Consider the following 72,089-nt stretch of genomic DNA (forward strand, 5'->3'; position numbering starts at 1 on the left):
GTGGCCTCTTTCACCACCTCCCAAGTATCTAGGCCTCTAACCTCATCTCCTAATCATCTGTATGGACTATAGGAGGTGGCTTTGTGGGCCCAACCTTTGGTATGTCTTGATTAACCTATTGATGCTATCGATCATCAAAGAAAAACTATGATGATTCGGTGAATTGGAAGGGATGTTACATATATCTTGTGTGATCCACATATGATGGGTTGTAACATCCTCCAATGTGATCATATGAGTTGTAGCATCGTCCCATGGATGGATTCATATTGCACTTTTATCCTCAGCTTCAGCCTACATAGGGCCTACAAATCATAAACATAATTTAACATATATAACTAACAAACTAGAAGCATAATAACATATACATTAAATTCAAACACATCAGTTGCAAACAATTTAAAAATTAAATACAATTTTAAGATATAAACTCATAATGCTTAAGAGGATTTAAAAATGAAGGAGGTGTACATGAAATAGGTGAAGAAGGTCCACTAGAGGTAGCGATATCATCAAAAAAGACAAACAAACTACCTCTAACACTCTGATTTGCATTAGAGGCATGATCTATCAGTGGAACATGCACTGTAGGTGTGTTGCATGATCTATCATGAGCTCGACCATGTATAAGAGATCCCCTTTCAATACGATGGCCTACAGTTGAGGCACGTATGTGGGATGCCTCTGCATATTACATATAATACATATGATATAGATAAACTAATCCAAGAAAAAAATGTTGAATAAATTATTACATATAATACATATAAACTAATCCAAGAAAAAAATGTTGACTTAGAAATAATGTTGACAAAAAAACTATTTCTAAACTCAAGCAAAATAATCAAGCCTAAAGTCCTGCTGAAGGCTCGAAAAATCGGGACTCCAACAAGGGGGATAACCACCCGGTCTTGACCTTAAGACAACTCCTTTTCTGTTTGGAATAGTGGCTCTGACTGGGGATGATGGGACAAGTTTCCCAATCTATTTATGATGTGTGTATTAACGGGATGATGTTTTTCTTTTGGGGTTTCCTAGGGTGAATACTTGTTCTAAATCTAATTTATCTTCTAACTATCATATCCAATCTATCATAATCAAAGAAAACATCTAACTTTAAACTATCTTCGGAGTAATGTTTACTTATGCGATCTAAAATAATTTCTAGAAGCGATCAGTAATAAAGATCATTCAATCACCATAAGAAAAGAATCCATTTAAAAATGATTTTTTCGTCTAAAAAGTTATCTGAAACAATATGAGAACTATATCGCATAAGAGTCATTCACATATTCAGCATAAAGAGTAAGTCGTCACCATACAAAAGTGCAATAATGATAACTTAAACATTCAAACTTTCATATATAAATAACTGAAACTGATTTATTGCTTGACACATAAGTAAAATTCATTAAGACATAAAAATACCATTTGTAACACGTCCTACTCATGAGCTGTAGCAATATCGATCTATCTTCAAGTCACTTAACATCCACTAAGAGTACAAAAGTGCAATTTTAGTAGCAGATATTAAACTCATATAGAAAATAAATCTCGTTCCATTGATTTTATCAAAACCTCCTCAGTGGGGGCCAAGATGCACTTTCTGAAGATTTTTTTTTATAAAACTCTAGACTCCTCTCTAAATTCATGAGAGGGGTTTAAATACTACTCTATGAAATATAAAAATAAATATTACAAAAATAGATGAGGAGGTATAAACGACCTACCTCATTTTAAGCAAAAATAAACTATATCTATGACTAGTCCTGCATCTGATTCTTTAGATCACAAATATCCAACATCGGTTTCAAGAGTGTTGGTTGGCCAACTTCAACTTTTAACTGTCCTGCAAATATGGCGTTGGTAAGAGCTGGCACTATCTTCTCGGCAGAAGTCATGAGGCACTTCAGGGTCATCCATTGGCTATGTGGTTTTACCAGGTACTACCAGTATGTTTCCCAGTTTAATTTGTTTACCTATTTAATCACCTCTGCCCTTTCCACTGCTGCTTGTTTCCACACTATTTGAAGTTGTTGTGCCTTTGTAAGGAAGCCTGGGGTGGTCTCTGCTACCAAATTGGCCTTGTGAAAATTTTCATTTATGCATTCAACGACACTATTTGTTGCTACCGCTGCATCTTCCATTACCTGTTTTGCTTCCTTTAGCTGAGAATCCCATTTCGCGAATAAAATTTCCATGTGCATTTCATCAATTTTGGGCATGTCTATTCTTTTCCCTTCTTCAGATTTCTGCCAATTCAAGAAGCCTGAGACCTTCTTAAAAATTGAATCATATTCAAGTCGTAATTCTATGACTTGATTTGTAATATTATCGCTCATTTCGCAATGAGAATTCCATTGCGAAATCTTCCAGCATAGTAGTTCTTTCTGTTACAAAAGCTGGGAATTAAGAGCAAGTGCCTCTGTGATGAACTCTCCAATTTTGGGATCATCTTTATGAAATTCTATTATACCATGTAGCTACTCTTCTTTACTAGCCAAACTACTTTGATGTGCCAATTGCATTTGCTGGAAGTCTTGTTGATGCTTTACAAACTGTGTTTCCGCTTGTTAATTGATGCTAACTTGTTGTAACTGTTGTTCCAAAAACAAAATCCTTTCTTCTTTTTCTTTAAGTAATAATTGAACCCGTGCTACCTTATCAATAGTTACTGAAGTGTAAGCACCTGCTGCCTGTGAGAGCCTAGTGAGATTTGCGGACGGGTCTGTAGAGGGGTCTTTCCAAAGAACATCCAGAGGTTCATCCTTGGGAGCGAGCACAGAATCCAACTTTCTTTTCTTTCTTTACATTTTGATGATAGCTTTATGTTGAGCGCTGTAAAATACATCTAGACGAGGAATTTCCTCTATTCTTAGTACAATCTCAGATGAGGGAGAAATGGGAATATGCTCCATTTCCTGAGTGTTGCCAACCCTTTCTATTACCATTTCCGTGGTCGTCTCTTTTGGATTTGCTAGTGATTCTGCGCTCTGTTCTTTTGTGTTAAGTATCTTATTAAAATTCTCCCATTCCTCTTCTGGATCAATCACGAGTGGCTTTGTTTGATTTGTAAGAGGAGTGGACACTTCAGCTTGCTTTGGGGACAAAGCCTGCTGATCAGACTTTGTCGTAGACTGAGCTGTGTCTTTTATTGTCTCCTCACTTTTACTGTGTTCTCTCTTGGACTGACCACCAGACTTTTCAGCTGATTCTTTTTCAAAACTTGTTTTGGACTAGTCTTTTGAATCCTCACTTATGCTAATGCTGGGATTAGGTTCTCTTATTGGTTCGATGAGTAATTGGTCCAATGGGAACTTAAATAACCTCTGTTTTCTGTAATTGTCAAAATTTTGGAAGTTTTCTTGGTCAAAAATTATTCGTGTTGTATGTTGAACCTCTTTGAAGGTGTTTTTCTACAGGAAAACATCATTAAAGAGATATTCTTCATGGGAAAATACTTTTATTTTAACCATTGTAGTAAAATTACTTACAACACCAAAGGGATCATATTGCCTCCCTGGGAACTTTGGTAGTTGTAAACATAGTACATTATCAACTTCTTTGAAAGCATGACCTAAGTCTGTTGGAAATAATACTGAGAGGGGGGGGTGAATCAGTATTATCTAGCAATTTAACAAATCTTCCTTATTTGATCTTTTGAATTATTCTTGCATATCAGTACCATAAAATAATGAGCATGAACAAAGAAAATAGACAGTCACACCAAAGAACACAAGATGTAAGGTGGAAACCCAATGTGGGAAAAAACCATCTGCTACAATATGTCTCTATCTTCTTTCAATTTAGAAACTTCTTTTACAATGATTTTGTACTGGTGCAGTCCTTTACCAGTACACAGGCTGCAACCTGCAGAGAGCTACAACTCTCTCTCTTTCTCGTTTTCCAGTCTACTCCTGGAAGGGAGCTACAACCCCCTACTTCTTTTCATAAAGCATCAGATGATCAACAAGTACATAACAGATATAGACCAGTACAGATATCAGATCAGCAATAACAGAACTAACCCAGAACACCTTATCAACAGAGAAATTCAATCAACAGAACATCTTAAAAACAGAGACGCAGTTTTTCCTTCTGTGGCCTGCGCCCAGACGCAGTAAACCTTCTGCTATTCTGCGTCCACACGCAGATATCCTTCTGCTGCGCTGCGTGCCCACGCACTGTCCCTTTAACTGCTCTGCGTTCTTTTGCTTCAGGGACGCACCCAAATATACTATCGCGCCGCGTCTTTTGCTACAGAGACGCACCTGAACACACTATCACGCCGCGTCTTTTTCTTCAGAGACGCACCTGAACCTTGATCGCTCTGCGTCCGCACGCAGATCTACAGTCACTGCGCTGCGTCCCAGACGCACCTGAACTTCGTCTGCTCTGCGTCCCCACACAGATCTCTAGACTCTGCACTGCGTCCCGGCGCGCTTTCCTTTCACTGAACCTGCGTCCCTTCAGATATAAATGAAGACTTCAGGACTAACCCAAACAGTCAGATCTACAGATCTGATCATGCGCCATAGAGATCACAGTCCATTAGAAGATTCGCCCTCTTAGATCTAGACTAGATCTCACCAAATAAGATATTCAACCAAAGACAATGCTCAATCCAAATGAACTCCTTTGCTTTATATAGGCAAGCTCCTCCCCAAAACATGGAACAATACCACGAGCCGACACCATAGAAACACAAAACCGTCGGCTAGATACCACACAAGAAACCCCCACATGCTTTTTCTCTGCCTTGAAATGTGTGCACTGGGTGGACGCACCCCCTGAACGGCTGGCCAGCATCTCTGGACGCGGACCCTGCATGGTGTACTTGCGGGTACGCACCTCCTGAACTGGTTTCCTGCGTCCTTCTTAATTTTCAACAAACTGAGAGCCTTGCCACTGGAGTTGCCATCAAGTACAACATCTGTAACATACAGTCATACCAGAAAACATAATGCCAACAAAGTCATGCAATGCAAATGCTCTGCATATTATAGGAAATTGGGACCAAATGGCTTTCTTGGAATCTTTCAGTACCTTGCTCATTCCCCCCACACCGCAGGTCTGATAGGCTATCTCCCTAGCCATCAGTTTGTATGGGACGTAATAAGGTAGCACATGGGGTGAAACAATGTTGCCAAACACTCTAATGTAAGTGAACAATTCTTCCCCAAACCATCTTGCCACAGAGAGAATATTCACCTCAGCTTCTTGGGAAAACCTTTCGGAATCTCTGTTGTAGATCTTTTTATGGACTGGGAGTATAAATCCATGAAAATTTTTGAAAAAAAGTGGCACAAAATTTGATTCTGACATGAATTTATGATAAATCTGAATGGGAAGTGCATTTTGTACTATCCATTTCCATCCCATAATATGAAATTCGGAAACAAAACAAATGGCATCCATCACATAGGCGCTCAAAAAGAATGGAGGGTAAACTCTCGAAGCAATGCTTCTCTTTCTTCTATATTCTAAAATTGCGCCGGCTAAATTATCTGACAAGATTTGGGCCCAATTCATTATTTTGGCATTGATAGCCGCATCCATTAGAGGTAACCATTCTGATGGAAAAATGTTGACGTCTAGTTTCCCAAATAGTCTACATAACATTGCAGCAGAAAAATAGTAAGGAGAACAAAGAGAGTCAATGGCGTACATACTGATTTTATCCTTGTTTAGTCTTTCCTCATTGTTTGACCAGTGCTTTGTGCATTTTGCCAAGTCTTCATTCTCCTTGGCGAACTTCTCGACAAATTACTTGTTGTAGCTAGCCTGGGGTTCTGGTAAGTGGTACATACACCTCAAATTTTTTGGAGTAAATGACCCCATGACTTCTTGGCTGGCCATCTTGAATTCTCTATCAGATATGTCTGCATCATCTATAATCCATTTCACCATGTCAGTTTAGGGGAGTATCTTTGGCCTTGCCTCAATGCGGTGTAGAAACGAGCATGCAAGGTCAGTTAGGGATGCTTCAGAAGAGCTGTGTCCATCTGTTGTAATTGTAACTTCCATAATTCTCGTCTGTTTGTCCTCTCACAACTGATTCATAGCTTCCCACATAGATATCCTTGTGTCCCGGCTATAAGTAGTGTCTATGAATAATGGGGCCATTTCTGCTTTCTCAGACGCGGGAGCATTGCTTTTCTTCCCCATTTCTTTGTGTATTACGCTCTGTGTGTTCTTCCTGAAAGTTGCAAACAGAGAACAAAAATATGATAAAGATGATATTGAATGCAGGAATGATCAATAAAAGGACGAAAATAAGGTGGCGGGAGGTCTTTAATTCTAAATCACATCAAAAGATATCAACTTGCGTCGAATAGTCCTTTACACTAATCCTAATCGTTTTTAATAAATGACCACTAATGGACCGTTATGCCAAACTTTAATGTTGATAAATTTGCATCGAATATCAGAAAGTACTCTCCTACAACCTTGAGCCCTTTGAATTGCGATAAAAGCGATTTTACGATTTGCTTCGCAATATCGCAGATTGCTATATCGCAAAACCTATTTCCGTTAAAAACAGCGTTACATGAGTTGCTGTGATATGAAATTTGCGAGATTCTATCACATTTCATGATATTGGCTTATGTTTCATAAAGTAGCATCGCGGTATTGGAATTTGTGATGTGATGAGGTTATAAGCTTCATGATCTCACATTCTCGCGGATCGCATTTTCAAGGGGTAACTTTTATAAGGGATGTCTGCTATAACCTTTTGCGATGCGAGAATAATCTTTTCTAAAGCGAGTTTTTCAAGGTTTTCCTTAATGTTCATGACTTTCCGTTATAAAGTTTTTCTTAGGCCTTACGGTCATGTAGGACTTTTTATAAGAAACTTGTAGTTTGTGAAGTTTTATGCGCTTGGAATATGAAAAGGTAAATTTCCATGTTTTAGCAAGTTCCACTTTGACATCTTGTTTTATTCTAAAAACAAAAAGGCAACATTAAATGCTAAGATTTGATTTTTAGAAGGGTCCCCATTTATTAATGTTATTACTAACATTAATAAAAAGGGGGGTTGTTGATAGGCACAACAATTGGCGATTCACTTAGAAGAACCAGTTATCTCTGATGGTTTTTTGAATTTTCTAAAACTTCCAAAATAGAAATGGTTTTGAAAATGAAACTTCATTGTATGAAATATAAGGTAAATAGTGCTACTTATTAATAACAACATCTTGTTCTAACTATCTTTATTTTGATTATCTTCTTCCCAGAGTTAGTAATTCTACTCACATCAGTCATTACTTGGTTATAAAGATAAAAACAAAGACATCTTATTAGATTAGTTTAGATGTACTCATTTGTCGTAGGTAGAGCCTCTGCTGCCAGCAGGAATTCATAACCTCGACAGGGTTACTTGTTACCCAGCAATGATCCAGTGTCCCACTTGAGAAGCATGCAATTTTCAAAGTTAAATCCTCATATACACTTATTGCTTTTCCTTTTCTTATTTCTCTTTTATTTCTTAAAGAACAATGTCTTGGTTTGGTAGCCAAAATTGACAGTGCCATTCACTTGATTTATAACTTAACTGAACAAGCTGACTCGTGATGAGACCCCTTGTCTTTCAATTGAAACAATCTCCAGCCATTACCCTATTTTGATATGCAGTATGGAAATGTCAATTAGTTATAATCTTTATGATCATGATAAGCCGACTTTTAATGAGACCTCTTATTCTTTAAGTTTTCAAGTGTATAATTGGATTACTCTTGGAATCTCGCAATTTCCTCGAGTGGGGGGGAAGTCATTGGTTCCTTAAGAATTCTTCTGGACGACAATTGTAGAGTTTGAAAAACATCTTTTCCGTAGAGAATCTTTGTTTTGTTATTGATACCTTTTGTGACTAATGTAAGGAAAACTTCTTCCTAAGGTTGATTATAACCAAAACTCATATAGTTGAAACAAAAGAACAGGTAAAATTTTCAGAATAATAACACTTGACCCTATGTTTCAAAAATGGAGATTAATTTTCATAACCACTCCCGCTTATACAAGTGAAAAAACAAAATTAACATGAGATACTATTCTTTTCGTGGAAACCAAAAGTGAACATTTTCAGCCTATTTTATTATCAAAAGAAAACTTAACTAAAAACTATAATCTACAGAAAATAGAAGAGATCATCTTCTATGGAAAATATTTCTTTAGGATCTGTCCATTAACAGGTAAAGACTCTCTTTTCCCTGCTAAATCTTGTAACATGAAAGTTGATGGGCCAATGAGTTCAACAATCTGGAATGGTCCAAGCTACATCCGTTGGAATTTAGTATGCTTGCCTTTCTCTTCATGGGCTTTACCCCATTTTAATACTAAGTCTCCAAGTTGAAAATCTTTTCTAGACACCGAGTTTGAATCAAAAGAAGTTTTCACTAATTGTTGATGATGCACGTGGGTAATTCTGGCCTTTTCTCATTCCTCTTCAAGCTTAAGGATCTGCAATTGTCTTAATTGCAAGGATGACGAAGGGATTTATTCAATGAATTGAACTAAGGCTAAAGAACGAATAACTAGATTTGTTGGTAAGACCACTTCTTTCCCATAAACTAAATTAAAAGGAGAAGTGCCAATGGCGGTATTCTGAGTTATTCGATTTACCCAAAGAGCATACATTAAAGATTTATGTCAATTTCTATTATTTTGATCAATAGTCCATTTGATGATTCTAATAAGGTTCTTGTTTGTTGATTTGGCCAACCCATTCCCTTGTGGATAATAATCAGCAGAATACTTGAGTTTAAAACCAATTTTGAGAATGAAATTTGTCATAGCATTACCTGAGAAATATGATGCATTATCAAACATTAAAGCAGAAGGTAAGCCAAACCTAGTGATTATGAATTGATCTATAAATTCAATGATACTTTCAAAGTTGGCTTTCTTGAGTGCAACTGCTTCTACCCATTTGGTAAAGTAGTTAGTAGCTGTAAGGATGTACCTATGCTATTTAGACGAATGAGGAACGATCTCACCTATTATATCCAATCCCCATTATTCAAATGGTTGATCGATGTTGACTGGTTGTAATGGAAATGATGGTTTTCTTTTTCTTCCCGCAAGAGTCTGGTGAATCTGACATCTCCTTACATAGCTATGTGCATCTTTAAATAAAGTTGGCCAGTAGTAACCAACATGCAAGATTTTGTGTGCTATTGCTTCCCCTGCATAGTGTCCACCTGTTGGCTGTCGTGGTGTTCCTACAATATTTTTTTTGCTTTATATTTCTCAAGGCATATAAGGAGAACAGAATCATAATTCATTCTAAAGAGTATATGATTAACAATTTGATATTGTTTAGCTTTTAAGCTCAGGTCCCTTTTCTTTTTGTAATTCAAATGTGGAGGGGCATAACCATTTTTTAAATAGAACATGATATCAGCATACCTTGATTCAGTGTCATTTAGGCTTACCTCATACACTTGTACTTCACTATTTGGAGACTGCATTTCTGATATGTGTGATGCTCCTACCAACATCCTGCAAAAACCTTGACCTTTTACAATATTTTCTGGTTTAATTTCAGCATCATATTCTTGCAGGGCTGTGACCCAATTTTCCCCATTTTCACCCACATCCTTTTGTAACAAAATATTTTTTACAACTAGAAATGGCACTATTATTTTGGTGTGAGTTTTGATAAGGAAAGGACTGAAATGTTTGATTTCTTTGAAAACAGCATAAGCCTGTTTCTCAACAGTGGAGTAATTTAATTCAACTCCTTGCAAGTTTGAACTGAAGAAGGTAATTGGGGCTTCAGGTTTTTCTTGATTCGCTTGTGTGAGTATGGTAGCATACAGTTTCTCGAAGGCGAATGTATATAGAGTGAAAGGCTCAAAAAAGTTTGGAGTCACTAGATATGGGGCATTTATAATTGCTTGTTTTATCAAGCCAAACGCTTCATGTTCTGCATGACCCCATTTGAAGAGAGAGTTTTTCTTTATCATGGCTTGGAGAGGTGATACAATTATTGAGAACTTAGGGACAAATCTCTTAACAAAATTGATCTGACCATGGAGACACTACATTGATTTTTTGTTTTGGGGTAAAGATATCTCATAAATTTTCTTAATCCTATCTAGGTCAATATGGATTCCGGATTTGGACACTATGAATCCAAGAAGTTTTCCTTCACTTAATGCAAAAAAAGATTTTTTGGGATTAAGTGAGATTCCATATTTCTAACAACATTGAAAGATCTGTTTTAAGTCTCTGAGATGATTACTGCATTTTTTAGGATATACTGTTACGTCGTCTAGGTAAATCACCACTGACTTGTTTACTAATCCTTTAAACACGATGTCCATGGCCCTTTGAAACTTGGAACTAGCATTGATAAGCCCAAATGGCATCTTTTGATACACGTAAGTGCCCCATTTCATTCTAAATGTAGTTTTCAATTGATTATCGAGGTGGACCAAGATTTGATTATTGTTGGGTCCCTATAATACTAGTGATTACCCCACTACTATTGTAGTTGTACCCCTTATTAATATTGTTGTGCCCCTATTATCCCCATATTGTTATTACTGTACCCCATAGAATCCCTCTATTGTTATTTTTGTGGCTTTATATTATTATTGTTAGGTCGGCTGGGTTATATTATGACTCCTTAGACTCCTATATATAGAAAGGAGGTTTTGTCATTTGAATCATCCAAGAATTGTTCACTTATGTAATGTAAAGGAGGTTTCCCCCTCAAAGAGGTTGAATTATAAGGCGTTGATCTATCTTTTCTATCTTTTTCTTGAGCTGGTTTCATAACATTTGGTATCAGAGCTTTGGATTCTAGGGTTTCGCTGCTCCAAATAGGTCATCGTGGCATTTTCGCTATAACTTTTTTTCTGTGATGTTTCAGAAGTTGCAAAAAAAATCCATTTGAGAAGAAATCACACTAAACCTTGGGTCCAAATTTCAGAGCTGTTCGCACTATATTTGCGGATATATGATCTGAGGAAGTTGGTCTTTTTGCAGACTCCTGAATTACATTCCAAACAGGTGACCTGGGGAAAGCGTCATAACTTTCTCTCTAGGGATCGGATTTAAATTTCATAAGAATGTACAGAAAGAGGACGGACTGTAGTTTCTTGTATGCATTTTTCAGATCCATAGGTCGAAACAGTGATTCATGGCACGTCGTACAAGTCTGCTCTACTGAACTAGTCTATAATCAAGTCACTGTGGGAGATTTCACATAACTCTTCCTTGGAGAATCCAATTTGGGTCAGACTTGTGGCATTGAAAAGAGAACACAGAGGGCTAATGCAGGTCACAAATTCAGATCTAGATGATTGGAAAGTAGAGAGATACATCAGAGGCAATATCGAGCTCCTACAAAGTGAAAAAAGGTGTGTAGATTTTCTTAAATTTTTGCTTAAGCTTGGTTTGATAATTTATTTTGAAGGAATTCAAAGGGCATAGTAGAGCATTATTATCGGTAACTGATGCCCCGAGGAAAGAAAATGAAAACACCTAGTAAGGAACCTGAAAACTCTAGCATGACTCATGAAGAAGAGGAAGAAATGAAACATGATATATCAAAATTACAAGACCAAGTGCAACAACTGTCCCTTGCACAAAAAGGAATAGAATCTAAGATGGATGGTTTAAAGAAAGGCGTAGAAGCTAAGATGGATTGTTTAAAGAAAGGTGTAGAAGCTAAGATGAATGACGTGGAAGCTAAGATGGATGATTTGAAGATAGATTTGAAGACAGACATGGAAGAATTGAAGATAAATATGAATAAGTTGCTACAAGAAAGGGTCACTAATGGTGAAAGGGTAGTAAAGGAAACTCATGATGAGAACAAAAAAAATGTTAATCATGATTCCATAGACTCTAATGTTGGATCAAATACCCACCATATTCCAAAAATCGATATGGGGAAGTTTGATGGCAAGGATCCCGCAACATGGATATTACAGATGGAGCAATTTTTCGATCTCAATCACACACAAAAGGTACGTATTGTAGCTTTATATTTGGAACTAAATTAGTTTGTATGGTATTAATGGCTTTGCTCTCGTAAAAAATTTATCACTTGGGCAATTTTTACGGAAGAATTGATAGCACATTATGAGGATACAAAAAGCAACACTTTTTTTAGCCAATTGAAAAGTCTCAAACAAAAGGGTTCGATAATGGAGCACATTGAGGAGTTCAAAAAATTAAACATAAGGGTAAAAGATATTCTAGAGGAGCATAGGATTGATGTGTTCATAGGGTCTTTAAAGGATAATATCCAACATGATGTTCACCTTTGGGAACCTAATTCAATAGAGAAGGCATTCAGGTTAGCAAGAAAAATGGAAAGCAAAATTATGGCAACTAGGAAGCACACCACTCAGAACTATAAAGACGGAAGTGTTGTTGCTGCTAGTCTTCCACAACCTATAAGGTTGACACCACAACAATTGGAAGAAAAAAGAGCAAAAGGGCTTTGTTACAGTTGTGATAGCAAATACACTAAAGGTCATAAGTGTGCTGAGAAAAAATTATTCTACATAGATTGTGAAGAGGAAGAAGAAAAGGAGCAAGAAAGGCCAAAAGAGGAGGATATACTCCAAGAACAAAGCCTAGATAAAGAAGAAATGAATCCGACCATATCTTGTAATGCATTGGTGGGAATTATCACTCCTCAAACCATCAAGATTGAAGGACAAATAAAGAAGAAAAAGGTAATAGTGTTGATTGATTCAGGAAGTACCCACAATTTTATTCATTGTAAGGTAGAAATAGAATTGAATTGCTTCTTATATCCAGCACCAGAGTGCCAAGTTATGGTTGCAAATGCAGGAACAATAAATTGCTCGGGAAAGTGCCATAATCTCAAGCTATCCATGGGAGAATATGTATTGACTATCCCAATGCTTTCCATTCCAATGGGAGGTGCTAATGTTGTACTAGGAGTCCAATGGCTACAATCATTGGGTACAATAGCTTTTAATTTTCAAGAAATTTTCATGAAATTTTCTATGGAAGGAAAGGAAGTTGAATTAAGGGGTATTGCAAGGAAACTGGGAAAGATAATCAGCTCTAACGGTATGACAAAGCTTCTAAAAAAGGAACAAAGAGGTGTAATTGCACAATTATGTTCGCTAGATGTGTCCACAGTGGAATCATCTATTTCTGCAAATCTCCCAAAAGTCTTGGACAATCATTACAAGGTATTTGAGACTCCCAAAGGTCTCCCACCTATTCGTGATCATGATCATGCTATTCATCTGATTCCAGGAAGTGTTCCTCCAAACATCAGGCCGTACAGATATCCCTATGCCCAAAAGAGTGAAATTGAACGTATGGTGGCAGAAATGCTAGAGGCTGGTATAATTCAACCAAGTCAAAGTTCTTTCTCTGCTCCAGTCGTATTGGTGCACAAGAAGGATGGATCATGGCGCATGTGTCCGGATTATAGGGAGCTCAACAAGCTCACTATTAAAGATAAGTTTCCCATTCCTATCATTGATGAATTACTGGATGAATTGAATGGATCAATTTACTTCACCAAGTTGGATCTTCATTCAGGATATCATCAAATCAGAATGAAGATTGAAGACATTCCGAAAACAACATTTAGAATTCATGAGGGTCATTATGAATTTTTGGTCATGCCTTTTGGCCTTACCAATGCACCTTCAACATTTCAAGGTTTGATGAATTCAATTTTCAAACCATTCCTTAGAAAATTTGTGTTAGTATTTTTTGATGATATACTAATCTACAACAAGTCTTGGAAGGATCATGTTGAACATGTTGACAGGGTGCTACAACTATTGGAGGAGAAACAATTATAGGCAAAAAGATCCAAATGTTTCTTTGGAGTACAAGAGGTGGAATATCTGGGTCATATTGTATCTCATGAAGGAGTTAAGGTAGACCCTAGCAAAATTAAATCCATTAAGGAATGGAAAATTCCCACATCCATAAAGCATCTGCGAGGATTTCTCGGGTTGACAGGGTATTATTGCAAGTTTGTTAAGAATTATGGGAGAATAGCAGCACCTCTAACAAAATTATTGAATAAAGATGCATTTTCATGGACTCCAGAAGCAACAAAGGCATTCGAACATCTTAAAGAGGCAATGTGCCAAGCACCGGTCTTAGCTACACCAGACTTCACAAAAACCTTTATTATGGAATGTGATGCTTCAGGAAATGGAATTGGTGCTGTTTTAATGCAAGATGAAAGACCCATTTCTTTTGAAAGTTGTCCAATCAAGGGAAAGTTTTTACACAAATCTATTTATGAGAAGGAAATGTTGGCAATACTCCATGCACTTAAGAAATGGCGACCCTACCTAATGGGAAGACACTTCAAGGTAAAAACTGATCATGATAGCCTTAAATACTTTTTAGAACAAAGATTATCCTCTAAAGAGCAACAAAAGTGGGTCATAAAGATGTTGGGTTATGACTTTGAAATCATCTACAAAAAGGGAAGCAAAATGTGGTGGCAGATGCACTCTCAAGAAAGGATGAGGATGTGGAAGCATTGTTGTCCGCCATTTCTATTATCCAACCAGATTGGATAAACGAAGCAAGGGAGGAATGGAAGAATGACGAAGAAGTGTGGGCACTTATTCGAAAGTTACAACAAGATTCCAGTATGTCTGATACATTTAGCTGGAAAAATGATTCGTTATGGTACAAAGATCACTTATACTTCTGTAAGAATTCCTAGCTAAAACAAAAGATTCTTATGGAATTGCACACTTCTCCCTTAGGAGGGCACTCAGGATTTTTAAAAACTTACCACAGGGTTAAGAAGGAATTTTTTTGGAATGGCCTTAAATCAAATATTCAAAAGTTTGTGGCAGAATGTTCGGTTTGCCAACAAAATAAAGTTGAAACAGTTAAGACACCAGGTCTATTAAAACCTTTATCCATTCCAAGCCAACGTTGGGAGGAGGTTTCAATGGATTTTATCACAGGTTTACCCAAGTCTGAGGGAGAGACTGTCATCATGGTGGTAATTGACAGACTTACCAAGTATGCACACTTTTGTGCATTATCACATCCATTTAAAGCCAGTACAGTTTCTACTGCATTTATGGAAACAATTCAAAAGCTACATGGAAACCCAAAGATTATTGTAAGTGACAGAGATCCAATTTTCACTGGAAATTTTTGGACAGAATTATTTTCTTGTCCTGGTACTCAGTTAGCTCATAGCTCATATTATCATCCTCAATCTGATGGGCAAAATGAGATAGTAAACAAATGTTTGGAAGGATATCTTCGTTGCTTTGTATTTGATAAACAGACACAATGGGTCAAATGGTTGCCTCTGGCTGAATGGTGGTATAACACTTCCTTCCATACAGTAACAAAAATGACCCCATTTATGGCACTTTATGGGTATCAGCCACCATCCATCACATCATATTTAAGAGAAAATTCTAAGTTCAAGCAGTGGAACATCACATTGAATATCAACATCAAGTCCTCCAACTCTTAAAGGATAACCTCGTGTTGGCACAGAATAGAATGAAACAACAGGCAGATCAACATTGTAGTGAAATAAGTTTTGATGTAGGTGATTGGGTATTCCTACGGCTACAACCATATAAGCAAATGTCCCTCAAGCAAGCTAAGAAGGATAATAAATTATCACCAAAGTATTATGGTCCATACAAGGTGTTGCAAAAGATTGGTACTATGGCATACAAATTGGAGCTTCCCGCAGCTTCTCGATTGCACCCAATTTTCCATGTTTCATGTTTAAAGAAGGTTATAGGTGACAAGCTCCCAGTTCAAACAATATTTCCAGAACTTGATGAGGAAGGAAAAATTATATTGGAACCGGAAGCAGTCAGAGAAACAAGAACTCGACAGCTACGAAATCAATCAATTTCGGAGTATCTTATCAAGTGGAAGAACTTCTCTGCTGAAGATTTCACATGGGAGGATGAGAATTTTATACAGAAGCATCCAGAACTTCTCAAGCATTGAGGACAACACTTTTTTGAAGGAGAGGGGCATGTTGGGTCCCTATAATACTAGTGATTACCCCACTACTATTGTAGTTGTACCCCTTATTAATATTGTTGTGCCCCTATTATCCCCATATTGTTATTACTGTGCCCCATAGAATCCCTCTATTGTTATTTTTTTGGCTTTATATTATTATTGTTAGGTCGGCTGGGTTATATTGTGACTCCTTAGACTCCTATATATAGAAAGGAGGTTTTTCCATTTGAATCATCCAAGAATTGTTCATTTATGTAATGTAAAGGAGGTTGCCCCCTCGAAGAGGCTGAATTCTAAGGCGTTGATCTATCTCTTCTATCTTTTTCTTAAGCTGGTTTCATAACAATTATACCCCGAAAACCCATCTAAAAGGGACATTGATTCAGGCCTTGCGACTAATTGTAATATCTGCTCCATAGGGGGTAGTGGAAAATTATCCTTTTAGCAAGCTTTATTGAGATTTCAAAAATCAATACAAATCCGAATATCTCCATCTTTCTTTCTAACTAGGATGAGATTGGAGACCCATCTGGAATTCCTAATGGGAAAAGTAATCTTGGCTATTAATAATTTGTTCAATTCATATTTAATCTAGCTTTCCAGATTAGGATGTATTTTCCTCAATTTCTGCTGAACAGGCTTTTCATCCGAGATCATATAAATTCTATGTTGTATAATCGAAGTGTCATAGGTTTTGAGATCATCATAATTCCAGGCAACGACACTCTTGTATTGTTTCAATAATCGAATGAAAGTTGATTTTTCTTCGGATGTTAGGCCAAGACCTAGGTTGATGTTCTGTGGTTTTATGTTTGTCCCCAGATTCACTAATTCATATCTCAGAGTTGAACTCTGAAGTTTTGAATTGGTGGACCATTTAAATATGTCCTTTAAGTCATATAGGTCCTCTAACTTGACTACAGATTTTGGAATAGCGTTGTTGCTATTTTCTTGTTCCAGTTGTTTGTCATGTTGGTCTTCATCAATTATCTGATTATTGTAAGAGCCTTCTGAAGTCAGAAAACTCACAATATCAAGGTCATTGTTGAAAACTCTCCAGTTGGTAATGTTATCAGGAATAGAGGGTCTAAAGATTAATTCAATCGAAAATCTGTCTGGGCTATAGTCCTCTGATGGAATAAGCTTGGAAGCTATATTATCAAGGAGATCAGCACTATCATTTTGGAATCTTGGAATGGATGAAATATTAAATGCTATAAAGTGTGAGGTCGGGTCTTGTACTAAAGATTGATAATGTTTCAAGTGTCCCAACAGACAATGAATAGTATTTCTTACATGTTTAATAACAATCTCAGAGTCTCCAAATACTTGCAAGTATTTGATGCCCGATTGCCTTATATAATCCTTGAACTAATGCTTCATATTCAGCAGTATTGTTCGTGCTATCGAACTCAAGTCTACATGTTAACATGGTCTTTTCTCCTTTTGGGCTAACTAGTATACAACCTGCTCTTGCTCCATCATTAGATTTAGAACCATCAAAAAATAATTTCCAAAACAAAGTTTTATTTGCAGGTTTATCTACAAAATTGATGCATCTAGAAGTGTCTGTTTGAGAGAAATTTTCTATTTGAAATAAAATGGAGTTTTCCAAAAAAAGGTGAAGTGTGAGAATTGAAATTCCCTAAGAAAGAATCAATAGAATAGTTTCCAATTATGTTGTTGCTATATGTTATAGGCTCGTTTTCACCTTCTAACTCTATCACTATATGCTTTTTATGTCTTTCTCGTTCAACCTTGATCTGATTACATTTTCTGTTGTAGGGGAGCCACATATGAGACCAGTCGGTTGCAAAGTAACTGTGAAGATTTTCTGACCAATCCTTGCTAAGGATTAGTCCATAAAATTTAGGGATGTCTGCGACAAGTATATCAATGACTTGACATACCTTCACGTTTGATGAAAGCCTTATGGTCACTTGATTAAGTTCATCGATGACCTCTACTTAATACCGATCCAGCTGTAGTATCCGTACTGCAGATTTCTTACGTTGGACATTTAACTTTGCGCAAACTGTTTTAGTTAAAACGTTAGATGAGGCACCGGAATCCACTAGACAGTTATGCAAATTTTTATTGAAACCTTCAAAACTAAGGAGGAATGGCAGAGTATGGGATTTTGATCTTCACCCAATCAAAGCAATGTCATTTGGATTGACTTTATTTGAAATGCCAGTCGAAGGTCTCCCCATTTCATGAGTAGCTTGTGAAATTATAGCGGCAGGTAGAGGCATGATAGGTACTACGTTCAGTTCTTTCAAGAGCAATTTCTGCTGATACTTTAACTTGTTGAGCTCATGAAAAGTAATATTAGCCCTAGTTTTCTTCATATCTTCAACAATGTTATATCCCATTTCATTAGAAATGATAAGAATTTTATATGGAGTTGTGGAATCAGATTGGACTGGGTTTGTTTGAGTAGACTTTGATGAGGATTTCTTCCCTATGATTTTATCCTTGGATGTCGGACTTGGGTTTCCTATTTAGTATTGGATTGTGGAGGATCAAGTTGATTTCTACTTCTGGTAGCAATAGGTAATGCATCCTAATCTTCCTCATCTGGAAGAATGAAGTCCCACATCCCTTGTAGTTCTACGACTTCATCATCATCGGTTTGTTCCTCATTCGAAACTTCTTCCTCTTCCCCTTCTGATTCTATGTTTGTTATAGCATTTGGAGGTTTAGGGTCAGTTGAAGGATTTCTTCTAAATGGTTTAAAAGGTTTCTTGGAAGAGGTTTCTGCTACTTGTTTCTTTATATCAACCATTTCGTTTGACATGGTCTTCAAGACTTTCTGTAACCCTTCCAGGTCGAATGGGTCCTTTGGTTGTTTTTTCTTAGAATCATCTCTAAAAGACACTTTTTTAGACTTTTTTTCTTCTACATCGTTTTTCTTCTCGACGGCCAGGATATGTTTTTCTACAGTTATTGCCTCTTTCATGTTTTCTACTAGTATTGGCTTAGTAGCTATATCTACAAAGATAGTTGAATTTGACGGTAAAGCATAAATATACCACTCATTTTGGACTTCATCGCTAGGCTTAGACGTTGTTGGTATTTTGTTTAACAATTTATTGAAGCGAGAGTTGAAATCCTTAATTGGTTCCTTTGGTTTGGCTTTTAAATTGGAGAGGTCATTTATTAAAGTTGTTGTTGACCTATCATCCCCAAATTTTGTTAAAAACTGATCCTGAAATGTATCCCAGTTATTAATGGAGCCTACTAGTAAAGAAAAATACCAAGATCCTGTTGCTCCTTGTAACGTATAAGGGAATAATCTTACAACTACATCCTCTTCTGTTACTCCATTCAAATTAATGGATAGCATGAAATTATTTATGTGTTCCTCAGCTAGTTGGCCATTATCAAGATTGAATTTGGGCAACCATTTCTCAGGATGAGTTGGTAATTGTGATAAAGGTGCAGGCATTCTTACAACTCCTAGATTGGCCCATGGCCTTGGTGGTGGATTTCTTGCCATCATCGGGGTATGAGTAGGAGGAGGTGTGGCAGTAGTTGAAGGTGATTTGGTAGAGGAGAATGTTGTTCCTATACCTGTGTGAACCACGATCTGGAGTTGAGGAATGGATGAATGACCTTGTGATGATATGGATGGGATGCCAGATGAAGATGATGATAGAACCTCAATCTGAGATTCTACTGGTGTTTTCCTAACTTTCTTACGACTCGGTGAAGGAAAATCAACTGGTGGGATTCCTAACTTTTCGCTTTGGGCTCTAGTCAATCATTGAGATGGGGTCAGATGAGAAGTGAAACTACCTTGGGATAACTCAGAATCTTCTTGAGATATAGAAATCCCCTGTAACTTATGAATTAAACTTTGCAACCCAGGGGGATCTGAAGAAGAATGATCTGGCTTGTTTGGGATTTCAATAATGTACTCTGTATTTTTCTTTTCAACTTCTAGTTCAGAGATGAAAGATTTGGGATGCGAACAAGAAGTTGAGGGTGATGGTGAGGGAGTTTTGCTCTTAGAATGGCATGAAGATGTAGATTTACTTGCCATTCATAATCAGGCCCTCCTTCTAGCACCAAATATGTTGCAGGCTCGAAAAATCGGGACTCCAACAAGGGGGATAACCACTCGGTCCAAACCTTAAGACAACTCCTTTTCCGTTTGGAATAGTTGCTCCGATTGGGGATGATGGGACCAGTTTCCCAATCTATTTATGATATATGTATTAATGGAATGATGTTTTTCTTTTGGGGTTTTCTAGGGTGAATACTTGTTCTAAATATAATCTATCTTCTAACTATCATATGCAATATATCATAATCAAAGAAAACATATAACTTTAAACTATCCCGGGACAAATGTTTACTTATGCGATCTAAAATAATTTCTAGAAGCGATCGTTAATAAAGATCATTCAATAACCATAAGAAAAGAATCCATTTAAAAATGATTGTTGCATATAAAAAGTTAGCCGAAACAATATGAGAACTATATCGCATAAGAGTCATTCACATATTCAGCATAAAGAGTAATTCATCACCATACAAAAGTGAAATAATGATAACTTAAACATTCAAACTTTCATATATAAATAACTAAAACTGATTTATTTCTTGACACATAAGTAAAAAGCATTAGGAGATAAAAATACCATTTGTAATACGTCCTACTCATGAGCTGCAGCAATATCGATCTATCTTCAAATCACTTAACATCCACTAAGAGTACAAAAGTGCAATTTCAATAGCAGATATTAAACTCATATAGAAAATAAATCTCGTTCCATTGATTTTATCAAAACCTCCTCAGTGGGGGGAAAGATGCATGTTCTGAAGAATGTTTTTGATAAAACTCTAGACCCCTCTCTAAATGCATGAGAGGGGTTTAAATACTACTCTATGAAATCTAAAAGTAAATATTACAAAAACAGATAAGGAGGTTTAAACGACCTGCCTCATTTTAGGCAAAAATAAACTAAAACAAAAATAAACTATATCTATGACTAGTCTTGCATCTGATTCTTTAGATCGCAAATATCCAGCATCAGTTTCAAGAGTGTCAGTTGGCTGACTTCAGCTTTTAAGTGTCCTACAAATATTGCGTTGATAAGAGCTAGCACTATCTTCTTGGCAAAAGTCATGAGGCACTTCAGGGTCATCCATTGGCTATGTGGTTTTACCAGGTACTGCTAGTATGTTTCCCAGTTTAATTTGTTTACATGTTTAATCACCTCTGCCCTTTCCTCTGTTGCTTGTTTCCACACTGTTTGAAGTTGTTGTGCCTTTGGAAGGAAGCCTGGGGTGGTCTCTGCTACCAAATTGGCCTTGTGCAGATTTTCCTTTATGCATTTAATGACACTGTTTGCTACTGCCACTGCATCTTCCATTACCTGTTCTGCTTCCTTTAGCCGAGAATCCCATTTCGCGAATAAAATTTCCTTGTGTGTTTCATCAATTCTGGGCATGTCTGCTCTTTTCCCTTCTTCAGATTTCTTGCAATTCAAGAAGTCTGAGACCTTCTTAAAAATTGAATCATATTCAAGTCACAATTTTATGACTTGATTTGTAATATTGTCACTCATTTCGCAATGGGAATTCTATTCTGAAATCTTCTGGCATAGTAGTTCTTTCTGTTGCAAGAGCTGGGAATCGAGAGCAAGTGCCTCTATGATAAACTCCACAATTTTGGGATCATCTTTATGCAGTTCTATTATACCTTGTAATTGCTCTTCTTTACTAGCCAAACTGCTTTGATGTGCCAATTGCATTTGCTGGAAGTCTTGTTGAAGTTTTGCCAACTATGTTTCCGCTTGTTGATTGATGCTGACTTGCTGTAACTGTTGTTCCAAAAACAAAATCCTATCTTCTTTTTCTTTAAGTAATAATTGAACCTCTGTTGCCTTATCAATAGTTGCTGAAGCATAAGCACCTGCTACCTGTGAGAGCCTAGTGAGATTTGTCAATGGATCTGTAGAGGGGTCTTTCCAAAGAACATCTAGAGGTTCATCCTCGGGAGTGAGCACAAAATCCAACTTTCTTTTCTTTCTTTGCCTTTTGACGACAACTTTATGTTGAGGGATGTAAAATACATCTAGAGGAGGAATTACCTCTATTCGTAGTACAATCTTAGATGAGGAAGAAATGGGTATGTGCTCCGTTTCTTGAGTGTTGACATCCCTTTCTATTACCAATTCTGTGGTCGTCTCTTTTGGATTTGTTGGTGGTTCTATGCTTTGTTCTTCTGTGTTAAATATCTTATTAAAATTCTCCTATTCCCCTTCTAGATCAATAACGAGTGGCTTTGTTTTCTTTGTAAGAGGAGTGGAAACTTCAGCTTGCTTTGGGGACAAAGCCTGTTGATCAGACTTTGACATAGACTGAGATGTTTCTTTTATTGACTCCTCGCTTTTACTGTGTTCACTCTTGGACGGATCACCAGAGTTTTCAGCTAATTCTTTTTTAAAACTTGTTTTGGACTTCTCTTTTGAATCCTCACTTATGCTAATGCTGGGAGTAGGTTCTCTTATTGGTTCGATGAGTAATTGGTCCAATGGGACCTTAGATAACCTATGTTTTCTGTAATTGTCAAAATTTTGAAGATTTTCCTGGTCAAAAAGAACTCGTGCAATACGTTGAACCTCTTTGAAGGTGTTTTTTTGCAAGAAAACATCATTGAAGAGACATTATTCATGGGAAAATACTTTTATTTTAACCATTGTCGTAAAATTACTTACAACACCAAAGGGATCATATTGCCTCCCCGGGAACATTGGTAGTTGTAAACATAGTACATTATTAACTTCTTTGAAAGAATGACCTAAGTCATGCAATGCAAATGCTCTACATATTACAGGAAACTGGGGCCAAATGACCTTCTTGGAATCTTTCAGTACCTTGCTTATTCCCCACACACCATAGGTTTGATAGGCTATCTCCCTAGCCATCGGTTTGTCTGGAATGTAATAAGGTAGCACATGGGGTGCAGCAATGCTACCAAACACTCTGATGTAAGTGAACAATTCTTCCCCAAACCATCTTATCATGGAGAGAATATCCACCTCAGCTTCTTGGGAAAACCTTGGGGCATCTCTGTTGTAGATATTTTTACGGATTTGGAGTATAACTCCGTGAAAAATTTTGAAAAAATGTGGCACAAAATTTGATTCCCACATGACTTTGTGATAAATCTGAATGGGAAGTGGATTTTGTACCATCCACTTCTATCCCATAATAGGAAATTCGGAAACAAAACAAATGGCATCCATCACATAGGCGCTCAAAAAGAATGGAGGGTAAACCCTCAAAGCAATGCTTCTCTTTCTTCTGTATTCTAAAATTGCAGCAGCTAATTTATCTGACAGGATTTGGGCCTAATTCATTATTTTGGCATTGATAGTCGCATCCACTAGAGGTAACCATTTTGATGAAAACTTGTGGATGTCTGGTTTCCCAAAGAGTCTACATAACATTGCAGCGGAAAAACAGTAAGGAGAAAAAAGAGAGCCAGTGGCGTAAATACTATTTTTATCCTTTTTTAGTCTTTCCTCATTGTTTGACTAGTGCTTTGTGCATTCTGCCAGGTCTTCATTCTCCTTAGAAAACTTCTCGACAAATTGCTTGTTGTAGCTGGCCTGGGGTTCTGGTAAGTGGTACATATGCCTCAAATTGTTTGGAGTAAATGACCCCATGACTTCCTGGCTGGCCATCTTGAATTCTCTGTCAAATATGTCTGCGTCATCTATAATTCATTTCATCAAGTCAGTGTATGGGAGTATCTTTGGCCTTGCCGCAATGCGGTGTAGAAACGAGCATGCAAGGTCAGTTAGGGATGCTTCAGAAGAGCCGCGTCCATTTGCTATAACTGTAACTTCCATAATTCTTAGTTGTTTGTCCTCTAATAACTGATACATAGCTTCCCACATAAATATCCATGCGTCCCTACCACAGGTAGTGTCTGTGAATAATAGCGCCATTTTTGTTTTCTCAGACGCGGGAGCCTTTCTTTGCTTCCCCATTTCTTCATGTATTACGTTCTGTGTGTTCTTCCTGAAAGTTTCAAGCAAAGAGCAAAAATATGATAAAGATGATATTGAATGCAGGAATAATCAATAGAAGGATGAAAATAAGGTGACGGGAGGTCTTTAATTCTAAATCACATCAAAAGATATCAACTTGCGTTGAATAGTCCTTTACACTAATCCTAATCATTTTTAATAAATGACCACTAATGGACCATTATGCTAAACTTTAATGTTCATAACTTTGCATCGAATATTGGAAAGTACTCTCCTAGAACCTTGAGCCCTTCAAATTGCGATAAAAGTGATTTTGCGATTTTCTTCTCAATATCGCAGATCGCTATATCACAAAACCTGTTTCCATTAAAAACATCATTACATGAGTTGTTGCGATATGTGATTTGTGAGATGCTAATGCATTTCGCGATATTGGCTTATGTTTCATAAAGTAGCGCCGCGGTATTGGAATTTGTGATGCGATGAGGTTATAAGCTTCATGATCTCACTCGAATTCTTGCGGATCAGATTTTCAAGGGGTAACTTTTATAGGGAATGTCCACTGTAACTTTTTGCGATGCGAGAATAATCTTTTCTAAAGTGGGTTTTTCAAGGTTTTCCTTAATGTTCATGGCTTTCCGCTATAAAGTTTTTCTTAGGCCTTGTGGTCATGTAGCAATTTTTATAAGAAACTCATAGTTTGTGAAGTTTTATGCACTTGGAGTATGAAAAGGTAAATTTCCATGTTTTAGCAAGTTCTACTTTGACATCTTGATTTATTCTAAAAACAAAAAGGGAACATTAAACGCTAAGATTTGATTTTTTAGAATGGTCCCCATTTATTAATGTTATTACTAACATTAATAAAAAGGGGGTTTGTTGATAGGCACAACAAGTCCTAAACTTTAGAGTCCATTTTTTGATCATTTATGAACCAAAGTATTGAGTTCCATGTAAACATAATTGAAAGAAGTGATCAATTCTACCTTCACACTCTTCCCCCTTTCTAAATAATTCATTTTATTCATAATGCATACATATGTAAATATATTTATAAAAATCTGAAATAAACCTATTTACAAAACCAATAAAATTCTATGCCAACCAAATACTCCAATAGACTTTAAGTTCTTAATGTTTGACTTTGACACATGACATGTACTAGGTGCAAGCACATGAAGACAATGTTTCTTGTACAACACACTACATAATGAAACAATATGGTACAAATTACAAAAGAGTCTAAATGTTTTTATTCACTAGACCAAATGCACTTTTCATGATGGATTTAATGTACCTATCAATGATGCATTGTTGAAACACACACACACACACACATATAAGTTATGTTTTAAATAGTTATGCTATACAAAAGTTCTAGTTACAGTTATATTATGTTATAGTTTGCACAATACATATTACATTATGGTATATATGTTATGTTATAATTATATATAATTAAATATTATATATAACTAAGTTAAATGTTTTGTTATATATAGCGACATGATATTATATAGTTTTTAGTTATATATATATATATATATATATATATATATATATATATATATATATATATATATATATATATATATATATATATATATTCTTTTAGATTTTTAACTTTAAATATTAATATCTTATTTATAGAACTAATTGTACTATATTTATTATTAAAAAAATGTTTAATATAAATTAATTTAAATTTAAAATAATAAAATCAAAATAAAATTTCTTATTTTATAATTAGATGTTTACCATGAGCAATTATATTCATAATGTCAATATTAAGTTCCTATTTTACTTATTTATTGGTTATAGTTTGGTTGTTTTGGATTTTTTTGGATTATATGGGTCAAGTTTGTTAGAAATTTAAAATGCATTTTAAATAACAAAATATTAAAAAAAAAATTAACATTTCTTTCATAAAATTCATAAAGAAAAACTTTAAAACCTAAAATAATTAGAAAATAACGTTTTTACCATTCAAAATCATAAAATGTGCATTTAATAAAAGTAAGAAAAATCTTAAAATCTAAATTATATTTTTTTGTTGGTTTCAAAGTGTTTTATAGGTTGTTTTTTGTGGTTTTCTAAGTTGCTTTGAAGGGTTTTTTTTGACATTTCTTTTGTGGTTTTCAAGGTTGGTTTTATGGTTTTCTAAGTTGTTTTGAAGAGTTTTTTTTTTATGATTTTTTGTGGTTTTCTAGGTTGGTTTTGTAGTTTTCTAAGTTCCTTTGAAGGTTTTATTTTGGTTTTCATGGTTTGTGTATGGTAAGTTTTTTTTTCCAAAATAATTTGTTTAATTTCACCAAAATAAATAAATAAAAAATAAATAAAATGATAGAATACCTACCTTCATTTGAGCCTCTGGGATGTTCATGGGATCATAGAAAAGATTGGTTTGAATTCTATATGCTTCAATTGCTCGATCAAGCTCTAAAATTCCCCACGGTCTATGTCAATGTCACACGCAAACAACATGTGAGATATTTAATAAAAAAATGGTTTGATCGAGCTTTAAATCTTGATCATGTGTTAGAGCTCGATCAAGCCCTAAAATTCGATCGAGGGTTAAAAACAAACCCTCGATTGGGCTATTTTTTTAGCACTCAAGGATCTCGATCGAGTGCTTAAATCACTTGATCGAGCCATATTTTTTTCCACCTAAGCATTCCCTCTCTTGCAAAAAGTGTAACCCAACTCCATGCTATCACTCATGTGTCAGCTCCATCACTAGCTAAATCTATGTGCTATGTCTAATTTATGGATGGCTTGTCCAATAATACATGGATTTATTTCCTTAAGAAGAAATATGAAGGCTTTGACTAGTTCAAAGAGTTTAAGGCTCTTATGGAAACTCAAATAGAGAAGAAAATTAAGGTGCTAAAGATAGATAATGGTGGAGAATTCGATGGTAATTAATTTGAAAAATTTTGTAAGAAGAATAGTATAGAAAGGTAGAAAACTATTCCATACACACCTCCCCAAAATGGATTTGCAAAAAGGATGAATAAGATTTTGATGGAGAAATTAAGGAGCATGCTCAATGGTGTCAAGTTAGGATATATATTTTAGGTAGAGGCAATGGGAACTGTGTTATTTGGTAAATAGATCAACCTCATCAATATTGGATGGCAAGAGTCCACATGAGTTATCGTCTAATAAGAAACCTTCTCTTAAACATCTTAGGGTATTTGGTCATGATTCTCATGTACACGTTCTAAAGGAGAATCAACATAAGCTCAACAAGAAAAATTAAAAGAGTGTCTTTGTTGGATGTAAAGATGGTATGAAAAGTTATAAGATTTGGAACCCAAAAACTAAGAAAATAGTGTGTAATTGAGATCTAGTATTTACAGAAGTCGGAGATGTTGTTAAAAAATAAATAATACCAAGGGAGAAAGAACTAGAAAAGATAGAATTTGAATTAAAGGATGATGAATTAGACTCTACAAAATAATATGAATTAGAAGAAGAAGAACCATATACTCTGGTGTTGAGGAGATTGGTTCAAGAAATAAGACAACCAAAAATGTTTACTCCACCTAATTTCAATTCAAAAATTTCTTTGTATATTACTAATTATGATCGTAAAACTATTAGGGAGGTAGTGGATTCAAAGGATTGAAAAATTTGGAAGAAGGCCATGGATGAAATAATGGCATTCTTAGACAATAATAAGGCTTAGGATCTAGTCTAGTTTTTTACTAGAAGAAATCCCACTGGAAATAAATGGGTGTTTAAAATAATTTAAATATAGAGGGCGTAGTGGAGAAACAAATTCTTGGTTAGTTACAAAGGATTATTCACAGGTAGAGGGAGTTGAATTTGGTGATATATTTTCTCATGTTTCCAAGTTAACTTCTATTACATTTCTTTTATTTATTGTTGTTTCCTTTTATTTTGAAGTAGAGAAAATAGACGTGAAGACAACATTCTGACATGAGGATATGAAAGAAGAGATCCGCATGAAGCAACCAAAAGGATTTGTTATGAAATGAAATAAAAAAACTCATTTGCGTGCTAAAAAAGTCCCTATATGTGTTACATAAATCACCAATGAGGTGGTATCAAAAATTTGATACATATAAACTGGGACTTGGCTTCACAAGGAGCAAAGAAGATCACTACATGTATTTCAATTTAGTTAGTGATATTGTTATCTATTTGGTCTTGTACGTGGATGATACTTTTCTAGTTGTAAGTGACAGTGAAATCATCCAAGAAGTGAAAACTCAATTTTTCTCTCAATTTGACATGAAGGAAATCGGTGCTGCAAATTTTATCTTGGGAATGGAAATTAGAAAAGATAAGGAAAAAAGGAAACACTGGTTAAGTCAGAGGGAGTACATAGAGACAATATTGTAGAGGTTTAATATGTAGGAATGTAAACTGGTAAACGTACCTATTCTTATAGGTCTGAAGCTATCTATAAATTAGTGTCCCAACACAAAAGAAGAGGAAGAATACATGTCTCTCATTTTGTATGCTAGTGTGGTTGAAAGATTTATGTATGCAATGGTCTATACTAGAGAAAACATTACACACACAGTGAGAATATTAATTAGGTATATGTCGAAACTGGGGAGGGTGTTGGGTCCCTATAATACTAGTGATTACCCCATTACTATTGTAGTTATACCCCTTATTTATATTGTTGTGCCCCTATTACCCCCATATTGTTATTTCTGTGCCCCATAGAATCCCTCTATTGTTATTTTTGTGGCTTTATATTATTATTGTTAGGTCGGCTGGATTATATTGTGACTCCTTAGACTCCTATATATAGAAAGGAGGTTTTGTCATTTGTATCATCCAAGAATTGTTCATTTATGTAATGTAAAGGAGGTTGCCCCCTCGAAGAGGCTGAATTCTAAGGCGTTGATCTTTCTTTTCTATCTTTTCTTGAGCTGGTTTCATAACATTTGGTATCAGAGCTTTGGATTCTAGGGTTTCGCTGCTCCAAACAGGTCATCGTGGCATTTTCGCTATAACTTTTTTTCTGTGACGTTTCAGAAGTTGCAAAAAAAACCCATTTGAGAAGAAATCGCGCTGAACCTTGGGTCCAAATTTCAGAGCTTTTCGCGTGATATTTGCGGAGATATGATCTGAGGAAGTTGGTCTTTTTGCAGACTCCTGAATTACATTCAAAACAGGTGACCTGGGGAAAATCGTCATAACTTTCTCTCTGGGATCGGATTGAAATTTCGTAAGAAGGTACAGAAAGAGGACGGACTGTAGTTTCTTGTATATCTGTTTCAGAACCAAAGGTCGAAAATTGTACACGTGGCACTTCATACAAGTTCGCTCTACTGAAAGTCTATAATCAGGTCACTTGGGAGATGTGCATAACTCTTTCTTGGAGAATCCAATTTGGATCAGACTTGTGGCATTGGAAAGAGGACATAGAGAGCTACTACAGGTCACAATTTCAGAACTAGATGATTGCAAAGTACAGAGATACATCAGAGGCAATATCAAGCTCCTACAAAGTGAAAAAAGGTGTGTAGATTTTTTTAAATTTTTGCTTAAGCTTGGTTTGAAAATTTATTTTGAAGGAATTCAAAGGGCATAGTAGAGCATTATTATCGGTAACTGATGCCCCGAGGAAAGAAAATGCAAACACCTAGTAAGGAACCTGAAAGCTCTAGCATGACTCATGAAGAAGAGGAAGAAATGCAACATGATATATCAAAATTACAAGACCAAGTGCAACAACTGTCCCTTGCACAAAAAGGAACAGAATCTAAGATGGATGGTTTAAAGAAAGATGTAGAAGCTAAGATGGATGGTTTAAAGAAAGGTGTAGAAGCTAAGATGGACTATTTAAAGAAAGGCGTAGAAGCTAAGATGAATGGCATGGAAGCTAAGGTGAATGGCATGGACGCTAAAATTGATGGCATGGATGATAAGATGGAAGAATTGAAGATAAATATGAATAAGTTGCTACAAGAAATGGTCACTAATGGTGAAAGAGTAGTAAAGGAAACTCATGATGAGAACAAAAGAAATGTTAATCATGATTCCATAGACTCTAATGTTGGATCGAAGACTCACCATGTTCCAAAAATCGATATGAGGAAGTTTGATGGCAAGGATCCCGCCACATGGATATTACAGATGGAGCAATTCTTCGATCTCAATAATGTGCAAAACACACAAAAGGTACGTATGGCAACTTTATATTTGGAACCAAATCAGTTTGTATGGTATCAATGGCTTTGTTCTCGTAAACAATTTATCACTTGGGCAATTTTTACGGAAGAATTGATAGCACATTATGAGGATACAAAAAGCAACACTTTTTTTAGCCAATTGATAAGTCTCAAACAAAAGGGTTCAATAATGGAGCACATTGAGGAGTTCCAAAAATTGAACATAAGGGTAAAAGATATTCCAGAGGAGCATAGGATTGATGTGTTCATAGGGTCTTTAAAGGATAATATCCAACATGATGTGCGCCTTTGGGAACCTGATTCATTAGAGAAGGCATTCAGGTTAGCAAGAAAAATGGAAAGCAAAATTATGGCAACTAGGAAGCATACCATTCACAACTATAAAGACGGAAGTGTTGTTGCCCATAGTCTTCCACAACCTACAAGGTTGACACCACAACAATTGGAAGAAAAAAGAGCAAAAGGGCTTTGTTACAATTGTGATAGCAAATACACAAAAGGTCATAAGTGTGCTGAGAAGAAATTATTCTACATAGATTGTGAAGAGGAAGAAGAAAAGGAGCAAGAAAGGTCAAAAGAAGAGGATATATTCCAGGAACAAAGCCTAGATGAAGAACAAATAAATCCGACCATATCTTGTAATGCATTGGCGGGAATTACCACTCCTCAAACCATCAAGATAGAAGGACAAATCAAGAAGAAAAAGGTAATAGTGTTGATTGATTCAGGAAGCACCCACAATTTTATTCATTGTAGGGTAGCAAAAGAATTGAATTGCTTCCTATATCCAGCACCAGAGTGTCAAGTGATGATTGCAAATGGAGGAACAATAAATTGTTCTGGAAAGTGCCATAATATCAAGCTATCCATGGGAGAATATGTATTGACTAGCCCAATGCTTTCCATTCCAATGGGAGGTGCTGATGTTGTACTAGGAGTCCAATGGCTACAATCCTTGGGTACAATAGCTTTTAATTTTCAAGAACTTTTCATGAAATTTTCTGTGGAAGGAAAGGAAGTTGAATTAAGGGGTATTGCAGGGAAACCAGGAAAGATAATCAGCTCTAATGGCATGACAAAGCTTCTAAAAAAGGAGCAAAGAGGTGTAATTGCACAATTATGTTCGCTAGATGTTTCCACATTGGAATCATCTATTTCTCCAGATCTCCAAAAAGTCCTGGACAATCATTCCAAGGTATTTGAGACTCCCAAAGGTCTCCCACCTATGCGTGATCATGATCATGCTATTCATCTGATTCCAGGAAGTGTTCCTCCAAACATCAGGCCGTACAGATATCCCTATGTCCAAAAAAGTGAAATTGAACGTATGGTTGCAGAAATGCTAGAGGCTGGTATAATTCAACCGAGTCAAAGTTCTTTCTCAGCTCCAGTAGTATTGGTGCACAAGAAGGATGGATCATGGCGCATGTGTCCAGATTATAGGGAGCTCAACAAGCTCACTATTAAAGATAAGTTCCCCATTCCTGTCATTGATGAATTACTGGATGAATTGCATGGATCAATTTACTTCACCAAGTTGGATCTTCGTTCGGGATATCATCAAATCAGAATGAAGATTGAAGACATTCCGAAAACAGCATTTAGAACTCATGAGGGTCATTATGAATTTTTGGTCATGCCTTTTGGCCTTACCAATGCACCTTCAACATTTCAAGGTTTGATGAATTCAATTTTCAAACCATTCCTTAGAAAATTTGTGTTAGTATTTTTTGATGATATACTAATCTACAGCAAGTCTTGGAAGGATCATGTTGAACATGTTGACAGGGTGCTACAACTATTGGAGGAGAAACAATTATATGCAAAAAGATCCAAATGTTTCTTTGGAGTCCAGGAGGTGGAATATTTGGGTCATATTGTATCTCATGAAGGAGTTAAGGTAGACCCTAGCAAAATTAAAGCCATTAAGGAATGGAAAATCCCCACATCCATAAAGCATCTGCGAGGATTTCTTGGGTTGACAGGGTATTATCGCAAGTTTGTTAAGAATTATGGGAGAATAGCAGCACCTCTAACAACATTATTGAAGAAAGATTCATTTTCATGGACTCCGGAAGCAACAAAGGCCTTTGAACATCTTAAAGAGGCAATGTGCCAAGCACCGGTCTTAGCTACACCGGACTTCACAAAAACCTTTATTGTGGAATGTGATGCTTCAGGAAATGGAATTGGTGTTGTTCTAATGCAAGATGAAAGACCCATTGCTTTTGAAAGTCGTCCAATCAAGGGAAAGTTTTTAAGCAAAGCTATTTATGAGAAGGAAATGTTGGCAATACTCCATGCACTTAAGAAATGGCGACCCTACCTAATGGGAAGACACTTCAAGGTAAAAACGGATCATGATAGCCTTAAATACTTTTTAGAACAAAGATTATCCTCTGAAGAGCAACAAAAGTGGGTCACAAAGATGTTGGGTTATGACTTTGAAATCATCTACAAAAAAGGGAAGCAAAATGTGGTGGCAGATGCACTCTCAAGAAAGGATGAGGATGTGGAAGCATTGTTGTGTGCCATTTCTATTATCCAACCAGATTGGATAAACGAAGCAAGGGAGGAATGGAAGAATGACGAAGAAGTGTGGGCACTTATTCGAAAGCTACAACAAGATTCCAGTACTTCTGATACATTTAGCTGGCAAAATGATTCGTTATGGTACAAAGATCGCTTATACCTCTGTAAGAATTCCCAGCTAAAACAAAAGATTCTTATGGAATTGCACACTTCTCCCTTAGGAGGGCACTCAGGATTTTTAAAAACTTACCACAGGGTTAAGAAGGAATTTTTTTGGGATGGCCTTAAATCAGATATTCAAAAGTTTGTGGCGGAATGTTTGGTTTGCCAACAAAATAAAGTTGAAACAATTAAGACACCGGGTCTATTACAACCTTTATCCATTCCAAGCCAACGTTGGGAGGAGGTTTCAATGGATTTTATCACAGGTTTACCCAAGTCTGAGGGAAAGAGTGTCATCATGGTGGTAGTTGACAGACTTACCAAGTATGCACACTTTTGTGCATTATCACATCCATTTAAAGCCAGTACAGTTTCTACTGCATTTATGGAAACAGTTCAAAAGCTACATGGAAACCCAAAGATTATTGTAAGTGACAGAGATCCCATTTTCACTGGAAATTTTTGGACAGAATTATTTTCTTGTCTTGGTACTCAGTTAGCTCATAGCTCATCTTATCATCCTCAATCTGATGGGCAAACTGAGATAGTAAACAAATGTTTGGAAGGATATCTTCGTTGCTTTGTATCTGATAAACAGACACAATGGGTCAAATGGTTGCCTCTGGCTGAATGGTGGTATAACACTTCCTTCCATACAGCAACAAAAATGACCCCATTTATGGCACTTTATGGGTATCAACCACCATCCATCACATCATATTTAAGAGAAAATTCTAAGGTTCAGGCAGTGGAACATCACATCGAACATCAACAACAAGTCCTCCAACTCTTAAAGGATAACCTCGTGTTGGCACAAAATAGAATGAAACAACAGGCAGATCAACATCGCAGTGAAAGAAGTTTTGATGTAGGTGATTGGGTATTCCTACGGCTACAACCATATAAGCAAATGTCCCTAAAGCAAGCTAAGAAGGATAATAAATTATCACCAAAGTATTATGGTCCGTACAAGGTGTTGCAAAAGATTGGTACTATGGCATACAAATTGGAGCTTCCTGCAGCTTCTCGATTGCACCCAGTTTTCCATGTTTCATGTTTAAAGAAGGTTATAGGTGACAAGCTCCCAGTTCAAACAATATTGCCAGAACTTGACGAGGAAGGAAAAATTATATTGGAACCGGAAGCAGTCACAGAAACAAGAACTCGACAGCTACGAAATCGATCAATTTCAGAGTATCTTATCAAGTGGAAGAACTTATCCGCTGAAGATTCCACATGGGAGGATGAGAATTTTATGCAGAAGTATCCAGAACTACTCAAGCGTTGAGGACAACACTTTTTTGAAGGAGAGGGGCATGTTGGGTCCCTATAATACTAGTGATTACCCCATTACTATTGTAGTTATACCCCTTATTTATATTGTTGTGCCCCTATTACCCCCATATTGTTATTTCTGTGCCCCATAGAATCCCTCTATTGTTATTTTTGTGGCTTTATATTATTATTGTTAGGTCGGCTGGATTATATTGTGACTCCTTAGACTCCTATATATAGAAAGGAGGTTTTGTCATTTGTATCATCCAAGAATTGTTCATCTATGTAATGTAAAGGAGGTTGCCCCCTCGAAGAGGCTGAATTCTAAGGCATTGATCTTTCTTTTCTATCTTTTCTTGAGCTGGTTTCATAACAGAGGGAGCATTGGACAATAGTAAAGAAGGGTTTCAATTATTTACATGGCACTGCTAGATATGTATTATGCTACCAAGGAAGACCATGATTTTATAGAGTGTTGTACATACATGGCCTTGTTGATGTAGACTAGGCCACAGATGTTGATCACAAAAAATCTACAACTCGGTATGTTTTTAACCTATTTAGAGGAGAAGTTGGTTCAATGAGAAAAAGACAATCTATAGTGGCACTCTCAACTATAGAAGCTAAATACATGGTAGCCACTCATGTAAGTAAGAAAAAAATATGGTTACAAATATTGTGTTCAATTATTGGGTAGGTACAAAAACCTCTAAGGATAGATTGTGATAGTAAGAGTGCAATCTTCCTGGAAAGGAACCCAACTTATCATTTGAATAACAAACATATTGATGTTCAGTATCACTTCATGAGAGATATGATTGAATTTAAGATGGCGTTTCTATGAAAATTGGAAACTTTGAAGAATATTAATATTCATTAAAAAAATATATGAGCACTGAGAATTTATCTTGCTGTAGATAAATAATGGGCATTATTTCCCTAGATTGTTGATCATGTACTCCCATCCCTTGTGTGAAATAAAATAACAGGTGGGAGAACGTTGGGTATGTGTTATATTCTAAGCATGATTATTCCCACACATTATAAAAATGCATGATGTGTAGAAAGGGAGTCATTGGCGGGAGGGGTGTTGATAAACCCCCTGTTGTGGGGCTTTGTAGGGGGGTGAAAGGCCCCCTAGACAAGGGTTCTAGGGAATTTACCTTGAAAAAAAATAGGATTTTTTTGTCATCCATCTTTTACATCTTTTGACACACAATTTATTCTAGAAGAAATTTTGTTGTGCATGGTTGTGTTTCCCATGGTTTTGTACTTGTGGTTAAGTAGCTAGAGTTGTATTATAATCCATGATAAATGGATTGGTGGTTCATTGTGTTAGGCCCCTATACTACTAGTGCAACCCCTTATTGTTATTAGTACAACCCACTTATTATATTGATGTACCCATGTAGTGCCCATATTGTTACTATTGTGCCTCATAGAAGCCCACTATTGTTATTATTGTGCCCTTACATTATTATTGTTATGTCAGCTCTGATTATGTTATGACCCCTTAGACTCCTACATATAGAAAGGAGGTCTTTTCATTTGTATCATCCAAGAATTGTTCATTTATGTAATGTAAAGGAGATTGCCCCCTCGAAGAGGCTGAATTTTAAGGTGTTGATCTATCTTTTCTATCTTTTTCTTCAGCTGGTTTCATAACATTTGGTATCAGAGCTTTGGATTCTGGGGTTTCGCTGCTCCAAACAAGTCATCGTGGAATTTTAGAGTTTTTAGAGTGGGTCCAAATTTTAGAGTTTTTTGCGCTATATTTGCGGAGATATGATCTGAGGAAGTTGGTCTTTTTGCAGACTCCTGAATTACATTCCAAACAGGTGACCTGGAGAAAATCATCATAACTTTCTCTCTGAGCATCGGATTGAAATTTTGTAAGAAGGTACAGAAAGAGGACGGACTTTAGCTTCTTGTATATATTTTTCAAAGCAAAACATCAAAATAGTGACTCGTGGCACGTCGTACAAGTTTGCTCTACTGAACTAGTCTATAATTAGGCCATCTTGTGAGATTGTGCATAACGCTTCCTTGGAGAATCCAATTTGGATCAGACTGGTGGCATTGGAAAGAGGACATAGAGGGCTACTACAAATCTCAATTTCAGAACTTAAAGATCCGAAAGTACAGAGTTACAGTCATTTCAAAATTGAGCTCCTAAAATCAAGAAAAAGCAAGATGAGGAAATTCAATGGCAAGGATCCAGTAAATTGGATACTTCAGATGGAGAAATATTTTGATCTACATGGTGTACCACTATTACAAAAGGTATGTATTGCATCTTCATATTTAGAACTGGATCAATTTTTGTGGTATGAAGGGGTTTGTTCTCGTAAACAACTTGTTACGTGGTCAATTTTCACGGAGGAAATGGTAGCACATTATGAGGATTCAAAGAGCAACACCACAACAATTGGAAATGGTAAAAGGGCTTTGTGACATAGTGGAAAGCAAAATTATGGAAACCAAGAAGCATACCCCTCACAACTATAAATATGGAAGTGTTGTTTCTCCTAGCCTTCCACAACCTACAAGGGCTACACCACAAAAATTCGAAGAAAAAAGAGAAAAAGGGATTTGTTATAATTGTGATAGCAAATGCACTAAAGGTCATAAGTGTGCTAAGAAGAAATTATTTTACATATAATATGAAGAGGAGGAAGAAAAGGATCAAGAAACTGTTGGAAACAATACTGAGAGGGGGGGGGGGGGGGGGGGTGAATCAGTATTATCAGATCAGTAAAACCTTTTAAATTTCATACTCAAAAACATATACGCTACTTCAGTTAAGTGAACCCGCGTGTACACGCTACTGTGTCTAAAGCAACTAGCGTATATCCAGAGATATTATGATTCAGTTAGCTTATCTTCAGTAAATGCATCAGAACATTATTAACCATATTAACAGTAAACAGGTGCAATATAACAGAACAGATCATCACACAAAAGCCACACACATGAACACCATGATATAAGGTGGAAACCTAATGTGGGTGAAAACCACCTGCTGCAATTCGTATCTTTCTTCTTTAATAAGAAACTTCTTTTACAATGTACTGGTGCAGTCCTTTACCAGTACGCAGGCTACAACCTGCAGAGGGCTACAACCCTCTCTTGTTTTCCAGCTACTTCTAGAAGGGAGCTACAACCCCCTCAGCTCTTGTACTAGCCGATCCATTTACTAGTACATAGGTGCTGACCCTACAGAAAGCTACAACCTTCAGGGACCACGTTTCATCAATTTTCAGACTCGATCCAAGAGTACAAAACAAACATTACTGCAATACAATCATCAACTTATACTTGCATCATAATTCTCTAAACCACCCAATACTGAATCACTGAAACCCTATCATCAAGAACACAGAACACAAACCAGAGCCCAGAACTCTGCAAAAACCACCAGAATCAACAGCAACCTGAAATATCAATTCTTATTATGCATACGCTACTTCGCTATACCAAAACCGTGTGTATACACGCTTTCTCCAAAGGCAACCCGCGTGCAGATCTAGAAATAATTACTTATACCTTCGCTGTCAGATCCGACCCTTACCAAGCGTCCCGAACAGATAACCAGCAATACCAGATCTTCTCACTTCATCAGACACACTTTTCTTGCTTCTCTTTGCCTAATGATCTTCTCCTTATATAGCCTTAGGCACTTCACAATACCACGGTCCAAAACCATAGTAACCCAATACCATCAACTCAATACTAGGGATCAACACGTCTGTCGAGACTCCATGGTCCAAAACCATAGGCACAAATTCCAAGGACTAACTACCACAGACCAAAAGTAAGCTTTCCGACATGTACGCTCTTTTCCGTTCATGAAACTGCGTGTATACCCTACTTGGTATATAGCGAACCTGCGTACACGCGACTTGGTATATAGTGAACCAGCGTGTATACGCGACTTGGGCTTAATGAACCTGCGTGTATGAACTTTCTTGGCCTGCTGTACTAAGATCTGTCCTCTGATTAAGTTGCCATCACCTGTACCTGCTTCTGAGTGAGTTGCCATCAAGGACAACACTTGTATCATAATGCCAACAATATCCCCCTTTGGACTTGATGGCAGCCACCACACCAAGTCACTCTCCCCCTTTGACATCAAGGGCAAAGGGCGGACCAAGATATTCTCTTCTTTGGTATACCTTCTGCTGTCCATACTCCCCCTGAGTACCTGCTGAAATCTCCAAATGTGCTCCCCCATTGTGCATGCCAAAGTGTACCAATCTATCCATCCTGCTCTTGTTGAATTGTGCTGTTCATTCTCCCCTTGAGCAGATGCAGGTTCTAAGATCAGCAATAACTATCATTTATCATATATGATCTGTACCATATGCATAAGCCTGCAATACCATTCCTTTGATCAAACAACAAGATGTATCATTTAGTTTCATCAGCAACTTCTAACCATAATGCCAACAATGAATTATTTGAAGTATATGCTCCCCCTGAGCGTGAGCCAACCATGACCATTTCCTGAGTCTGTTCTGCTGCTCATGTCTGAAACATTTCCTGGGTCTATTCTGCTGCCCTTTCTACATATACGCGACTTTGCAGCCTGTAACTCGCATATATACGCGACTTGTCTTCATTATATCAGCGTATGCAAGATGGAATACTGAAATTCATCACTTTCAGATTCCCCTGTGTCTGTTGTGTCAGCTGACTAAGTTATGCCACACCTTTCTGTCTCTAATTCTGTCTTCTTCAATTTCTGGAACTGTGATGATGTATGATCCTCTTGTTTTGAATTTTGAAATCTGCTCCTGCATTCTCTTGCTTTATGCCCATATTTGTTGCATGTATAACATCTTACATATTTCACGTTCCTTTTATTGCAGTCAATTGCTTTGTGTCCATATTCATTGCAGGCAAAGCAATATCCTCTGAAATACCTGGGATGCGATGATCTTTTGTAATGGTCTTGAACCATTCTACTTCTACATCTGGCTGCAACATGTCCAAGATTATGACATACATAACATTCAACATTATTCAGAGGAGGAAATAATCGTCTATCACTTCCATAGTTAGGAGTAAAGGATATTCCTTGAGGAATTTCTTTCCTTGGTTGTTCCTTGATCAGCATTTCAGATTTCTCATTAGAGTTTCTTGCCTCACCTTGTGAACTAGATTCACCTTCAACATATTCATGAAAACCAAGACCGGTTTTGATAGTAGGAGACCTTTGATTATAAGAATATCGTCCAAGACTTTAGTACTATCTTGAAATCGTAAAAGCTTATCCTTTTCTTCTAATTTACCTTTCAAGATATTTACCTCAACTTGATGTTGTTCTTCCTTTTCCAAATACTGATTCCTTAGGTCTTCTTCAGCTTTTCTTCCTTCTTCCACTTGTCGCTTTAGTTTGATCACTTCATGTTCTTGATCTTCAAGAGCTTCTCTGTTCTGTTCTCTTGATTTTTTAAGATCTTCTTTTAGAGAGAGGATCTTTGATTCAAGTCTCTGAATAGTTATGCTCTGATCCTTTACTATATCCTGCAATTGCTCCCTTACCCTGGTTTCTGTCTCCAATTGTTCATTTAATTTGGTAACTTCTTCAATTTCTGCATTCTTCTGTTCATGTGCCATGAGACTTCTAATATCTTCACTATCATTGAATGAACTTTTAATATGGGTATAATAGCTTCTACCATCTTCTTCAGATATCTTTCTTTTGTTATGAGGGCATCTAGCAGCATAGTGACCAACTCTACCACATAGAAAACATTTGAAGGGTAGTTTACCTTTGAACCGTCCAGTTCCCCGTTCAAGATTCTTGACAAAATTTACCTCATCTTCTTCCTCTGACGCTTCGAATGCGGCTTCTGATGGTACCTCTTGTCGCATTTCAAAAGCAGTTAAGATCCCGTGAAGCTGTGACATGGTGATTTTCTGCACATTCTCCTTTTCTTCTATGGCAGATACTTTAGAATCAAATTTAGCAGACAGAGATCTCAAAACCTTTTCAACTAAGACAACTTCCTCAAATTCTTCACCTAGATCCCTCATACAATTTACAATCTCGTCCATACGCAGGAAATAATTAGCTATGCTTTCATTACTATGCATCTTAAGAGTTTCATACCGGATTCTGAGAGTTTGAAGCTTTGCTCTTTTTACCTGATCATCTCCTTCGTAGCTTGTAACGATTTTGTCCCATATTTCCTTAGTTGATTTGAAATGCATGATCTTCATAAATTCTGATTGTGTCAAACTACTCAATAGGACAGTAACAGCTTTGGCATTGAGCTCATATTGCTTTTTCTCTGCTGGATCTGTAGGAGTTGCTGATGGGAATTTGTATCCTCCTTCTACGATTCCCCAAACTTCAGCTCCAAGTGATTGTAGATATGCAGTGGTTCTTATCTTCCAGTGGGTAAAATTGTTCCCGTCAAAGACTGGTGGCCTGATGTGTGCCTCTCTTTCTGGATTAGCCATTCTAATGGATCTTTTCCTTCAAGTGATCAAGCTTCCTCTGAAGGACCTGCTCTGATACCAATTGTTGGAAATAATACTGAGAGGGGGGGGGGGGGGGGGGGGGGGGGTGAATCAGTATTATCAGATTAGTAAAACCTTTTAAATTTCATACTCAGAAACATATACGCTACTTCAGTTAAGTGAACCCGCGTGTACACGCTACTGTGTCTAAAGCAACTAGCGTATATCCAGAGATCTTATGATTCAGTTAGCTTATCTTCAATAAATGCATCAGAACATTATTAACCATATTAACAGTAAACAGGTGCAGTATAACAGAACAGATCATCACACAAAAGCCACACACATGAACACCATGATATAAGGTGGAAACCCAATGTGGGTGAAAACCACCTGCTGCAATTCGTCTCTTTCTTCTTTAATAAGAAACTTCTTTTACAATGTACTGGTGCAGTCCTTTACCAGTACGCAGGCTACAACCTGCAGAGGGCTACAACCCTCTCTTGTTTTCCAGCTACTTCTGGAAGGGAGCTACAACCCCCTCAGCTCTTGTACTGGCCGATCCATTTACTAGTACGTAGGTGCTGACCCTACAGAAAGCTACAACCTTCAGGGACCACGTTTCATCAATTTTCAGACTCGATCCAAGAGTACAAAACAAACATTACTGCAATACAATCATCAACTTATACTTGCATCATAATTCTCTAAACCACCCAATACTGAATCACTGAAACCCTGTCATCAAGAACACAGAACACAAACCAGAGCCCAGAACTCTGCAACAACCACCAGAATCAACAGCAACCTGAAATATCAATTCTTATTATGCATACGCTACTTCGCTATACCAAAACCGCGTGTATACGCGCTTTCTCCAAAGGCAACCCACGTGCAGATCTAGAAATAATTACTTATACCTTCGCTGTCAGATCCGACCCTTGCCAAGCGTCCCGAATAGATAACCAGCAATACCAGATCTTCTCACTTCATCAGACACACTTCTCTTGCTTCTCTTTGCCTAATGATCTTCTCCTTATATAGCCTTAGGCACTTCACAATACCACGGTCCAAAACCATAGTAACCCAATACCATCAACTCAATACTAGGGATCAACACGTCTGTCGAGACTCCATGGTCCAAAACCATAGGCACAAATTTCAAGGACTAACTACCACGTACCAAAAGTAAGCTTTCCGACATGTACGCTCTTTTCCGTTCATGAAACTGCGTGTATACCCTACTTGGTATATAGCGAACCTGCGTACACGCGACTTGGTATATAGTGAACCAGCATGTATACGCGACTTGGGCTTAATGAACTTGCGTGTATGAACTTTCTTGGCCTGATGTACTAAGATCTATCCTCTGATTAAGTTGCCATCACCTGTACCTGCTTCTGAGTGAGTTGCCATCAAGGACAACACTTGTATCATAATGCCAACAGAAACATCAAAAGAAGAGGATATACTCCAGGACCCCACCCCAGAGAAAGAAGAAATGAATCAGATCATATCTTGTAAAGCATTGGCAAGAATTACCACTCCTCAAACTCTCAAGATAGAAGGACATATCAAGAAGAAAAAGGTGCAAGAAGTGAAAGATCACATCGAGAAAGAAGAAATAAATCCAACCATATCTTGTAATTCATTGGTCGAAATTACCACTCCTCAAACTATCAAGATAGAAGGACATATCAAGAAGAAAAATGTTCAAGAAGTGAAAGATCACATTGAGCATCAAGAAATGAATCCGACCATATCTTGTAAAGGATTGGAAGAAATTGCCACTCCTCAAACTCTAGAGATAGAAGGACATATCATGAAGAAAAAGGTTCAAGCAGTGAAAGATCACATCGAGCATCAACAACAAGTTCTCCAACTTTTAAAGGATAACGCCACCTCAGTGCAAAATCAAATGAAACAATAGGTAGATCAACATCGTAGTGAAAAATGTTTTGATGTAGGTGATTGGGTATTTTTACTGCTACATCTCAAGCAAGTTATTTATGAGAAGGAAATGTTGGCAATACTACATGCACTTAAAAAATGGTGACCTTATTGAATGGGAAGACTCTTCAAGGATGAGAATGTGGAAGCATTGTTTTGTACTATTTCTATTATCCAACTAGATTGGATAAACAACGCAAGGGATGAATGGAAGAAGGACTAAGAAGTATGGCCACTTATTCAAAAGTTGTAAAAGATCCCATTTCAAACAATATTGCCAGAAATTGAAGAGGAAGGAAAAATCATATTGGAACCTGGAGCAGTCACAGAAACAAGAACCCGACAACTATGAAATCGATCAATTTCAGAGTATCTCATCAAGTGGAAGAACTTACCCGCTGAAGATTACACTTGGGAGGACAAGAATTTTATACAGAAGCATCAAGAACTACTCAAGCATTGAGGACAACGCTTTTTGAAGGAGAGGGGCATGTTAGGCCCCTATACTACTAGTGTAACCCCTTATTGTTATTAGTACAACCCACTTATTATATTGATGTACCCATGTAGTGCCCATATTGTTACTATTGTGCCCTATAGAAGCCCACTATTGTCATTATTGTGCCCTTACATTATTATTGTTATGTCGGCTTTGATTATGTTATGACCCCTTAGACTCCTATATATAGAAAGGAGGTCTTTTCATTTGTATCATCCAACAATTGTTCATTTATGTAATGTAAAGGAGGTTGTCCCCTCGAAGAGGCTGAATTTTAAGTCGTTGATATATCTTTTCTATCTTTTTCTTCAGATGGTTTCATAACACATTGATGTTGTAGGATATATATTTTATTGTAATATTATACAAAAGAACATATATTGAAAAAAATATTGTTGGTTTTCTAGGATAAAGTATATATGTTAATGTGTGTGTTTACCATTGCATATTTTTTTGATTTAATTATCAATCTATTTGCATCAATTAATTATACAAGGTTAAAACCTACACTTGTATATGTACCTTATTCATCCATCAAGGATGGATTTACCAACACACTAAAGAAGATAAGGATCCATTCCAAGGAGCAGCTTTGTAATCAATTTCCTTCATCAATCTCAATTTAGGGGTGTTACCTTTGCCTTATCTAATTGGTAACATAATTCTTCTATTATTTTTAAGCTTTTTTTCATGTTAAATATTTCTCTTCCATGTTTATTTATTTCATGAGTAATATAAGTTTGAAGATGTTAGACTTAGAATAAAGTTACGGTTTTTATGTAATGATCCTTGTGCCTTAGAAATGATAATAAAGCAATAATTACAATCCACTTCTAGGGAGAAACCTCCTTTTACAAATAATACATGAACAAAGACAATATTTGATGATCCTATGAATAGGTCTCCTTAGTATATATATAGGAGACAAAGGATACAATCATAGTAAAATTGTACCATGAGGGGTTATATCCTACTCAACAATATAATAATAGAAATTTAATCACTCAATATCTAGGGATTTATAACAGATTTTTAGGTTAACATGAGGCATATATCAGGCTTAACATGCCCCTCACATTCAAAGAAGTGTTGTCCTAAAAAATCAATTACTATCTGTGGCGATTTTTACATGAAACACTCATCTTCCCATGTCGCTTCTTCCACTGATAGGTTCTTGCATTTGATGAGGTACTCAGTAATTGCTAGATTTCTTAGCTTATTAGTCCTTGTTTCCAAACTTGTATATGGTTCTAGTATTATTTTCTATTATTCATTAATCTTTGGTAAAATAATATGACTAATATCTTATCGCCAATGACCTTATTTAAGCAAAAAATATGGAAGATTGGATGCACAAGTGAAGATAGAGGCAACTAAAATTTGTAGGCCATATTTCCAATCCTCTGTAACACCATATAGCATCCATAATAGCTTGGAGATAATTTATTGTCCTTCTTTAGTTGTTTGAGGGATTTCTATTTATACAATTGTATTCTCACAAATACACAATTCCCCACTTCAAATTCCCTTTCACTGCATTGTTGATCTACTTGTTGTTTCATCCTATTTTGTGACATATCCAAATTTCCCTTCAACAGTTTGAGAACCTCTTGTTGGTGTTGGATGTGGTACTCTACTGCTTTAGCCTTTTTATTCCCTTTCAATGATGTGATGGATGGAGGATCATATCCATAAATTTCCATAAATGGTGACAATTTTGATGAAGTATGGAAGGATGTGTTGTACCACCATTCTACCAAGGGTGACCATTTGAACCATTTTGTAAGTTTATCATATGCAAAACAATGTAGATATCCTTCTAAGAATTTATTCACAGTATTATTTTTCCCATTAAATTGAGGATGGTAAGATGATTTGTGATCCAATTGAGTACCCAAACAAGAAAATATTTCAGCCCAAAAATTTTAAGTGAAAATTGGATCTCTATCACTTATAATAATCTTTTATATTCCATGTAGCTTTTGGAATATTTCCATAAATTCTTCTGCCACAGTACTTGTTTTAAGAGGGTAAGAAAGAGATTTGGGCATACCTTTTCATTTGATATACCACCACCATAATGACACTCTTTTCTTCAGACTTGGGCAAACCTATAATAAAATCCATTGAAAGGTCTTCCCAATGCTGACCTGGTATGGCCAATGGCTGAAGGAGCCATACAGTCTTGATACCCTCTCATTTATTTTGTTAGCATACCAAACATTCCACCACAAATTTTGATCCAAGTGGATATTAGTCTCCACCTGCCTATTCCACTTGGACCCCCACCATTGTTTCTTTCATTTTTTAAGTTTCCTTAATTGTAGCACAATTTACTATTTTTGTCATTTTTGCAAGTCCTGAACTTCTAGAGTCATTTTGAGGCCCTAAATGATTTTTTTTGGAAAACCAGAATACATGATTCCTTCCCTAATGTTTGTAGTTGAAATTTTTATTCCTCAGATAGACCTTTTTAACGAGGTATTTTGCGCGTCAAACAAATATTGTATGCCAAAGTTATGACCCCAGAAAGTTGATGTACCAATTTACCCAAATGGGGCCCATAGTTTTGGCGCTTCATCTCCAAGGTTAGGTTTTTGGATGTTTAGGGTTTTTCATTATTTCTCAATAATAAAGAGGCCTTCAAGCCTTATTGTAACACAGTTTAGAGGCATGTAGCCACCACATCTCTTCTCAGATATAAGCTAACTTTGCCTGAGCTAGTTTATTTCCATTTCTATATGTAAGCATATTTCAATTCTTTGATATTAATGAAATGAAGTTTTATTTCTGCTACATCTCTATGTATATGGGTATTTATGTATTTTGTAGTGTTCCTACATAAGTCCAAATTAGTGATATCAGATCGGGTTTTCTCTTTCTCTATTTTTCTTTGCATGTCCTCAATGAGGTCAGGGCATAAGGAGTTAGGGCTTGAACTGGTTGAACAATTGAAAAACCAACCTCGCAAATCCCGACGGCCTCCCATGGTGGAAGAAAAGAAAGATGAGGGGGCAAGAGATCCTTTCAAAATATTACTTAAGAAATCCCTCGAAGGACACAGGAATGTAATGATGGATACCTTTTCCCATATCCTTTGGCGGCTACCCACACGTGATGCATCATCATCGGGCAACCACTTTGGAGGTGCCACTCCTTTTAAGGTACAAGTTAACTTTGTTATTCCCATATTTGAAGGCCAGTTAGATGCAGACATTGTAGATAGATGATTAAATTTGTTGGAAGGATATTTTTCAGTTCATGAATTTTCTAATCGGGGAAAGATTACTTTTTCACTTCTCAAAGCTACCCCACATGTCAAGGATTGGTGGGAAACCTACTATCAAAAAAAGGACGAGAGGGAATCCTCACCATTTTTAGCCACACCCACTAGTAATTATTTCTAACACACCATCAAGGAACAATATTACCCTGTCAGGAGCTATGAAGATAACTATATAAAGTAGACCACACTGCAACAAGGGACCACGATGTGCCAAAGTTAACAAATGTTTTACATACCCTTCACATGAAACTGGGTATCAAGGATTCTAAGTGGCATTTGGTACTCAAGTACCAAAGTTTTCTACACAAGTAAATCTAGGAAGATATGGAGTTCCTGGACATCCCCTTGCTTGGTGCCACCTATCGATACACTATCAAGATCGAGCAAAAATTTAAACAGAAGAAGCAAGACCTTGGATCTATGAATCTGAAGTAAGGGAAAGACACTCCCAAGTCACAAAACAAAGGACAAAGCCAAGGCGGGGCGACCTAGGACAACCTATTGAAGCCGTAAGTGAATAAAAACGCCACCAAGACAAAGAAGGAGGCTGGGAAATGGTGAGTTTCATAAGAGCCCCACTCACAAGACAAGTGAGTGTCGAGCCAAGCAATCACTGGTGGCCGAGCTGAAGGCTTTTGAATAGATGCACGTTTTAACTCTGAGTCTAAAATCAACAAGGGGAATGATGAATGGAAGTATATTATCAATGAAGAAACTAGTACCATCATTTCCACCACCAAGATCTAGAAGGATGAGCCCAAAGATCCAGAGGAGGGAGAGCGACTCTTCCAATCTTAGATGTGGGCGATGGGTTCCCCGCTGCAGCTCATTTTCAATAGCAGAAGCCAAAAGAACCTCATTTCATTAGAGGTTGTGAAGTGGTTGGTCCTACCGACCACACCACACCCACATCCGTACACCATCAAGTGTCTTCACCAAGGGTGAGATATCCACGTCAGCCAACAGTGTCGCCTTCCCTACACCATCAAGCCCTTCATAGTTAGGTATTGTGTGATGTTGCTCCTCTTTATTTTGTGATGTATTATTAGGCCAACCATACTTATGGGAGCGACATGTTGTGTATGAGTCTAGACCTCGCACTGTTAATATTACTTTGGGTGATAAGTTGTATAGGATACCAGAGGTAGCACTACCTACCACCTTTTCCTTGATCACTCCAAAGAAATGTAGTAAGATCATTTTCCAGACCAGGAAATATTTTTTCCTTATGATTCTCCCTCATGGCAAGAAGAATATTGTGGCCACAACCTCCAGACAAGGCTCCTCTGCATGGTAGTAGTAGATGAAAATGGTTGTGGAGGATTAAAGGGACATCTTCACCTTACCCACATGGGTACCTATACACGGTCAGGTCAAGAAATCTATTAATCTGACTGTGGGCACATTGCTACCCAATGGACCAATCTATCTACGCTATGTTCTAGAGAATGATGAAATCAAGAGGGAGATTCAGGAGTTGTTATAGAATGGGCACATCAGGCCAAGTTATTCACCCTATGAGAGCCCAATCATTTTGGTACAGAAGAAGGATGGGACCTGGAGACTTTGAATTGACTATCAAATGCTAAACAAGATCACTGTCTAAAACAGGTATCCAATCCCATGGATTAATGACCTTATAGACCAGCTTAAGGGGGACAAATATTTCATCAAGAATGACTTGAAGTCTGGTTATCACTAGGTACCAATCGAACCCTCCAATGTGTGGAAGACTACCTTCAAATCCAAGGATGAACTTTTCGAATGGTTGGTCATCCCTTTCAGGTTGAAAAATTCCCTCGCAACCTTCATGAGGTTGATGGACGAAATCTTGTGACCCTTCACCAACTCATTCATGGTGGTGTATTTGGATGACATTATGATCTTTAGCTAGAGTTGGGAAGAGAACCTCCACCCTATTCATATGTCCTCCAAACCTTGCAACAACACAAGTTGTGTGCCAATTTGGAGAAATGCACTTTTGGTATGACCCAGGTTCAATATCTGGGGTACATCATAGATGAGCGGGGTGTGCATGTGGACCCATACAAGATACAAGTCATTCGGGATTGGCTATCCCCAACCACTCTAACGGAACTCTACAAATTTATTGGCCTTACCAACTTCTACCATAGGTTTGTGTTGGGATTCTCTCATATCACTTGGCCCTTGAGTCAAGTCACCAGAGGAGGAGTGAAAGAAAATTTCTTTTAGTCCAAATCCCAATAAGAGGTGTTTGTCAAGTTGAAGCATCGCCTCTGCTCTACACGAGTGCTCACATTACGGACCTAGAGAGCCCATTTGAGATCGAGACAGATGCCTATGGCAATGTTATTGGTGCAATTCTTACTCAGCAGGGGCATTGTGTGGCATATCACAAGGAGACACTTTTAGACACAGTCTAAAAGTATCCCACCTATGGCAAAGAGATGTATTCCATTGTGTAGACCTTCCAACAATGGAATAATTACATTCTAGGGAAGGAAATGGTCATCCACACATACCACTGACCCTAGAAGTTCACACAGACACAAGGGAAGTTGCAAAATGATCACCATAATAAATGGTCCATATACCTGCAATAGTTCTATTTAAACATTAAGTACAAGAAGTGTAGCACCAAAAATGTTGCAGACTACCTCAACCAACTGTCAGTCATGGCATTGACCACTGTGCTCGACTCTTGTGGGCACGAGACTGCAGGATGGCCGCATCTTTACAAGAGTGATCCATAATTTGGCAACACATACCAGACGCTCCTGGAAGGCAAGCAAGTTCCAAATTTTCACCTCCATGATGCATTGTTATGCCACCTGGGACACCTTTATCTTCCTTCAAGTGAGCGTGCCAAGATGATTTGGGAGGCACACTATAGTCTGGTCACTTGAAATTCCATTGCAGGGAAACCAGGAAAGATAATCAGCTCTATTGGCATGAAAAAGCTTCTAAACAAAGAACAATAGGGTGTACTTGCATAATTATGTTCACTAGAGGTTCAAACAGTAAAATTGTCTATTTCTCAAGATCTCCAAAAAGCCTTGGACAATCATTCTAAGGTTCAAGTAGTGGAAGATCACATCGAGCATCAATAACAAGTTCTCCAACTCTTAAAGTATAACCTCACCTTGGCGCAAAATCTAATGAAAAAACAGGAAGATCAACATCATAGCAAAAGAAGTTTTGATGTAGGTGACTGAGTATTTTACAACTACAACCATACAAACAAATGTCCCTAAAGCAAGCTAATAAGGATAATAAATTATCACCAAAGTACTATGGTACTTACAAGGTGTTGCAAAAGATTGATATTATGGCATACAAATTAGAGCTTCCTTCATCTTCCCGAGTGCACCTAGTTCTCCATGTTTTATGCTTAAGGAAGGTTATAGGTGACAAGCTCTTAGTTTAAACAATATTTTTGGAACCTGAAGAGGAAGGAAAAATCATATTGGAACCTGAAGCAGTCATGGAAACAAGAACCCAACAACTATGATATCGAACAATTTCAGAGTATCTCATCAAATGGAATAACTCACCCGCTAAATATTCCACATGGGAGGATGATAATTTTATACAGAAGCATCCAGAACTACTCAAGCATTGAGGATAACACATTTTTGAATGAGAGGGGCATGTTAGGTCCCTATACTACTAGTGTAGCCCCTTATTGTTATTAGTGCAACCCCCTTATTGCATTATTTTTCCCATGTAGTCTCCATATTGTTATTACTGTGCCCCATAGAAGCCCACTATTTTTATTGATGTGCCCTTATTATATTATTGTTATGTAGGCTCTGATTCCAAATGTTATGCAACCAGCTCACAAAATAGAAGAAGATATAGATCAACGACTTCAAAATTAGCCTCTTCGAGGGGGAAAACTCCTTTACATTACACAAATAAGCAATTATTGGAAGATACAAATGACAAGACCTCCTTTCTATATATGTTACAGGGAAAAGTGTCTATATAGAACTGCTCTATCCCACTAAGGTGTGACAGCTACCTTAGAAACAAACAGAGAAAAGCTAGTTTCGTTTTTCCTTTATGAATTATAGATAGAGAGGAACAGAAAGACCAACCTCTGTCTTGCGCTAATCTCCTGATTTGATTCCTCTCTTCTTTAATAGTCTTTAGCTACCTACTCCCTTGCATGCCCATCTTCACAAAGTACCTGCAAGATCACAGTAGCATAGCACTATACAAAGACATGGATCTATAATCATAAACAATCTAGGATCAGATGTAAATTGACCATACAAATGTAGCAAGCATCAATGACACAAGAGCATGGAGGATTTAAACTTGAATAGCTTTTATTGATAAACAAGAAAGAGCCAAGAGGAGTTACAACCAGTTGTTCTGACCCATCATCAACCTCCCAGCTAAGAAGCCCCTCTTCACATCAAACAAAGCTTAGATCACCCAACAATCTGTTGTTTGTCTCAAGAAACCAACAATAATTCCTTACAATATGCAAAATTCCAGCCTCTGGATCTCTGGGATGAGGGATCCATATATATATATCTGTAAGGGGGATGAGTCAGCTTGTGATTTTATTAGTGTCTTCTCTCTGATAGTTCTTGCTTCCACTTGGAGATTGATGATCTCTTACTCATCCTTGGTCGAATTCAGTGAGGCAAGTGTCACAGGAGATGTTTCTGGAAGCTTCCATTGCCTCTCCACCTCGCGGAATGACACTGTCATTTGTCATTTCTCGCCCATCACACCCCATAGAAGGGCTTTTTGAAATGCAACGCACCCACACAGTGTATTTAGGTGAGATGCAACGCACCTGGCCAGTGGAGCAGCTGAAATGATCCTGTTTTGACCAATTCTGAGCAGTTTTTCATGGAGAACTTCTGGGAGAAGCTGTAATCTGTTGACCTTGTTCCTCTAGGGGTTAGAACAACACTTTTAGGGACTTAGGAGCCCTTGGTTTATGGACATTTCATGCTTGGGGTTGTAGTGCCCAAAAATGTCTATAACAATATATAGGAGTCTAAGGGGTCACAATATAATCAGAGCCTACATAACAATAATATTGTAAGGGCACAACAATAATAATAATGGGCTTCTATGGGGCACAATAATAACAATATGGGGATTACATGGGCACAAAAATATAATAAGGGGGTTGAACTAATAAAAATAAGGAGCTACACTAGTAGTATAGGGACATAATAGATAAGTGACCATCACTCGAGCTAGTTTATTTCCATTTTTGTATGTAAGCATAATTTAGTTCTTTGATATTAATGAAATGAAATTTTATTTATCTTGCATCTTTGTGTATATGGGTATTGATGTATTTTGTTGTGTTCTTTCATAAGTCCAAATTAAAATTTTTCAAATCTTCTCTAAGACCTTCCTAAAAAAATATTTCTTAGTCATATGGTATGTCTTCAAGAACCTTTAATGTCCTCCTATAGGAGAAGTGTGTAATTATAATAAGACCTTCTATTTGAGTTGAGAATTATTACATAAGTATAAGAAATCTTGATACCATAACAAACCATTTTTCCATGTAAATTTTTCTAGTATATCAGGGTCCTCTTGTATTTTTTCAATGACCTTGCATATCTTCTCATCTTGCTATCATTCCATCCTTGCTTCTTCCACCCAGTGAAATTATGGAATGGAAATAGCACATATAAAAACCATTCATGTCTTCCTCTTTCGTTGAGGGTGCATTTTCCACTATATTTTGTTTTCCAATTTTGTAGATAATTCAAAGTCATAACCCAAAATCTTTGTGACGCATTTTTGTTACTCTTCTGAAGATACTCTTTGCTCCAATAAATACTTCAGACTATCATGATCTATTTTTACTTTGAAGTGTCTTCCTATTAGGTATCGATGCAATTTCTTAACTATATGCAGTATGTCCAAAATTTATTTTTCATAGATGGGTTTGAGTAGGTAAATTCCTCTAAGTTCACTACTTTAAAAGGCAATATCCCTTCCTTCTTGCATCAAAACTACACCAATTCCATGGCCTGAGGTATCACACTCCATAATAAATATTTTTGTGAAGTTAGGTGCTTCAAAGACAAGAGTTGTACAAATAGTATCTTTAAGTTCTTCAAATTCTTTGGTTACTTCTTTGGTCCAAGAAAATGATTCCTTATTCAATAATTTTGTTATAGGTGTTGTTATTTTACTACAATTCTTCACAAATTTCTGGTAATATCCTATCAATCCTAAGGATCCTCTGAGTTTCTTCAAGGTATTAGGGATTGGTCATTTCCTCATAGTTTGATTTTGTTAGGATACACCTTGAAATCATTGTGTGATACAATATGACCCAAATATTCCACTTCTTAAATCCAAAATGCATACTTGTAAGGCTTTGCATATAGTTTTTTTTCTCTCTAATAGTGGCAATACCATGTTGACATACATTCAACATGATCCTCCTAATATTTGTTGTAAATTTGTATGTCATTAAAATATACTAGAAAAATTTTCTAAGGGTTTGAAAGTGGAATTAATCAAGCTTTGAAATATTAAGGTGCATTTTTAAGTCCAAATGACATAACCAAAGACTCATAATGACCTTCATGTGTTCTAAAGACTTTTTTTGGAATGTATTCTTTCCTCATTCTAATTTGATGATATCCAAAATGAAGGTCAAACTTAGCAAAGAAAATTGCTACATGAAATTCATCTAACAATTCATCAATGACCCCGGATGCGGGTGTTAGTACGTCAACCAGGGACGAGCCACATGCCCAGCATGTGCCGCCCCGTGTTAATGCAGCATAGTTATTGCTCACTGCCGCCGAGGTATGAAGCTCAGCAGCCCGAGCTCTTGGCATTCAATGTTACGAAGGGTGAAGCGATGTTGTTGCAGGGAGCAGTTATGGAGAGCTCTTATCGAGGGAATGTTGCAAGATTTTTTAAGGATGACAGTTCATTGCAGGTTCATTTGCATGGTAAGGTCTATGTGGCGCAGGCCCTGGAGGAATTTCGGCCGGTGGGCGCTCTTCTCCTTCAAAACGCAGCCACTGCTGTTACAAATTGCCATTGCGACTCTGAAGAATGCCTCAGGTGGGAACAGAATTCTGAGGGCAAATGGAGAGCAATTGAGGCGGAGAGTGAAGGCACTCACTTGGGCAAAGTTCGCTTCATGCTGGCTAATCCTGGGCGCGGTCCATGGGCAGTTGAGCTCTGCCTTGAATACATTCGGGGACTGCACTCAATTGGCAGCGACAGCCGTGACTTCAATCTCACAAGCTCGGTCCTAGAACAAGTTGAAGGAGACGCGGAAAATATGGCACGACTGCGTGAAAGACAGCTGAGTAGGAGAGGACCTGGGCGTGGTGCACCTTCACGCCCCCCTGCAGCGGATGTACACCATCACTGCTGCTACTGCTACTGCTACAGGAGGGTGGGAGTCATACCAACTCCAGCCAGTCAGTTCTTGGAGGTCGGCAGCTCCAGTAGAGGAGAGCCCGTGCTTCCAGCATTCGGCTCAGTCGTTTTCACCTTGGGCAGCTCGCAGGAAAATGCAGGTATTAATGCACATATCTCAGTTCTCTTTACGAAGGTTCCTGAGGAGAATGAAGCTGGACAACAACCGGGTTCGGCTGAGATACCTCCAGAAGGCAATCGTGAGGAAAGTCCAGTGCTGCAGCCACCAATTGAACAGGGCAATTCTGGGAAGGAGCCTCAGCAAGCCCCTCCCCAACCTCCAGAGCAGGAACCGCCGGCCACTGCAAAGGATCCTATGGCAATGTGGGCAGGCATTCCTGAAGGCCAAGGCTGGAGCTACATCATTGAGGAAGAGCCTGAAGATTAATCCCCAGAGACACTCTCCAGCTTACTTTTCTCTCTCTCGGGTCTGGTATAAGTTGGAGGTCTTAGCTGGTACCTGGACTATGCTACATTTCTATGTTTGTATACTTTCAGTTCTTTTTCATTTTATGGGTCTGTCTGTCATGCGTCGTGGCAAGGTTTACTAGGAGTTTTTTGTTGAAAGCCCCTGCGCAGGCCGTTTCATTACTGTCTGAGCTCAACACTGTGTCTTATGTTTTGGTATATCCTGGAGGTGCTGCCCCTGCGAGGGCGAATTCTGTGTCAAGCAATGCTATCCAAGGTGCCACAGTTGGCCCTGGACGACCTGTCTTTTTGCATGTAATGTTAACTTGTATATAATATAATAGATTAGCTAGTTTTACCGAGAAAAAAAAAAAAAACAATTCATCAATGACAGGAATAGGAAACTTATCTTTTATTGTCATTTTGTTGAGTTGTCTACAGTCTAGACATATATGACATGAACCATCGCTTTTCATAACCATCACCATTGGTGAATAGAAAGCACTTTGTCTAGGATGAATGATTCCTGCCTCTAACACTTCTTTAACCATACACTCAATATCACTCTTTTATGCATGTGGATATATGTACAACCTAATGTTGAGTGGTACACTTCTAGGCAACAAATGAATAGCATGGTCATGATCTCGAATAGGTGGAAGACCCTTAGTAATTTCTCAAAATACCTTAGCATGATTTTTGATAAATTTTTGAACATCCACTTGAGAAGAGGATATAGATGTTTGAACATCTAATGAAAACAACCATGAAACTACCAATTGGTGTCCCTTTTTTAGCAATTTTTTCATGCTATTAGAGCCCATCACATAACTCGGTTTCCCTTGGATACCTATAAGCTCAATTTCCTTTCCTTCTAGGAAAAATCTTATTAAAAGATCTTTGAACTTAAGGGCCACTATTCCCAATGATTGTAACTAATGGACCGATAATACAACATCCACACCACCCATTTGGATTGCAATCATGGTACTAACCAATAAATAATCCCCCATATTCAACTTAATCTTATTGCATTTCCCTGCACAATTTATCTTACCTCCATCTACAAGCATCACTTGGAATTCTAGTGTTGTATATACAAAGGAATTCAAAATTTTTGCCAATTTGTAATTGATGAAGTTATGGGTAATACATAAATCAATTAATATTTTTAACCTTTTCCTTTTGATATATCCTTTTATCTTAAGGTTTTTCGTATTACTAATACTCGCCAATGCATGCCATGAGATTGTTGGAGTAGTTTCTTCTAGCTCTAGATCTTGTGAAGTTTCCACTTCTTGATCTTCTTCATATTCATAGTATGTGTAGAATAATTTCCTCTCACTACATTTATTCCCTTTACTATTCTTCTTTTCACAGTTGAAACATAGTCATTTTTCTATTCTTTCATCCATTTGTTGAGGAGTGAATTTTGTCAGTTTAAGAAAGGGAGCTTTATTTTCTCTATAGTTATTGGTGATCAATTTTCTAGTGGCTATATTTTTACTTTCAACTTTCCTTGTTGGACTGAAAGCATACTCTAGAGATTTTGGTTCAAAGCGATGCACCTCATGTTGGATTATTTCCTTTAAAGTACCCACAAATAGGTCTAACAAGTTATCCTTTGAAATGTTCCTCACTCTGAGACTCAACTTTTGAAATTGTTGAATGTGCTCTATGACAAGACATTTTTTATGAAGATTTACCAATTGACTAAAGAATGTGTTGCTCTTAATATCCCCATAATGTGTTATCAATTACTCTATAAAAAGAGGCCAATATATAACATAATCCCTTTTTCTTTCACAAGTCCATTGGTACCATATATGTTGGTCTTAAACTTAAAACATGGATCCAATATTTACCTTTTGTAAGGATGCCACGTTGTCTAGATCAAAGTATTGTTTCATCTGAAATATCCATCTTACATAATCAATACCATAAAATTTCCTCATATATCTATATATATATATATAGATATTAAGAATGTAGTAGTTCCATGTTGTTGACTTGAAGCCTTGATGATGTGGATCTTGGATTGAAAATTCATGAGTATGGTTCTGTGATTCAACATTTGTTCTCTCCAATTGTGATAACATACTCCCCATATGAGATTGATTCTAAAAAACATGTTTCTCCTTATTTTCATGATTTCCTTGGATCTCCACATCCCTTTTAAGAAGCCTTTCCAAGATATCAATCATGGATTTTTGTATTTATTCCTTATTTTCATCCATCTTCATTTCTATTCTTTCTATCTTGCTTTTAGTTCCTTCCTTATTTCCATTCATCTTATTTTCCATGTCTCTTTTGAGATTTTCTTGAGAAATCCACCTTTTTCAACATCTTACCATCTATTTCATTAACTTTATTCTCTAATTGAGATAACCTAAATTTTAAGTCTCCACCTTCTTTAGGGTTCAAGTATGGTCCTTTAGTGGATTTAATTGGTGTAGTAGCTTTCTTTGGAGGCATGTTGGAAAACAATAATAGAGCTCCTCTTTATTACAACTAAAGAAAAAAAGGACCTTATAATGAATAATTAGGTTAGTAGTCAATTACGTACATTTTTGGTCTCTTCACATGAGAAAACTTGTATAGTGTGTCATGTGTCTAATTCTTCAAATATAATTCTAGAACTTGTACACAAGGTACTTCTATATGTCTCCTAAAATTCATAAAGATTTCATAGCTTGAAAATTTCCAAATAAGAATATATAGAAAAAATACCAAGTTGACCTGTTTGTTTCATATTTATTTCTTGATTGTTCACAAACCCTAACTTTCCTAGGGTATAAATCCTAAATTATGGCAAACCAAATTCTAAAAATGGAATAATATATTTCCAAATATGTCTCCTTAATATATTCCAGATTTCATTTTATGAATCCTCATAGAAAAAAGTCTTAGAACAATATCAAAACTGAAATGTTTAAAACTAAATTTTGGAGCATACAAAAACCTTAACTTCCTTGGATCATATCTCCAAAAATATAGCAAACCAATATCTGTAACTTGGACCATATTTTCACCAAGATATCTTCTCAACATGGTCTGAGTTTCATAGAAGCCTACTTGAGACAGAATTTAGGAGCCTTAAAAAACCCTATGTTCCTTGGACATAGCGAACTATGATTTGAAACTTGGACCAAATATTCCTTGGTATGTCTTCTCAATATTCTCTAGATTTCACCATCTAAAACCACACCAGAAAAAAATTCTAATGAAATTTCTATGATGAATTGTTTGAAGCAGCTAAACCCTAGGATCAAGAGCTATCATACCAAATGTTATGATACATGTGCCCTATAAATGATAAGAAACCAATAATTACATTCCACTTCAAGGGGGAACCTTTGTTTGCAAATAATACAATGAACACGACAATATTTTATTATCCTAAAACTAAGTCCCCTTAGTATATATATAGGAGACAAAGGATATAATTATAATAAAATGTGACAATGAGGGGTTTTAGCCTATATAAAAAATATAATAATATAATTGTAATCACTCAATATATAGGGCTTAGTAACGGTATTTTATGTTAACATCGGGCTTATATAGGGCCTACATTCTAGGTCTTCCGCCCATTACTTTTGTGCTTAATAAAGCACTCTTAAGTTAATATTTTTTAACACATCCATTGTATATTGAACATATAATTATCATCATCATCATCATTATTACTAAGTGAGTGGTTAGGGGCTTCCAATGATTTAGGACATTCTCTTTGGAAAAAATTATTGACCATTTCTCGTCATTTTATGTTCATTTTGGATTTATTTTGGCTAATGGCTGAAATACATTGTAGTTTAATTAAAATTAAGGAAGTAAGGTTGTAATATTGATCTACCTTTTTGTCAATCGCTGTGCATTTTGGCTATATTATCGCCAATAATTTTTACCATTATTATTTTTATTTAGATATTAAGGTTTTAATTTAATCTATGTTTCAAGACTAGAGTTAATTGTGCTTAGAGGCACTCTACATCCTAGTATGGTAGTGATGGTATAAAACATTATGTAATATAATGTAATGCTATTTTATGTTGACTGTTAAATTATTTAAAATATAAATAAAAATCAAAAGATAATAATTAATATTTGATATAGTTATATGTGCTTTTTGAGGTCCAAGTTTATGAGAACCCATGGTTGTGCCCATTGTGTTCATCTCTAATGTAGCATATTTAAAGATAGAACGACTCTAGGTAAATTGGTCCTAGTGACCAGTGGGATCCCAACAAAATGGTGTCTTTGGATGCCACCATTTTCTTTGGTGTTTAGTGATCCTAAAAGTAGTAGAGCCGATTCTGGATTCTGAGAACACTGATATGCACAACTAATTACATTATGGGTAGATCTATTCCAAAGCAAAATTTGAGGTGAGTAGCCTCAATATGAGAGATTACACTAGAAGTTCTAGTGTTGTCCCCTTTTGCCTTTAGTGTTTTACTCTTCATTAGTTTTCCATGTAAGGATTGTAAATTGTATCTAGCACTGAGATATTTTATTAACATAGATCCAAGGGATTCCCTAACATAAAGATGCACTTATTTAAGATTCTAAGAAGACAAAAATATAGATATAATGTTAGCCCAGGCAAAAATAATTAAAAATAAAACTAGGTTGATAGAAATTAATAAATTTTATTAAATATTAATCTTAATAAACATTTGGATTTCAAAAATCTACCAGATAATTTAAACTCATAAAAAAGAGAATTTAAACTCATAAAAGTAAAACGATCTCACTTGAAAGAAATAAAAGTTATTATATTTTTTTTTAAACAAAAAAAATATTAAGATTTTTATTTTGCAATTTAATATAATATAATATTTTTAAACTTTTAAACTCATAAAAAAGAATTTAAACTCATAAAAGTAAAACGATCTCATGGGAAAGAAATAAAATAAAAGTTATTATACTTTTTACATTTAAACAATAAAATGTATTATACTTTTTTTATATTTAAACAATAAAAGTTATTATACTTTTTATATTTAAAAAAAAAATATTAATATTTGTTTTTCAATTTAATATAATATAATATTTTTAAACTTTTATTTAATCTTTGGAGTATAAACATTTACATGTGAATTTAATAAAAATAAATAAATGAATTTAATAAAAATAAATAAATAAATTATATTCATTTATATTTGGTTTCACTCAAAATCAAAATACACTAAATTGAGAATGAGATGCAAATACATATGGGTTTTAGGGGTTTTTAAAAAATTTAAAATGATACTAGGTTGAAAATGAAATCCAAATACATATAAGTTTTAATGGTTTTTTGAAAAAATTTCAGTTACAATGAAAACAATTTTTTTTCTTAATTTTGTGCGGTTCTCTTCTAAGGATTTGGGTTGATGTCGCACGGTCAATCCTAAATTTTGGAATACTTAAATATTATATTATGAATGAGTAACATCAGTACATTGAAAATCGGTGGTTGAATTTCTTAATTAAAATTTCTCAAGATAATAATATGTCAATGTTACCTTTCTTTTTTAAGTTTTATTAGTATTAATTTTACAATGAGATATCTCGATTTTAATGGAAAGTGAAATTGATACGTAAATTTGAATAGAAAGTAAGATTATATCTCAATTTTAATGGAAAGTGAAATTGATACGTAAATTTGAATAGAAAGTAAGATTTTGTATCTGATTAAATAAATAAATAAATTTGTGATAAAAATTCAAAACCTTAACTAATAGAATTTAATGTTTTGAAATTAAAATAAAAACATTAACTTATAAAATTTAATGTTTTGAAATTAAAATTTATTTTAACCATAATAATTAGGTAGTCAATAATTTGTTAAAGAAAAATGATTATATTAATTTTAATATAAAAACATATTATATAGTAATGATTCAAAATTTTCAAAAATTCAAATTGAAAAAATCAATTTAGAACATGTCTCATTTAATTTTATTTAGGTAATATGAAAAGATATAATAACTAAATAAAAATTCAAATTTAGCACGAGAAGACAAAAATATTAAAAATATAATATTAGATAATACATACATAAATAACATGTTATAAAAATGGCATGCCAAATGATATTGTCATTTTTGTAATGCTTCAAATAAAATCATCAATAAAATAACAAGAAAGGCTGCGAAGCAACAAGTCCCTGCCAATGTATTTGTATGAAATGAGATAATTATATAATATTTTGCCTACCAAGAATGACTCTAATTGTTGAACTAACAATCCATGTATGTGGTGATGGTGATGGTAATTGTCTTGAATTGTAGATTGGGGGTCAATTGTAGAGTTATCTATTAGATTTATACTGAAGAGCGAAAGAAGCATGAGAGAACCACCACTCTCCCCACTGGAAATCATCTTTAACTATAGTGATACCCATAATTATTTCATCATATGAAAATGGAGTGATTCAATATGCACGAGTTTAGTACAAACAAATTTATCAATTACAAAATGACAGAAGGTGAAATTGTACAACTACTAATAAATGATAAAAAAAGATTTACATTTATTTATTGTTAAAACGTGATGTTGCAATTAATAAAAAAGAACCCACTGGTCAGCTCAATGAAAGAGAGTCTGAACCAAGAGAGTCTAGCTCTACAGAACGCTCTACATTGTCCATGTACATCACATATTATATAGAGATCATAGTTTTATGGAAGTTAAAACCATAACCTAAGAAATAGAAACTAATTCCTGTCCTGAGGCCTCGTGAACCAACTCACTATTCTAAGATATTCTCCATTATCTATAACACTCCCTCATAATGGAGAAGGTTCACAAATATGCCTAACATCTCCGTAAACATTTCAAACTAAATCCTTCCAAGAGGCTTAGTGAAAATGTCTGCAACATTATCACATGTATTACAATATACCAAATGGATTTCTTTTGAATGCACTTTCTCCCTGACAAAGTGGAATTGTGTATCAATGTTCTTAGTGTTCTTGTGAAACACCAGATTAATAGCAAGTTTGATTGAACTCTGATTGTCGCATCTGATTGTTGTTGCATCTTTCTGTTCTTCCCCAACATCCTAGAGAAGTCTCCACAACCAAACCGCCTCACATGTTGTTGCGCACATGGCTTGATACTCTGCTTCCGCTGAAGACAAGGAAACTATGTTCTGTTTCTTGTTGCTCCATGTAATCACCCTGGATCCAATGTTGAATGCATAGCTTGTTATGGATCTATGGTCATCTACATTTCTTGCCCAATCTGAATCTGTAAATCCTGACAATCTAACATCAGAGGAATCAGTATAAATAATACCATAGTCTACAGTACCTTGTAGATACCTCAAAACATATTTCGTTGCATTCCAATGACTCTCAACTGGCTTGGACATGTATTGACTTAGCACACAGACTACATAAGCTAAATCAGGTCTAGTAGTGGTCAAGTAGATTAGGTTCCCAACCAGTTGTCTATAATGTGTCGCATTTGCCTCTTTAGAGTCATTCTCACTCTGCAGTTTGATGTTATGTTGTAGTGGTACTACTACAGGCTTACATTGATCCATCATGAATCTTTCTAGTAGAACTTTGACATACTTACCCTGGGACAGAAAAGTTTGTCCTGAATCTCTCCAGATTTCAAGACCCAAACAATATCTTAATTCACCAAGGTCTTTCATTTCGAACACCTATGACATTTGTTGCTTGATTTCTTTGATTAGAGAAATATCATCACCTGTAATAATTAAATCATCTACATACAAATAAATCAACACTATGTGCCCTTGTTCATCTTTCATGGTATACATATTAAGGTCCTTTTTACTTCTGTTGTAGCCAAGTTGCAGAAAAATTGAATCAATCTTTTCATACCAGGACATGGGTGCTTGCTTTAGTCCATAAAGAGTATTCTTTTATCTATAGACTAAATGTTCTTTCCCTTTCTGGACAAACCCCTCAGGTTGCTCTAAATAAACCTCCCCTTTCAATTCTCCATTTAAAATGCAGACTTTACATCTAGTTGGTGAATCATCCAATGTTTCTTAGTAGCTAAAGCAATCAACATTTTGATGGTATTTAGTTTAGATACAGGGGAAAAGGTTTCTTCATAGTCAATGCCTTCTTTTTGTCAATACCCCTTTGCTACCAATCTAGCTTTTAATTTATCTATGGTTCCATCTGCATTAATCTTGGGTTTATACAACCATTTACAACCTATGGTTTGTTTCCCTTCAGGAACTTCAACCAGCTCCCAAGTGTTGTTCCTGATTATAGATTCACATTCCTATTCCATAGTTGTTTTCCATTCAATACATTCATTTGCTTCCTTATAACTAGAAGGTTCAACAACATTCATTATACTAGTTATAAAACCATTTTCCCTATATCTTGCAGGAAATTGAGCTTTCCTACCTGATCTCCTGAGTGGTGGGGTAGCTTCAAACCTTGTCTAATCATCATTTTCTGGACTTGGCTTGATAGCTACATCATCTTCTTTTCTGTCCCGTTTTTGTTGCTGCTGATGTTGCTGTTGTATCTACTTTTGTTGCTGCTACTCATCTTCTACCTTTGTCTATTGATCTTGATTGTTTCATGTTTCTTTGCTTTCTTCCACCAAGAACAGAATATCCCATTCCTCATTGTGCTTATCAGATTCTTCATGATCCTGCTCATGGAATATGACATCTCTACTAACAAGCATCTTGTGAGTAGAGGGATTAAATAATCTATAAGCTTTATATTCTGAACAATACCCTATAAAGGTACATCTGATGGCTTTTGAATCTAGTTTTCTTATGTCTTCCTTTGGAATATGGAAAAATGCTTTAGAGCCAAACACTCTTAAATGTTTTACTGCAGGCTTAAATACATATAATGCTTCATAAGGAGTTTTAAACTCAAGACTCTTTGTAGGACTCCTATTTTTCAAATAAACTACAGTATTTAATGCTTCAGCCCAAAAACCATTTGAAAGATCATTCCCTTTCAACATGCTCCTAACACATTCCACCAATGTTTTGTTCTTTCTTCTCGTTACTCCATTCTGCTGAGGAGTATTGGGTATTGTGAATTGTTGTAATATTCCATGGTCTTCACAATACTTGATAAGCTCATCCTTCTTGTATTCTCCCCTTTAATCGGAGTGGAGAATTTTTATATGCTTCCCTGTTTGCTTTTCAATCATGTTTCTGAACTGCTTAAAGTATTCAAATGTGTGACTCATCTTACTCAAAAATTATACCCAAGAAAACTTTATGCAATCATCAATAAATAGTAAGAAATACAGTGCACCTCCTAATGACTTTGTTTGCATGGGTCCACAAAGATCTGTGTGCACTAATTCAAGTATATCTCTCTGTTTCTTCTCTACTCGAATGGGGAATTCTTCTCTATGCATCTTTCCTAATGTACAAGCATCACAATCATTATGCACTTGTTTTAACATAGGAAGATATCTTACCATTTCCTTTTTCTGAAGTAACAACAAATCATTGTAGTTGATATGACCAAATCTCTGATGTCATAGCTCTTCTGTAGTCAAACTCGTTGTTGTCAAAGCTCGAACTAGTGCTAGTCTTACATCCAATTTGCACAAACCTCCTGTTCGAATTCTTGTAGCAATAGTCTTCATGCCATCCAACAGATCTTTAATATAGCAATTAGATTTAAAAAATTCAACTTTAAGATCTTGATCTGTAATCATGGATACAAAAATCAAGTTCTTTGTTACAGCGGGCACATACATGACATTATGAATTTGTCTTACAGTACCATTAGGTAAAATGACAGAATTTTTCCCACGCCATTTGATCTGATGACATCTATCATCACCTAGGTAGATTTGTGCTCCGTCGTTTATTTCTTTAAAATCTTCGAACCATTGCTTGTTTCTCGTCATATGTATTGATGCTCTCGAAACTACATACTAGATGTCTACATCAACATTCTCAAAATCTGCCATAAACAATCTGAAGTTCTGCTCATGATTATCATTCGCGAGATGACCTGCATATCATTTCTGCTTCTGTTGTTATTCATGATATATCTTCTTCCTACAGTCCTTAGCTACATGACCAAGTTTTCCGCAATAAAAACATTTAATTACAGAGTTTTTTCTATTCGGATGCATACCTCGAGTTAGATTTGGTATTTTCTGTGAGTTTCCTCCATTTTGTTGTTACATATTTCCTTTTCCTTTGAAGAAGTTCTTCTTCGCCATCAACACAAGATCAGCTCTCTGGGGCTTCAGAGTCAATCTTCTTTCTTCTTCTTGCATTAATATTCTTGTCAATTCTTAAAACTTCGGGATTTTCTCTCACATATATCCCAGTGATGAAAATTTGGTAGTCATTGGTCACACCATTCATGGTAATGGTTACTAGATCTGTATCTACAACTGTATCACCAATGTCTACCAATTTGTTCTTTAGATCTTTGATCCTCGATATGAAGGCAGAAACTGTTTCATTCTCCTCCATCTTTAGGATAATATATTGCTTTTCAGAAATAGAAGGCGATTTGTATTCCTGATTTCAGACAAATCCTTCAAAATTCCCCAGATTTCGCTTGTTGATTTACATTCTCTGATGTGTGGTATGATGCAATCTTTCACTAACATCTTCAGCAGCATCCTTGATTTACATTCTCACTTCTCCCAATCTGGGATCGATGATGATCCAGCTACTGGCTTCTTCTCATCCGCATTTGCAATCATCCAAGCACTCTGCACTTCTAGTAGGGTCTGCGTCTTGGATTTCCAATTCGCATAATTGGAGTCATCGAGCTTGTTATGCTCATTCAAGTATGCTTAAATCATTTGATTATTCATCTTGGCGATAAAAAAAAAATTGACAAGTAAAAAAAATATATGTTAGATTCACCCCAAATCTATGTCAAAGATAGAGTTTGTGATAAACGGTCTCAAATACAGTTTGATCCCGCAGTGTACACATAAACCACCACCTCCTCTCGGCATACCTCGGCCTTCTCTCGGCAGCCACTGCCAAGACGCATCCCCTTTGTTTTCACAATCGACGCGATTTAACACCACGAATTTGTGAAGGACTTCACGACTATCTAGGATTATCCAGCGACAATCGTCCAAAATGAAATGAACGAAAGTCTCACAATGATTAGCCCTCCAAACCATGCGATGATTTCACCTCAGTCGTGCCTTTCAAATACTTCACTCAGCGTACAGGCTCCTCCATTCTGTAGCTCTGATACCATGTTAAAAAGTGATGTTGGAATTAATAAAAAAGAACCCACTAGTCAGCTCTATGAAAGAGAGTCTGGCTCTACAAAACGATCTACATTATCCATGTACATCACACATTATATAGTGATCATAGTTTTAGGGATGTTAAAACCATAACCTATGAAATAGAAACTAATTCTTATCCTAGGGTCTGATGAACCAACTCACTATTCTAAGATACTCTCCATTATCTCTAACATTTATTTCACGTAAATTATTTTTGGGTAATCACAATCCAAATGATTTACAAAATAAAATAAAACAAGTCAAGGACTATGTAAAGATCGTGCCAAAAGAAAAGATCAATTAACTCGGGCAGCACCTAGCAAAGTGCCTTTCATGCTGCCGAAACATAGGATCTAACATCATTCCTTAAAGTTAGAACTGGTACGTCCAAATTGTACATATAATAATATGTAACAAGCGTAACATTAAGTCGAAAGGCCTCTGTGCGAGCATATTCCGGTTTCTTACAATAACCACAGTGTTGTGTAAACCCAAATTCCAAGTATAACATTAAGCCGAAAGGCCTCAATGAGAGCATTAGAGGCCGAGAAGCCTCAGATAATGAACAGAAAAGGAATCACAGATATATGAGGCTAAACCTAGTCTGAGCATAGATATCTATTTGAAATCCATTTTTAAAGTCCATTCCAAGCTCAAATGAAGATTGTTCTAAGGCTCCTTTAAAGCTTATAAAAAAATTTAATAAGTTCTAAAGTTCATTGAGGCATCAAGCTCTGCATAATCATTTTTAAAAAAGGTTAAAATTGAAGATGCCTTGTACATTCTAGTATTCGCAGTAATATGGTGCCATTACGCATATGGCAGAGCTTTTAGAAATAAGATAATATCTACACCTCACTAAAAAATCTTAATGCCTCCAGAAATCACTCATCACTATTTGAAATGGTAACATCCATCACATATTGTTTGAACTTGTACCATCCATCATTAAAGGTCTCCATACAACATGGTAGTACAATGAGCAGTAGATGAATATAATGGAATGAAGCTAATCCTCAATTTTATCCTTTTATATAAAAGATTTTCCTGTTTTCAGCCGTCCAAAATCTGGGGGGTGGCTAAATGCAGGTTACTACCATAAGGGGTCTGCCCTCCAATTTGGTGGGGATTTCAGCTAAAGCGTGAAAGAAAATAACCCTCCAATTTGGCGGGGATTTGAGTGAAAGCGTGAAGAAAAGTAAAAACGACGACGTTCCAAGAAATCGCTGGAATGAAAGCTACATGAAAGTCAAAATCTGGTTATCATCAAAATGTCTCTTTTAATTAAATTAATTGCAATGCAATGTGGAGAATGCGAATGAGCTGAATTCATTCATCAAATTTTCTGTTGACAATTGCAATGCAATGTGGAGAAAGCAAATGAGTTGAATTCATTCATCAAAATTTCTATTGACAAGTGCAACCCATGCAGAAATTATATCATTATATTTTGAAAACACTCCACGGCTAATTTGTGAAATAATTTTTAACCAAATATTTAAATTTCGAGTGTACAACCTCTTTTTAAATTACGAGTGTACAACCTCTGGGCCAAGTGAGCCACTCATGAGGGCCACTTGCCTCACCATTCCGTTTTCGATAACATGCAATGAAATACGTGGATGACACCACATGAATCCATAGTTAACAGGTATTTTAGGCTTCCATCGGATAAGGGATTTATGCCTGGTAACTAATAAATCTATACGACTTCCACGGGATAAGGGATTTATCCCTCACAACTAATAAATCGATAAGCCTTTTTTCTTTGGCTTCATTAACTTGAGCTTTAGAACACTATCTCTTTTTCTCTGGCTTCATTTACCTGACCTTTAGAATACTGGTTTTCTTGGGTTGTCTCGCTGGGTTGGAATCAATACTTCGCTCATAACTATGTTATCTTCACTTAGTTTCTTTTCTTCTCTAGCAATTCGAATGGCTAGGTTTTTTTACCCTCGATATCAATTTCAAAACTGTTTTTTTCTGGGTAACCAGAGTATTCATTGGCGCACAGTGTTCTGTTATGAACATAAATCAGTGTAACTGATCTTGTATGTGCAGTTCTGTATAAATAGCCGTGAGACTAATAATAACTCACCCTGTATGCGCCTGCGATTACAGAGGAAGCTGTGGGGTTCAAACTTTAATGGGTGCATGTTGATTTTCTAAAGTCTCAAGGTCTGAAAATAGTACATATTTACTCAATTCACCTTATGTATTCTTCATTGACTGACTTTTTTTTATCTCTGTAATGGGTGACTGACTTTTTTATATTTTTGTAATGGGTTTTTACTGTAGCAGATTGTTGAGAACAACATTGAATCACAAGAACGAATGGTGTTCTTCTATGCAAGCCTCAGCTCGGGCTAGATTACAAGCGAATTGTGATTTTCTATGCAAGCCTCGGGCTGGATTACAGTAAATCAAGGTGTGAGCAACAATGGTTTTGAAATCACTCAATCATGGATTGGAAACACTCAGCCAAGCTTCTCCCAGGTACTTAAAATATAGAAATTTCAATCCGAGGTAATTAAAATATAGAAATTTCAAATCTATACCAAATGTGCAGGAGAAGAAATTTCAATCCTATAGCAAATGTGTAGGAGAAGAAGATGTTTCATTTAGTCTCTTTCCCAACCCAAGAATATCCCTTCCGAGCTCCCACCTTTGCCCTTTCTTTAGCGGCCTCTCATCCTCTGCCTTTGTTTTCTGCGTAACACCGACATGCAGGCAAGCACTCCATCCTTCTGCCTTCTCACAGAAGGTAGATGAAACGAAACACATTATTTATGTTTACATGAATAACGAAAATTGTTTTGTTTCGCTAGCAAATGTTTAAAAGAAATGATATAAAACATTCCACCGTCCAACCTTTTTTGGAATATAAGTATATGACCAGGACATGGTAGTCCTTGGAGCATATATCAGATAAGAGAAATGAATAGATTAAATTCCTGCTACATAGCGAATTAAAATGTATTTCTTGCAACATATCGAATTACAAATCATCGATGTTATTTTTCATATATTAAAGGATAAGTATGCCTATTCAAATTGCTACCTACAGGGAGGACAGCTCGCAGCGCTAGGCAGCTCACAGAGCCAACAAAGTTATATTTGTTGGAATTTAATTCCAACTGCAACATAAACAGCTCGACAGAAATCTGATTTGCTGTAGATATTCCAGACTGTTGGATGCCTCAAAGTCGTGCTTGATATTTTCCACATTAATGTGCATTAAATTTTCAACATTAAATTCCCCTGCAACAGCCGACTTCATTTCTTCAAAAGGCATCACCGCTTGCTGCATTCAATACGCAGATAAGCTTTAGAAGATATTTTTATTATCTTATTGTTTAAAGTCAGATATGTTTTAACATATAAATGTAATGAACAGCAGTTCTGTTTTAAGTTAGAAGAATGATAGAGAGTCTTTTCTGTAATGCACAGCAGTGCTGAAACAGAGTCTTTCTTGTAACGCACAGTAGTGCTGAAACTATAATTTTCTGAGATAGCAGAAAATGGTTTGTGGAACTGAAGCGTTCCTGTTGTAATCCCTCTGTCAAGAGGAAGATGCTTTTCAGCATAGACTGGTGAATCCCTCTGTCAAGAGGAAGATGCTTTTCAGCATAGACTGGTGAACCCCTCTGTCAAGAGGAAGATGCTATTCAGCATAAATTGGTGAATCCCTCTGTTAAGAGGAAGATGTTTTGTAATAGAAATTGCGAAAATCCCTCTATGTGAGCAAGACAAATTTGTATCAGTTGGTTTACTGTTTATAAATAGAAGTTTTATTTTTACGTTGCTGTTACACTGTAAGCAGAAAATAGTTGCACGTTGCTGTTACACCGTAAGCAGAAAATAGTCTTGACGTCAAAACAGAGTGTTGCTGTTACACCAGTTTCAGCGTTGCTGAAACACCGATGTTGTTACACTACAAACAGCAACTGACGAAACTACGTTGCTGAAACACTGTATTCCGCAAACGATTTTTATTTCCACTGTGTTAAAACAGAGTATTGTTCTGTTTTTCAGTTTTGTTTAGAATTATCAGAAATTCCAACATGGTATCAGAGCTAGTCCAGGCTCTTTGAAGACATCAAAGAAGCTGAAGGAAGGTTTCTTGCTGCAGCAGCTTCTCCAGCAGAGTGAAGACTCAGTCAAGAAAGATCCAGGTATTTCTCAAGTTTTCTGTGTTACTATTGAAGACAGTCAGTTATTTTAATACACAGTCAAGTATTGCAAGAATGGCCAGCACCAGCACTAGCATGGATATTTTTAATACTCAGCTCTGACTACTTAATGGGAAAAACTATGACTATTGGGCAATAGTTATGAGAGCTTTGCTTTTCTTAGAAGATTTATGAGAATTTGTTGAAGATGGTTTTGAAGAACCAGCAAATGAAAATGAGTTTAATAGCTTAACTCAGGCAGAGAAAGAGCGGTTGAAGAACTATAAGAAGGAGGATGCTAAGGCCCTCTACTTCTTGTATCGAGCAGTGGATAAGAGTGTGTTTCCAAGGATAGCAGCAGCCAAGACATCCAGAGAAGCATGGCAAACTCTCAAGACAGCCTATCAAGGCATGGAGAAAGTGAAGACAGTAAAACCTCAGTTCATTGAGGAGGAAGCTTGTGATAAAAGCTTAGAGAAGACAGTGAATGTGAAGACAATTGTGTCTCACGAAGAAGAAGAGGAAGGGACAGCAGCAAATAATCCTTCCTTGGTGGCTCCTCCTCCACCATAGCAAGTACAACAAACCACACCACAAGCTGGAATTCGAACAGCCTTGAGAAGTCAAGGAAGTGCTTCTCCAAGCACACCACAGGGATCAGAAATACCCTCAAGTTCGGATGGAACTCCAAGCACACCAAGAAGACCAAGATTCAGAAATCTGAATGAGATTTATGAACAAGGAGAGGTAAGTAACAATACCGGTTTGAATTCATTATTCGCTTTGTATTGTCATGTCGATGACCTAATTCATTTTGAAGATGTTGTAAATGAAGATAAATGGATTGACGCAATGAATGAAGAAATTGGTGCAATTGAGAAGAGTAAAACATGGGAGTTAGTGGACCTCCCTAAAGGAAAAGATGTCATTGGAGTTAAGTGGGTCTATAAGACCAAAAACAATGCTGAAAGCAAGATTGACAGGCATAAAGCAAGACTTGTTGTGAAAGGCTACAAGCATCAACAAGGCAAAGACTATGATGAAACTTTTGCACCAGTAGCAAGGATGGAAACAGTTAGAACAATGTTGTCTATTGCAGCACAACACAAATGGAAGATTTATCAAATGGATGTTAAATCTGCATTCCTGAATGGAGTGTTAAAAGAAGAGGTTTATGTTGAACAACCTCCAGGCTATGAAGTTGAAGGCCAAGAGCATAAAGTCTGCAAACTGAAGAAGGCTCTTTATGGGCTGAAGCAAGCTCCAAGAGCATGGTACAGCAGAATAGATGCTTATCTGATTGAGAATGGGTTTGATAAGTGTGATGGTGAACCCACACTCTACATAAAGGAGAATGACGGTAAGATTCTTATTGTTGTTTTATATGTAGATGATTTGATTTTTACTAGCAATGATGCTTCTCTCATTGCTGATTTTAAATCAGTCATAAAAAGTGAATTTGAAATGATTGACTTGGGCTTCTAAAGATATTTTCTTGGAATTGAAGTAGACCAAAGTGAAAATGGTGTTTTCATTTCTCAAGTTAAATATGTAGAAGCAGTGTTGAAGAGATTTAACATGTAGAACAGCAAGGCAGCTGTGACTCCAACTGTAATGGGGTTGAAATTGACCAAAGAAGACAGTAGCAAAGATTTTGATCCAAAACTGTACAAGAGCATAGTTGGCAGCCTTATGTACTTGACTGCAACTAGGCCGGACATTATGCATGCTGTGATTTTAATCTCCAGATTTATGGAAAGACCGAAAGAGACTCATTGGCAGGCAGCCAAGAGGATTCTAAGGTATGTGAATGGAACGAAGGGGTTTGGTATTTTATACTCCTCTTCTGAAAGTTTCATGTTGACAGGTTACACTGACAGTGATTGGGCTGGAAGTGTTGATGATAGGAAAAGCGCATCGGGATATGTGTTTCATATGGGATTGGGAGCCATCTCATGGGCTTCCAAGAAGCATCCAGTTGTGTCTTTGTCAACAGCAGAGGTAGAGTATGTGGCAGCAACAGCAGCAGCATGCCAAGCAGTGTGGCTGATAAGAGTTCTCAGAGATTTGTGTCATGAACAAGAAAAGGGCACAACCATTTACTGTGACAATAGCTCAGCAATAGCACAGTCTAAAAACTTTGTTTTTCATAAAAGGACAAAGCACATAGACACCAAATTTCACTTCATACGTGAATTGGTTAACAATGGTGAGATTGTTTTGCAGCACTGCAGAACAGAGGATCAGTTCGCTGACATCTTGACAAAACCATTGGGAAAGAAAAGTTTTGATCATTTCAGGAAATGCCTGGGTATGCAGAAAAACCCAACAGTTGAAATTAAGGGGGAGTGTTGGAATTTAATTCCAACTGCAACATAAACAGCTGGACAGAAATCTGATTTGCTGTAGATATTCCAGACTGTTGGATGCCTCAAAGTCGTGCTTGATATTTTCCACATTAATGTGCATTAAATTTTCAACATTAAATTCCCCTGCAACAGC

The sequence above is a fragment of the Pinus tabuliformis genome, chromosome 4_1 (genome assembly GCF_031772625.1).
Source record: "Pinus tabuliformis cultivar Carrire ecotype Pingquan chromosome 4_1, CPIR1, whole genome shotgun sequence".
In the NCBI taxonomy this organism is placed as follows: Eukaryota; Viridiplantae; Streptophyta; class Pinopsida; order Pinales; family Pinaceae; genus Pinus; species Pinus tabuliformis.